General features: G+C 36.2%; 1 protein-coding gene across 1 annotated transcript; it reads left to right on the forward strand.

The window, feature by feature from the left end:
• Positions 1–20476: 20476 nt before the first annotated feature.
• Positions 20477–56298, forward strand: LOC106095068 (uncharacterized). Its single transcript, XM_059365105.1, has 3 exons — positions 20477–20958; positions 42307–45283; positions 56275–56298. The coding sequence occupies exons 2-3, from the start codon at positions 42878–42880 to the stop codon at positions 56296–56298; spliced, it is 2430 nt and encodes an 809-aa protein (XP_059221088.1). The 5' UTR covers positions 20477–20958; positions 42307–42877.
• The last annotated feature ends 15791 nt before the right edge of the window (positions 56299–72089 follow it).

Consider the following 72089-nt stretch of genomic DNA (forward strand, 5'->3'; position numbering starts at 1 on the left):
GTTCAGCGTCATAGGCGGACATGCTAATCTTTGCACTACGGTGGAGGTCTATATGGCAGCTATATGCAATTATGGACCGGTCTTGACGAAATTGCAGAATGATGTCGAGGGGCCTAACACAACTTAAATTTCGGATAAATCGGATAATAAATGCGCCTTTTATGGGCCCAAGACCTTAAATCGAGAGAACGGTCTATATTGAAGAGGGGTGTCGTTGGGCTTAACAAAATTCCCTGTCTCAAATTTCTGCAAAATCGGATAATAAATGTCGCTTTTATGGGCCTATGACCTTAAATCGGAGTATCGGCCTATATGGGAGCTATATCAAGATATAATCCGATACGGCCCATTTTCGATCTTAACCAGCTTATGGACAAAAAAGTTTCAGCTCAATATCTCTATTTTTAAAGAATTTAGCGTGTAGCGGACAGACGGCCGGACTGACGGACGGACATGGCTAGATCGTATTAGATTTTTACGACGATCAAGAAAATATATAATTTGTAGGGTCCGAAATGGATATTTCGATGTGTCGTCCTTCGGTGGTGGGTATAAAAATCAACCAAGTAATGTTCTCAAAATTTTTAGGAGTGAAGATTTCTGGAATCCGTTGTAAATGGTTTCTATATTTAAAAAAAAAAGTAAGGGCGGGCTTATGTCGGACGAAGCCTATATTTTGATGCCCTACACTACATTGGATATGAAGGCTAAGTCGTCGAATTTAAAATTTGCTTAAATCTGATACGTAGAATTTCGATCAAAATCCGTACATATCCGTCATAGTCTAAATCGTTGTGGAAATTTTTGAGTAGATCGATTGATGAATGGGTTAGCAAAGAAGAATCGGGAGACGCATATATATGGGAGCTTTACAACAAATTTCAAAGAAATTCATCGGTCATTAGAAGAGTTATAGGATAACTCTTCTTGAAGATTTGAAAGAATATAAAATTTGAAGAATATCGTTAAACATTATTAAAAATGGGACGAGTTATATATATACTTGCTGATCGACTATGGAAATATGGGGCTCAAATTACCATAACAACTCCCAAATATGACGTATTTGCTCACCAAGACAATTTGGGTCTTAAAGAGAGTGAAACTAAATATTTATAGTTTTTAGGGCCAATACCCCAAACCGGACATATTTGCTGACTTGCAATAAGGAGTTACAATGAGATTTGAAAACGAATTTGATATCCAATTTTGAGGCCAATGGCAATATGGGGTTCAAATAAATGATATATAGATATATGAGGATAAAGCACGTTCCTAACCCAATGGCAATATGGGGTTTAAATAAATAGTAATTGATAGAAGAGCACGATGCTGATATTTTTTCAGGGCCAAATATCTGGGGGACCACCTCTACTCCGAAAATACCCCTAAATCAGATATCATGAGAATATCGGGCTGAAATGAAGTATTTTAAGAATGGAGTACACATCACATGCAAACTTAAATTTGTAGACCAATATAGTTCATATGGGATTCAGATAAAGGCACTTATATTGTTAAACTGTTAGTCAAGATAGCATGGTATTTCACTAAAAGCTCTTTAATTGTCGAAAATAAATATTCTAATGAAAATTTTGTTCCATATAAAGTAAAAGAAGGCTTAGCGGAGCGGGCCCGGGTCAGCTTGTGTATATAAATATTCGATAGCAATACCGGGAGTTATCAGGAAATCCTTTGTGCCTATTTTCGTGTAAATCGGTTAACAAATGACCAATTTATTGCAAATCTGAACCAATTTCTATGAAATTCACCAATAATGTCGAGACTAACAAAATAGAACTATTAGTGCCAAATTTCGTGAGAATCGGTTAACAAATGACGATATAATTGAAATTTTACTTCAAATAGGACTAACATATATATGAGAGCTATATCCAATTCCGAACCGATTTTTTCCAATTTCAATAGGCCCAAACATTGCTTTTGCAAAACTTGAAGACGATCGGATGAAAACTGTACTTTGCACACAAATTAACATGAACAAATGGACAGGTATCGGTATACTTAGAAATGGGTCTAGAGCTATAGACCCATACTTCTGGGTGTTACAAACAAATTCAATCAGTTATAATACCCTATGCCACAGAAGTGGTGTGGGAGGGTGGGCGACGAATGCGCATATTACCCTGAGGAACAGCGAAAGGTCGGTGGGACGGCGAAAATCCTGTGGGGAGGTCCAGATCGTGAAAGGGAGTAAAAAGGAGGTTAGGACTAAGGTAGGGACACAATACCAGACCTGAAGAGTTTTATTGCCGTCAGAGGCACACAAAATCAAAGTTAAACTGACTAAATACGTATTGTACCGTCCACCATAGTTATTTGAATATTAGAAGAGTACCATTATTACACTCAAACAAAAAAAATCATTTTTCAAAGTCCTTTCCATTTTTTTACTCTCCACCATAATTTCGCCATTCCGTTCGTAAACCTAAAAAAACTTCACTGTGAGAGATTTAACAAGTAAAATCGTAAAAGCGGAATCGTGGGAACCCACCATCATGGATTCTGCTAAAAATTTTTACGATATAATTTTAGTCGAAGGGCATAATTTTACTCCACATACGAAAGTTTTGTCAAACCAGCAAAACTAATTCTTCTAAGAACCGAACAAGGATAATCGAGAGACCGGTTTATATGTGAGCTTTATCAGGTTATAGACTGATTTGGACCGTACTTGACACAGTTGTTGGAAGTCGTAACAGAACCCCGCATGAAAAATTTCAGCCAAATCGGACAAAAATTTCCGGGAGATCGGTTTATATGGGAGGTATATCAGATAGACAGACGGACGGACGGACGGACGGACGGACATGGCTTTATCGACTTAGTATGTCGAGACGATCCAGATTACATATACCTTATGGGGTCGCAGATCAATACTTCGAGGTGTAACTAACGGAATGACTAGATTAGTATTCCCATATCCTATAGTGGTGGGTATGAAAACTAGTTGAATTCGGCTGTGCCGAACTTTGATACCCACCATAATGGATAAGTTAACAACTCTACTACCACATCAATGGTGATATGCTGATGGGGGCTGGTCAGGATCATATATGATTCAGGTCCCGAGAACTCTTATGCAAGTCACAGTTTCAGCGAAATCGGGAACAAATCCAATTTTAATGAGATGAAACCCTTAATTGGAAGATCGGCCTATATAGCAGCTATATCTAAATAAAGTCTGGTCTGGACATATGCTGGTAGGATGACGGGTGACTTCATACAAGACAATGTGTCAAATTCTAGCGAAATCGGGTAATAAATGCGGCTTTTATGGGCTCAAGACCCTTCATCGGCAGATCGCTTTATATGGCAGCTATGTCTGAATAAATACCCACTTTAACCATATTAGTGTTGGATGTCGGAACAACTCACTGTTCCTAATTTCATCGATATCGGATAATTACTTTCGAATATTTATTTTCGACAATGAAAGAGCATTTAGTGAAATATCATGCTACGAAAATAGTATATCGCTTGATTAACAGTTTAACAATATAAGTGCCTTTATCAGAATCCCATATGATCTCTATTGGTCTACGAATTTGAGTTGCATGTAAGGTGTACTCCATTCTTAAAATACTTCATTTCAGTCCGCTACTCTCATGATATCTGATTTAGGGGTGTTTTCGGGGGTGAGATAGTCCCTCAGACACTTGGCCCTGAAAAAATATCAGCATCGTGCTCTTCTTTCGAAAACCATTTATTTAAACCCCATATTGCCATTGGTTTAGGGGAGTTTACAGGATGAGGCGTCCCCCAAACACATGGTCCCAAAATTGGTCATCAAATTCGTTTTCTAATCTCAAATACCTTTCAGTAGAGCCACATATTGGCATGGTCGAAACATTTTTTTCCTTTGGGGGTGTTTTGGGGAAGAGGTGATGGCCTAAATACATGGTCCTACATTTGGTTATCAAATTCTTATTCTAAAAATATTCCCAAATACCTTTATTTGAGCCCCATATTGCGATGGTCAATAAAAAAATGCTGTTTGTGGGGTATTTTGGGAAAGGGGTTGACCCCCAAAAATTTGGTTCCGAAAGTGGGTATCAATTCTTGCTTTACCCCCAATTCCTTTCATTTAAGCTCCACATTGACATGGTCGGTAAATATGCCCGATTTAGGGGTGTTTTGGGGATTGGAGTGGTGCCCCAAACACTAAGCCCGGTCTCAAAATTGGATATCAAATTCGTTTTCTAATCTCAAATACCATTCACTTAAGCCCCTTATTTGAAAAGCCAGCAAATATGTCCGGTTTGGGGTATGGGCCCTAAAAACTATGAATATCGAGCTCCACAGTCTTGAAACCCAAATTGTATTGGTGAGCAAATACGTCCTACTTGGGGGTTCCAAATGTTGATGTCTTATTCATGGTCTACTCCCAAATAGCCTTCATTTGAGCCCTATTTTTCCATAGTCGGCAAACATGCCCTGTTTGGGGGTGTTTTGGGGGATGGGCGGCTACTGAGAGACTTGGCTTGGAAAAAAATACATCAGATTCGTGTTCTACTCTAAATTATCTCTCATTTGAGCCTTATGTTGCAATGATCAGCAAATACTTCCAATTTGGGTGGTGCTATGGGGGTGGGTTGGCCCCGTAGACACTCTACCCGAACATTGTTATCAGATTCGTGCTTTACTTCCAAAGACCTTTCATTTAAGCCCCATATTGCTTTGGTCGTAAATTTGTCTTCTTTGGGGGATGTTCTCGGGGATGGGCGGGACCTCAAACACTTGGTCCCACATCTGGATTTTGGGGAAGGGGTGGAGCCCCAGAAACTTTCTCACAAATTTGGATATCAGATTCATATTTTATTCGCATATACCTTTCATTTGAGTCCCATATTGCCATGGTTGGTATATCCCATCCGGAATTTGGATACCAAATACGCCCATCTCCGAGATCTGGCGTTTCTAAAAATTAGGGTAAGGGGGAGGGTGTTTTGCCCGACGTGTTTTGTTATGATATTCAACAACTGTGCCAAGTATGGTTCAAATCGGTTAATAACCTGATATAACTGCCATATAAACCGATCTTGGGTCTTGACTTCTTGAGCCTCTAGAGTGCGCAATTCTCATCCGATTGGAATGAAATTTGGCACGACGAGTTTTGTTATGATATTCAACAACTGTGCCAATCGGCCCATAACCTAATATAGCTGTCATATAAACCGATCTGGAATCTTGACTTCTTGAGTCTCTAAAGGTCGCAATTATTATCCGATTTGCCGGATCGGATCCTCTTATGACCATCAACATACGTTTTTATTATGGTCTAAATCGGTATATAACCCGATACAGCTCCCATATAAATCGATCTCTCTATTTTACTTCTTGAGCCCCAAATGGCGCAATTCTTATTTGAATTGGCTGACATTTTACACAGGTCTCCAACATATAATTTAATTGTGGTCCAAACCGAACCATATCTTGATATCGCTCAAATAGCAAAGCAAATCGTTTCCTATATCCTTTTTTGCCTACGAAGAGATGACGGGAAAAGAACTCGACAAATGCGATCCATGGTGGAGGGTATATATGATTCGGCCCGGCCGAACTTAGCACGCTTTTATTTGTTATATAGAAGAAGATATGGTCCGATATGTGCCATATTCGGTTTGATTATTGGGGCCTTGTACAACTTTCTGTTTCAAATGTCTGCGAAATCGGACAAAAAATGAGGATGTTACGGGCATAATACCCTAAACCGGCTGATCGGTCTATATGGAATCTATATCCAAATATTGTCCGATTTGGCCCCTTTAAGAAGTTAACCAGCATATAGAAAAAATATGAGTCTGAGACAAGGTCGGACAGGCACACGAACGTCGTTAAATCGCCTTAGAATTTTTCGACGATCCGTATGGTGGTGGGTATAAAAAGACACTGATTGACTATAAACAATTAGAGGTTAAGAGGACCCAACAAAAGTTAAATCATATATGTTGTGTCGGGTTAATAAATTCATATTTTATCAGTAACACATCGATATATTGGTCTAAGATCTTATAAAGTATATATGTTTTTGATCGCCATGACATTTTAGTCGATCTAGCCATGGCCGTCCGTCCGTCTGTCCGTTTGTCTGTGGAAAGCAAGCCTACTTTCGAAGGAGTAAAGCTAGGTCCTTGAAATTTCGCACAAATACTTCCTACAAGTGTAGGTCGAATGGGATTGTAAATGGGCCATATCGGTCCATTTTTTTGATATATCTCCCATATTAATTGATCTCCCGATTACACTTCTTAAGCCTCAGGAGAGCGTAATTCTTATCCGATTTGACTGAAGTTTTGTTTTATGACACAAAAAATAGTCTAAAGGCATTACATCGCACGATCAAGGCGGTCAAATACGAAATAAAATGTTCACCGAACTCGCCTCTTAATGAGTCCATTGTTATGCGTGCTATGTGGCATATGGCACCGTCGTGTTGAAACCACCTGTCATGCAAGTCAAGCTCTATCATTTTGTGCAAAAAAAGTTGGATATCATCTCACGGTAGCACTCACCATTCACAGCTACGTTACGATTCGCATCATCTTTGAAGTACGGTCCAATGATGCCACCAGCCCATTAACCGCACCAAACTGTGACTTTTCTGGATGCATTGGTAGCTCTTGCAAAGCTTCTGACTGATCTTCACTCTAAAATCGACAATTCCGCGTTGCCAAAAAGACAATAGCTAAAAAATCACCCTTTACAACTATAAAAACATAAACTTGGTCAACAATTAAACATCAATTGCAAAAAAGTCTATTCTTTGATTCACATTAGTCCATCTCTAACTTTAAAAGTAGAAACCTTGCAGACACTCTTGGTATAATTTTTAATGACTTCAAAAGTTCCCAGTCAGACAGCTGACATATCAATCTTTGAAAACAAAAAGAAAATAAATTTTATATTACCTTAAACGTGACTTTAATATCAAATTGTGGTCTATAAAATTGTTTAACATCTATAATGGTTCTCTTACATTTCTTAACATGCACATACAAATGAAATGTTTATTAAGTAGGTTCTCCTTAATTATCTAACGGTGTTTATCTTTCCTAACAGTATAATTCTTAACATTTCCACACACACTGTTAACTGCAGGTTTAAAGCTGCAGTATTTTTAGGTGATAACAGAAACGCTACAAGTTGTGAAAGAAATCAGCTTTTAACATAAATATGTGGATGTATGATGCTTAAATGGTTATGTTAAGTTTGTGGATGATATGTTAACATAACATAAAAGTACCCTAACAGTTTATGTTAATATTTAGTTGAGAGACAATGATAACATGGTGAACACATGTCGTTAATATGGGTTACAAGTTTTATGTTATCCTTTAAAATTAATTTATTGCTGATGCTGGAATATTTATGAACAAGCAAACTCGTGCCAAGTTCGGCCAGGCCTAATCTTATATACCCTCCACTATGCATAGCATTTGTCAAGATTTTTGGCCGATATCTTTTTATAGAAAATGGATAAGAATTGCTAAGCTATTTCAGCTATACCAAGATATAAACCGATTGGGGCCATACTTTGTTTGGCTGTTGCCCAAGTGGAATTCATTGTGCGAAATTTCAGCCAAATCGGATAAGAATTGTGCCCTATAGTGGCTCAAGTAATAAGGGGGGAGGATGTAGTGTTTATTGACACTTGTTTAAATCTCTGCATGTCATAGTGGGTGTGAAAAAAATTAGCTGGAAGTCCATTCCGGGCGAAATAAGAATTACCTCTATAATGCATTGTCCGGTCCGCTGGCCAATCATATCTGAAAAATATCCTTACATCAGGAATAAGAAGACGAATATCAGACACACCATGAAAGTACCGATAAAACAGCGCCAAACATCCCACATTTTCTACGATGTTTAAGGGAGGCAATGGAGTTGCATACCCTACTGTCTCCAATCAACTCCATCGCTCTCCTCTGTACACGGTCCACGGAATGATTTTGAAGCTCCAGCCCCATACATGTGAGTTTTACTCAATTTTCGGCATTATGATAGTGGTATGGATGTTACGAAGATCTGAAGTAGTGAAGTAATTCTTACACCGTTTAAGGAAGCCTAAGCACTTGAATGCTTCTTTTGACACTTCAAATACATGTTTAGCCCGACGGACATCACTTTGTATTTTCAAGCCCAGAACATTGAGAGCTTCTGATTGCTCAACATCTATACCGTTGATAGACAAAGATGATCGCAATTGGTCAGCGAATCTTTTGTGTGACAACAAACAGCTCTGAGTCTTCTGTGCATTAAAATCTATTGGATTCATTCGTCCCCACTCAGAAATGGCCAGCAAATTTTGGCAGACTGTATTGTCGATAACCCGCCTCCTGTCCTCAATCTCTCGAAGACTTGGTCGAATGAGTACGAATGACAGAGATTACCATCATCCGCATATGAGTAAGTCGTATTCGATGTCTGACTCAACAGATCGTTGAATGAATTAAATTTGATGAATTACAAAAAGAGAAGGAGAAAGGACAGAGCCTTTTGCTTATTTAATGTGAACCGATCTATAACGACTCGTATAGTGCGATGTCTGAGAAAGCTCGAAATAAATCGAACGAAGCCATTACCGACACTAAATGCGACTTGCTTTGATAGCCGTTGACCGTGCCAGACCCTATCAAATGCCTTGGAGATATCCAGGCTAAATCGACTAAGAATGTTAAGACGATCAGAAATATATTTACTTTGTTGGTTCTCAAATCAATATTTCGATATGTTATAAATGGAGTGACGAAATTAGTTTACCCCCATCCTATGGTGGAGGGTATGAACAAAGAAGAATTGTGATAGAAATTGTTTTTCTTAACAGATATTTTTTTTTATTTAGACGAAATAATTTTTGTTTTTAAAATTGTATTAATACAAGTAAAAAGGCATTAAGTTCGGCCGGGCTGAACTTTGTATACCCTCCACCTCGGGTATATATGTAAACTCCCTTTCGTCACAATCCGGTGAATATTGGATAACTTATGCATGGTCTAATAAATATATGTCATTATTCAATTTTATAGAAAACAAGTTAGAGCGTGCTAAGTTCGGCCGGGCCGAATCTTATATACCCTCCACCGTTGATCGCATTTGTTGAGTTCTATGCGCGGTATCTCTTTTTAGACAAACATAGAATATTGCATTAGAACTGTTATGCTATTGGAGCTATATCAAGTTATAGTCCGATTCGGACCATAAATGAATGCTGATTGACATTGTAGAAGTCATTGCGTAATATTTCAGTTCATTCGGATAAGAATTGCGCCTTGTAGGTGCTCAAGAAGCAAAATCGGGAGATAGGTTTATATGGGAGCTATATCAAGCTATTGATCGATTCAGGCCATACTAGACACGTCTGTTGAAGGTCATGAGAGAAGTCCTTGTATAAAATTTCAGCCAAATCGGATGAGAATTGCGCGCTCTATTTGCTCAAGAAGTCAAGATTCCAAATCGGTTTATATGGCAGCTATATCAGGTTCTATATCGATTTACGCCATACTTAGCACAGTTATTGGAAGTCAAAACAAAACACCTCATGCAAAATTTCAGCCAAATCGGATGAGAATTGGACACTCTAGAGGCTCAAGAAGTCAAGGCCCAAGATCGGTTTATATGGCAGCTATATCAGGTTATGGACCGATGTGAATCATACTTGGCACAGTTGTTGAATATCATAACAAAACACGTCGTGCAAAATTTCATTCCAATCGGATGAGAATTGCGCCTTCTAGAGGTTCAAGAAATCAAGACCCAAGATCGGTTTATATTGCAGCTATATCAAAACATGGACCGATATGGCCCATTTGCAATAACAACCGACCTACACTAATAAGCAAAATTTCAAGCGGCTAGCTCTACCCCTTCGGAAGTTAGCGTGCGTCCGATCTGAACCACATTAATGTCGAATATCGAAATGCTCGAAACAATGTATTGTTTTAAATTTCAGCGAAATCGAGTAATATTGGGTTGCCCAAAAAGTAATTGCGGATTTTTTAAAAGAGAGTAAAAGCATTTTTAATAGAACTTAGAATGAACTTTAATTAAACATACTTTTTTTACACTTTTTTTCTAAAGCAAGCTAAAAGTAACAGCTGATAACTGACAGAAGAAAGAATGCAATTACAGAGTCACAAGCTGTGAAAAAATTTATCAACGCCGACTATATGAAAAATCTGCAATTACTTTTTGGGCAACCCAATGAATAATGCATTTATGGGTTTCAGACCCCTCATCGGCAGATCGGTCTTTATGGCAGCTATATCTAAATATAGTTCGATAGTTAAGGTCGGATGTCGAAAGGCTTAAAAAAATTCACTGTTTCAAATTTCCCTTATCGGCAGATCGGTCTACATGACAGCTATATCTAAATATAGTCCGATCTGAACCACATTTAGTTCCGATGTTGGGAGGCCTAAATCTACTCACTCTTTCAAATTGCAGCGAAATCGGATAATATATAAAGCTTTTATGGGATTCAGACACTTTATAGTTAGAACAGTTTATATGGCAGCTGTATCTAAATATAGTTCGAGAAGTAAATAGTTTTAGGCCTTCCATCCGACCTAAATATGGATCAGTATTTAGGTCGGATGTTAGAAGGCCTAAAACTATTTACTTCTGTTTTAAACTGCTTCAAATTTCAGCGAAATCGGAAAAAATAAAGCTTTTATATTGAGAGGCTTAAAATAACTAATTTTTTCAAATTTCAGCGAAATCGGGTAATAAATAAAGCTTTTATTGGTTTCAGACCTTTTAGCGGCTGTTTCAATTTCACTGTTTCAAATTTCAGCGAAATCGGATAAAAAATAAAGCATTTATGGACATTAGGCCCCTTATCGGCAGATCGGTCTATACAACAGCTATATCCAAATATGGTCTGGTTTGGCCTGTTCAATAACTTAACCATCGTGCATCAAAAAGACGTATCTGTGCCAAATTTCAGCTTAATATCTCAATTTTTGAAGGCTGTAGAGTGATTACAACAGACGGACGGAGGGACACACGGACAGACACTCGGAATCGCCTAAGAATTTTAAGACGATCCGAAATATAAATACTTTGTAGGGTCGGAATTGTGCCCTCTAGTGGCTCAAGAAGTCAACACCCGAGATCGGTTTATATGGCAACTATGTCAGGTTATAAACCGATTTCAACCATACTCAACACAGTTGTTGAAAGTCATTACAAAACACTTGGTGCAAAATTTCAGCCAAATCGGATAAAAATTGGCAGCTATACCAAAACATGGACCGATATAGCCCCTTTACAATCCCAACCGACCTGCACAAATTAGAAGTATTTGTGCAAAATTTCAAGCGGCTGGCTTTACTCCTTCGAAAGTTAGCGTGCTTTCGACAGACGGACGGACGCACGGGCGGACAGACGGACATGTCTAAATCGACTTAAAATGTGACGACGAACAAGAATATATGTACTCTATAGGGTCTTAGTCGAATATTTCGAGAAGTTACAAACAGAATGACGAAATTAGTATACCACCATTCTATGGTATTGTATTTTTTTCATAGCCTGTTAATTTGTACAGTTCATAGCCTGTTAATTTGTTGCATTAAACTTAAATCCCAGTTTGATGCTATAAACGAATATTAATCCAAATCCAAAACATAAAGCAATTTTGTGACCAGTCATAACAAGTAAAGTATTTTATTATACCAATTTCCGAACTTACAAAGTGTATATGTTCTTGATCGTCGTAAAATTTTAAGGCGATTTAGTGTTGCCATCAGTGTGTCTGTCCGTACGTCTGACCCTCGGGCTGTTGGCATCATGCTACACCCTATACAAATTGAGATATTCAACAGAAATTTGATTATGTCTTTGAATGGTTAAAATCGGACTGTATTTGGATATAGCAGTCATATGGATCGATCTGACTATTTAGGGTCTAATGCCCGTTTAAGCCACATTTATTTTCCAAACTCGCTGAAATATGAAAGAGTGAGTTGTTTCAAGACTTCCGCTGTCTGTCCAGAATGTTGTCCAGATCGGGCTATAGTTACATATAGCTGCCATATAGCTGCCATTTGTGCTTAAGCCTATAAATGACGCATTTATTACCCGAATTGGTTGAAAGTTGGAACAATAAATTGTTTTAAGACTTCCGATATAGCTATATAGATATAGCTGCCATAAATACCGATCTGCTGAATGAGGGTCTTAAGCTCATAAAAGGTGTACTTTTTATTTGATTTCGCTGTGGTACAGGGTATTATAAGTTTGTGCATTTGTTTGCAACGCTAAGATGTATTCTTGTATTCATGTATTCTTGTGATCAAGGTACATGTCGCATTTATTGTTCGATTGTCTTGAAATTTTGCACATATCACTTTTTTGTCCCAAGGACGAATGCTATTGATTTTGAAAAAAATCGGTTCAGATTTAGATATAGCTCCCATATATATCTTTCATCCGATATGTTTTTTAGGGCTGTAGAAGCTAAATTTTCGTCCAATCTTCATAGAATTTGGCATTGGGTGTTTTATTTCAGGTTTACATATGTGTGCAAAATTTCATAAAAATCGGTCCAGATTTAGGTATAGCTCCGATATATATCTTTCATCCGATATGTTCTTTTTATACTATATAAGCCACAATTTTAGTGTGATCTTTAACAGGCTTTGAGCGAGGTGTTTTATTTGACGTTCTAATATGTGTGGATAATTTCATGAAAATCGGTCCAGATTTAGATATAGCTACCATATAAATCTTTCATCCGTTTACGGCTGTAGAAGCCACACTTTTGGTCCGATTTTTACTAAATTTGGCATGGTGTGTTTTATTTGACGTCTATATATGTGTGTAAAATTTCATAAAAATCGATCTAGAATTAGATATAGAAAAAATTTCATTTAAATCGGTACTGATCCCATATATATCTTTCATCTTATATGGACTTTTAAGACTGTTTCAAAATTATGCATGAGGTATTATATTGAGCGGCTTAATATTTGTGCTTAATTTCGTCAAAATCGACCCAGATTCAGATATAGCTCCCATTTATATTTCATCCGACATGGAGTTTTAAGGCTGTAGAAGACACAATTTTAGTCCGATCTCAACAAGGTTTAGCACGAGGTGTTTAATTTGACGTCCCAATACGTGTGAAAATTTCATAAAATTTGATTTCGATTTAGACATGCTACTCCCATATATATTTTTATCCGATATGTCAATATTTCAAAAGGGATGCAATATTAAAGTCTGACTAGAATTGGCCCCGCCCGACTTTTGCCTTTCCTTACTGGTTTTCGAATATGATTCTGATCGGGTTATATTTACATATAGCTTCCATTAACGACAGATCTGGCGAGTTATGGTCTTAAATACCGCAGGTATTATGTGATTCGTCTAAAATTTGAAACAGTGAGTTATTATAAGCCTTCCATCATCCGATCCGCATATGGTCAAGATCGGACCATATTTAGGTATAACTGTCATATATACCGATCTTGTTATTTGGGACCTTAAGTCCGTTTGAGGGGATTTTTTCCAGATATGGCTTAAATTTGTGAGCTAAATTAGTTCCCTTGACATTGTTGTCAATTAGAAGTCTTTCGATTCAGGGCCATAATCAGATACAGGCGGATTTATTGCCCGATTTCCCTGAAACTGTGACTTGTATGAAAATATAAATTCAATTCAATTCAATTCAATTCAATTCACTTCAATTCAATTCAATTCACTTCAATTCAATTCAATTCAATTCAATTCAATTCAATTCAATTCAATTCAATTCAATTCAATTCAATTCAATTCAATTCAATTCAATTCAATTCAATTCAATTCAATTCAATTCAATTCAATTCAATTCAATTCAATTCAATTCAATTCAATTCAATTCAATTCAATTCAATTCAATTCAATTCAATTCAATTCAATTCAATTCAATTCAATTCAATTCAATTCAATTCAATTCAATTCAATTCAATTCAATTCAATTCAATTCAATTCAATTCAATTCAATTCAATTCAATTCAATTCAATTCAATTCAATTCAATTCAATTCAATTCAATTCAATTCAATTCAATTCAATTCAATTCAATTCAATTCAATTCAATTCAATTCAATTCAATTCAATTCAATTCAATTCAATTCAATTCAATTCAATTCAATTCAATTCAATTCAATTCAATTCAATTCAATTCAATTCAATTCAATTCAATTCAATTCAATTCAATTCAATTCAATTCAATTCAATTCAATTCAATTCAATTCAATTCAATTCAATTCAATTCAATTCAATTCAATTCAATTCAATTCAATTCAATTCAATTCAATTCAATTCAATTCAATTCAATTCAATTCAATTCAATTCAATTCAATTCAATTCAATTCAATTCAATTCAATTCAATTCAATTCAATTCAATTCAATTCAATTCAATTCAATTCAATTCAATTCAATTCAATTCAATTCAATTCAATTCAATTCAATTCAATTCAATTCAATTCAATTCAATTCAATTCAATTCAATTCAATTCAATTCAATTCAATTCAATTCAATTCAATTCAATTCAATTCAATTCAATTCAATTCAATTCAATTCAATTCAATTCAATTCAATTCAATTCAATTCAATTCAATTCAATTCAATTCAATTCAATTCAATTCAATTCAATTCAATTCAATTCAATTCAATTCAATTCAATTCAATTCAATTCAATTCAATTCAATTCAATTCAATTCAATTCAATTCAATTCAATTCAATTCAATTCAATTCAATTCAATTCAATTCAATTCAATTCAATTCAATTCAATTCAATTCAATTCAATTCAATTCAATTCAATTCAATTCAATTCAATTCAATTCAATTCAATTCAATTCAATTCAATTCAATTCAATTCAATTCAATTCAATTCAATTCAATTCAATTCAATTCAATTCAATTCAATTCAATTCAATTCAATTCAATTCAATCAATTCAATTCAATTCAATTCAATTCAATTCAATTCAATTCAATTCAATTCAATTCAATTCAATTCAATTCAATTCAATTCAATTCAATTCAATTCAATTCAATTCAATTCAATTCAATTCAATTCAATTCAATTCAATTCAATTCAATTCAATTCAATTCAATTCAATTCAATTCAATTCAATTCAATTCAATTCAATTCAATTCAATTCAATTCAATTCAATTCAATTCAATTCAATTCAATTCAATTCAATTCAATTCAATTCAATTCAATTCAATTCAATTCAATTCAATTCAATTCAATTCAATTCAATTCACAATTCAATTCAATTCAATTCAATTCAATTCAATTCAATTCAATTCAATTCAATTCAATTCAATTCAATTCAATTCAATTCAATTCAATTCAATTCAATTCAATTCAATTCAATTCAATTCAATTCAATTCAATTCAATTCAATTCAATTCAATTCAATTCAATTCAATTCAATTCAATTCAATTCAATTCAATTCAATTCAATTCAATTCAATTCAATTCAATTCAATTCAATTCAATTCAATTCAATTCAATTCAATTCAATTCAATTCAATTCAATTCAATTCAATTCAATTCAATTCAATTCAATTCAATTCAATTCAATTCATTCAATTCAATTCAATTCAATTCAATTCAATTCAATTCAATTCAATTCAATTCAATTCAATTCAATTCAATTCAATTCAATTCAATTCAATTCAATTCAATTCAATTCAATTCAATTCAATTCAATTCAATTCAATTCAATTCAATTCAATTCAATTCAATTCAATTCAATTCAATTCAATTCAATTCAATTCAATTCAATTCAATTCAATTCAATTCAATTCAATTCAATTCAATTCAATTCAATTCAATTCAATTCAATTCAATTCAATTCAATTCAATTCAATTCAATTCAATTCAATTCAATTCAATTCAATTCAATTCAATTCAATTCAATTCAATTCAATTCAATTCAATTCAATTCAATTCAATTCAATTCAATTCAATTCAATTCAATTCAATTCAATTCAATTCAATTCAATTCAATTCAATTCAATTCAATTCAATTCAATTCAATTCAATTCAATTCAATTCAATTCAATTCAATTCAATTCAATTCAATTCAATTCAATTCAATTCAATTCAATTCAATTCAATTCAATTCAATTCAATTCAATTCAATTCAATTCAATTCAATTCAATTCAATTCAATTCAATTCAATTCAATTCAATTCAATTCAATTCAATTCAATTCAATTCAATTCAATTCAATTCAATTCAATTCAATTCAATTCAATTCAATTCAATTCAATTCAATTCAATTCAATTCAATTCAATTCAATTCAATTCAATTCAATTCAATTCAATTCAATTCAATTCAATTCAATTCAATTCAATTCAATTCAATTCAATTCAATTCAATTCAATTCAATTCAATTCAATTCAATTCAATTCAATTCAATTCAATTCAATTCAATTCAATTCAATTCAATTCAATTCAATTCAATTCAATTCAATTCAATTCAATTCAATTCAATTCAATTCAATTCAATTCAATTCAATTCAATTCAATTCAATTCAATTCAATTCAATTCAATTCAATTCAATTCAATTCAATTCAATTCAATTCAATTCAATTCAATTCAATTCAATTCAATTCAATTCAATTCAATTCAATTCAATTCAATTCAATTCAATTCAATTCAATTCAATTCAATTCAATTCAATTCAATTCAATTCAATTCAATTCAATTCAATTCAATTCAATTCAATTCAATTCAATTCAATTCAATTCAATTCAATTCAATTCAATTCAATTCAATTCAATTCAATTCAATTCAATTCAATTCAATTCAATTCAATTCAATTCAATTCAATTCAATTCAATTCAATTCAATTCAATTCAATTCAATTCAATTCAATTCAATTCAATTCAATTCAATTCAATTCAATTCAATTCAATTCAATTCAATTCAATTCAATTCAATTCAATTCAATTCAATTCAATTCAATTCAATTCAATTCAATTCAATTCAATTCAATTCAATTCAATTCAATTCAATTCAATTCAATTCAATTCAATTCAATTCAATTCAATTCAATTCAATTCAATTCAATTCAATTCAATTCAATTCAATTCAATTCAATTCAATTCAATTCAATTCAATTCAATTCAATTCAATTCAATTCAATTCAATTCAATTCAATTCAATTCAATTCAATTCAATTCAATTCAATTCAATTCAATTCAATTCAATTCAATTCAATTCAATTCAATTCAATTCAATTCAATTCAATTCAATTCAATTCAATTCAATTCAATTCAATTCAATTCAATTCAATTCAATTCAATTCAATTCAATTCAATTCAATTCAATTCAATTCAATTCAATTCAATTCAATTCAATTCAATTCAATTCAATTCAATTCAATTCAATTCAATTCAATTCAATTCAATTCAATTCAATTCAATTCAATTCAATTCAATTCAATTCAATTCAATTCAATTCAATTCAATTCAATTCAATTCAATTCAATTCAATTCAATTCAATTCAATTCAATTCAATTCAATTCAATTCAATTCAATTCAATTCAATTCAATTCAATTCAATTCAATTCAATTCAATTCAATTCAATTCAATTCAATTCAATTCAATTCAATTCAATTCAATTCAATTCAATTCAATTCAATTCAATTCAATTCAATTCAATTCAATTCAATTCAATTCAATTCAATTCAATTCAATTCAATTCAATTCAATTCAATTCAATTCAATTCAATTCAATTCAATTCAATTCAATTCAATTCAATTCAATTCAATTCAATTCAATTCAATTCAATTCAATTCAATTCAATTCAATTCAATTCAATTCAATTCAATTCAATTCAATTCAATTCAATTCAATTCAATTCAATTCAATTCAATTCAATTCAATTCAATTCAATTCAATTCAATTCAATTCAATTCAATTCAATTCAATTCAATTCAATTCAATTCAATTCAATTCAATTCAATTCAATTCAATTCAATTCAATTCAATTCAATTCAATTCAATTCAATTCAATTCAATTCAATTCAATTCAATTCAATTCAATTCAATTCAATTCAATTCAATTCAATTCAATTCAATTCAATTCAATTCAATTCAATTCAATTCAATTCAATTCAATTCAATTCAATTCAATTCAATTCAATTCAATTCAATTCAATTCAATTCAATTCAATTCAATTCAATTCAATTCAATTCAATTCAATTCAATTCAATTCAATTCAATTCAATTCAATTCAATTCAATTCAATTCAATTCAATTCAATTCAATTCAATTCAATTCAATTCAATTCAATTCAATTCAATTCAATTCAATTCAATTCAATTCAATTCAATTCAATTCAATTCAATTCAATTCAATTCAATTCAATTCAATTCAATTCAATTCAATTCAATTCAATTCAATTCAATTCAATTCAATTCAATTCAATTCAATTCAATTCAATTCAATTCAATTCAATTCAATTCAATTCAATTCAATTCAATTCAATTCAATTCAATTCAATTCAATTCAATTCAATTCAATTCAATTCAATTCAATTCAATTCAATTCAATTCAATTCAATTCAATTCAATTCAATTCAATTCAATTCAATTCAATTCAATTCAATTCAATTCAATTCAATTCAATTCAATTCAATTCAATTCAATTCAATTCAATTCAATTCAATTCAATTCAATTCAATTCAATTCAATTCAATTCAATTCAATTCAATTCAATTCAATTCAATTCAATTCAATTCAATTCAATTCAATTCAATTCAATTCAATTCAATTCAATTCAATTCAATTCAATTCAATTCAATTCAATTCAATTCAATTCAATTCAATTCAATTCAATTCAATTCAATTCAATTCAATTCAATTCAATTCAATTCAATTCAATTCAATTCAATTCAATTCAATTCAATTCAATTCAATTCAATTCAATTCAATTCAATTCAATTCAATTCAATTCAATTCAATTCAATTCAATTCAATTCAATTCAATTCAATTCAATTCAATTCAATTCAATTCAATTCAATTCAATTCAATTCAATTCAATTCAATTCAATTCAATTCAATTCAATTCAATTCAATTCAATTCAATTCAATTCAATTCAATTCAATTCAATTCAATTCAATTCAATTCAATTCAATTCAATTCAATTCAATTCAATTCAATTCAATTCAATTCAATTCAATTCAATTCAATTCAATTCAATTCAATTCAATTCAATTCAATTCAATTCAATTCAATTCAATTCAATTCAATTCAATTCAATTCAATTCAATTCAATTCAATTCAATTCAATTCAATTCAATTCAATTCAATTCAATTCAATTCAATTCAATTCAATTCAATTCAATTCAATTCAATTTAATTTAATTTAATTTAATTTAATTTAATTTAATTTAATTTAATTTAATTTAATTTAATTTAATTTAATTTAATTTAATTTAATTTAATTTAATTTAATTTAATTTAATTTAATTTAATTTAATTTAATTTAATTTAATTTAATTTAATTTAATTTAATTTAACATTTAATTTAATTTAATTTAATTTAATTTAATTTTATTTAATTTAATTTTATTTAATTTAATTTAATTTTATTTAATTTAATTTAATTTAATTTAATTTAATTTAATTTAATTTAATTTAATTTAATTTAATTTAATTTAATTTAATTTAATTTAATTTAATTTAATTTAATTTAATTTAATTTAATTTAATTTAATTTAATTTAATTTAATTTAATTTAATTTAATTTAATTTAATTTAATTTAATTTAATTTAATTTAATTTAATTTAATTTAATTTAATTTAATTTAATTTAATTTAATTTAATTTAATTTAATTTAATTTAATTTAATTTAATTTAATTTAATTTAATTTAATTTAATTTAATTTAATTTAATTTAATTTAATTTAATTTAATTTAATTTAATTTAATTTAATTTAATTTAATTTAATTTAATTTAATTTAATTTAATTTAATTTAATTTAATTTAATTTAATTTAATTTAATTTAATTTAATTTAATTTAATTTAATTTAATTTAATTTAATTTAATTTAATTTAATTTAATTTAATTTAATTTAATTTAATTTGATTTAATTTAATTTAATTTAATTTAATTTAATTTAATTTAATTTAATTTAATTTAATTTTATTTAATTTAATTTAATTTAATTTGGTAAAGTTTTATTTAATCTATTTTAAATTTTTTTTTGCTTATTCCTTGTTCCTTATATAATGTGGGTCAGTCATTTGTTTCATGTTATTATCCCTTAACATCATCTACAAACCAGAGTACGTTAACATACTCTCATAAGCATCTATGTTACGATTCAGGGGGACGTCCACTGTTATTCATCTAGTCTACTACCAGTTGACTGACGATATAAATTCTTATGTTGGCTTAGTCCTGGTCTCAGTTTCAAAAATTTTATGCTATCAAATGGACGGTTAACTACTCGCGAGCGGTTAACAGCAACAAAAAATAGACAAACATTTGTCGTAATACTCTCGCAGAGAAGAAGCATGTCTTTTGTTCTTATTCTGTGTGCGTGTGTGGTCAAAGTGATATTATTTTGATTGAGTTCGTTCTAAAATCGTAACGCGTACAAGTGAGTGGGTGAGGGCGTGCGTGCGTGTGTATGACTTTACTAACCCACTCACAATAAACAAACATGTGATTGAGAGTTTGATGACATGCGGCTTAAAGAATGTTGTTGTTACAATGGCAATTTCTAAAAACGAAGTTGTTTGATCGGCCTAGAAAACATGGTGCTATTATTGTAGTAGTTGTTTTGCAATGCGTTACGTTCGTTCGTTCGTTCTTTATACTACAGTCGCCAATCGCCTACAAATTGTTGCGTTTCGTTGGAAAAACGTGTCAAAAGAAGACAAACAAAAATAAAAACAATCCATGTACGTAAAAAAGCATGTTGTTTGTGTAGTAGTATTGTTGCCATTGTGGTTGTTCTCATTTTGCCGTTGCTATTGATGAAATGCATTGTTGTTGCCCTTTTTTAATTTTTCTTTGATGTTTCCAAGTTGAGGTGTGTGATGTATTTTGATGTTTACTTAACAATCAGTAAATGTTGGTCGTGTTTAAGCCAATGTAGTGCCATAAGAGAGGCCAGGTGTGTGTTTGTGTGAATATGTGACGAAGCGGATGTAAACATCAAGGATGTGTGAGATGTTTGCCTTCGTTGAGAGATGATGTTGTCATTGTGGCTGTGCTTTCTTTTGTATTCAACAGTTGTAATTGAATGTAAACAACAACAATACACACTTATTCGCACACACATGGTTAAAGAAATGAGGGCTAAGTGTAGGTGTAGTGTGTATGATGTGCTATGCTGTTGCTGCTGCTATGTCATACATTAACAGCATAAAATCCTTTTTACCAAATTAAGCTTTATATCATTGTAGCTGTTGTTGTTGTTATTTTTCGGTGTCATTACGTCCTCCATGTTGTGTGCAAAAACAAAAACGGAAAGAATGCAAATAACACAAAAATACCAATATGTGCGTACTACAGCAGAACCAGAACTGGAATAAATGAAGTGTAAAACTTATATTCTTTGGATTTCATTAAATTTTCATCATCATAAGGATTAACAGCTGAAAAAATGAAGACACCATGCTGTATAAAATGAAGTGATATATTAATTTCTTTTGTTGGCACATCAGCCAACGTAAATAATGTTAAAACATATACATACATGCAGATATGCATATGTATATATCTATATATTTATATACGAATGCTCATGTACGACCCACGCTCACCTTCAAGAGACGTCTTATAATTTATGAGCTTTAGTGTTAATTATATTGGATGGCAGAATAATGGGAAATGTGAACATATTTCATTTTATTTAAAATGTGAATGCAGTCATGCATATTTAAGTTTAAAGAAAACTATGCAAGGTGTGAAAAATATAATTTAAAAGGCAAATAACAAAATAGTGGAAAAATGATAACTGAATCAAAAGAAATTGAAATAAAAATTATTTTAGCCTTTTTTTTTGGAAAATTGGGAAAAAATATATATAACGAAACAAAACTTAAAAAATAAAAAAGTTGAAAGAAAAATGAATAAATACAAAATAAAATAACATAGAAAGTGAAGAATAAACTATTTTGAAGGACAGAAATTAAAAAAAAAAAAACAAGTAAGGACGGGCTAAGTCGACAAAACCAACATTTTGATACGGTACCACATTGGGTATGCAGTCTAAGTCGTTAAAATGAAAATTTGCTTAAATTTGAAAAGAAGAATATCGACAAAAATCCATCCCTATTGTGGGAGTCATAGAGGAAATCAATGTGCAAACTTTTGAGTAGATTAATTGATAAATGTGTTTGCAAAGGCACTAAAAGTGAGAATCGGGAGATACATATACACCGGTCAAAAAAAGTATTCATCATTAGCAAAATTGATAATAAATTCACTTATTTTGGGTAATTGAAGAAAATTTAAAGTAAACAAATAATGCAGTTTTATGCAATAGTTTATTTTTCGTAATATGTTTTAAAATAAATTCAAAAAATAAATTTAATTAGCGCAAAAAATGCAATTTTATATAATAACACCAAAAACAGAACAAAAAAGTATTCATCATTGATGTGCTATCATCAAAGTCAAATTCAAATATTATTTGGGAATCCCCCTTTTCTGTTTTATTTAGTAAAGGAGGCTTTGCCCTTGACAGCAAATATTTAATTTCATTGAAAATATAGTTTTTGTCAAAATGGGTCGTAAGCAAAACGAGGTTTCTGATGAGGTAAAAGTTTTGATAATAAAACACCACAGGAATGGTTTAACTCAAAAAACTATCAGTGAAATATTAAATAGACCACGATCTCCTATACAATCCATCATCAGAAAGTGGACAGAAACGAAAACTGTTGACAATAAACCAAGATCTGGTCGACCAAAAGCACTTTCAGTTGGAGATGTGCGTTGGCTAGTGCGGCAAGTTCAGAAAACTCCGAAGACAAATGCGACCATTCTTCGTAAAAACACTATGGAATATTTAGGGAAGGAAGTTACTACACAAACAATTCGAAATACACTCAAAAGGCATAGTTACAGAGGAAGAACTGCACGTAAGAAGCCCTTTATAAATAAAATAAACCGAGTGAAAAGGCTAAACTTCGCAAAAATGTATGTAAAACAGCCCGAATCATTTTGGAAAACAGTCATTTTTGCAGACGAGAGCAAGTTTAATCTTTTTGGGTGCGATGGAAAGGTCATAGTGTACAGAAAACCAAATACAGAGCTTGAAGAACGAAACACAGTTGCTACTGTAAAACATGGTGGAGGTGGTTTAATGGTTTGGGGGTGTATGGCGGCTTCAGGAGCGGGAAATCTTGAAATTATTAATGGAGTAATGGATCATAAGTATTACATTGACATTTTAAAGAGGAATTTAAAAGATAGTGCTGTAAAACTTGGGCTTGGTAATAACTTTCAATATTATCAAGATAATGACCCCAAACATTCTGCTTTAAATACCAAGATGTGGATGCTGTATAACTGCCCCAAAGTCATTAAAACTCCTCCTCAAAGTCCCGACTTGAACCCAATTGAACATCTTTGGGAACATCTCGAACGCAAATTGAGAACGCGCAATTTTTCGAGCAAGAGTCAAATGCAACAGGTGATAATGGAGGAATGGACTAATATAGACCAAAATATAACCGCTAAATTAGTCCAATCGATGTCAAACCGTTTAAAAGAAGTTATAAGACGCGGTGGTCGAATAACAAAGTATTAATTTTTTTAAATTATGTTATTTATTTTTTTGTTTTTTTGCAATGATGAATACTTTTTTTGTTTAATTTTTTGTGTTCAGCTGTAAAATGGCCCTTTTTGTTCCAATAAATACTATTTTTTTCTTTAAAAACAATGAAATTGTGTACATATATATCACACAAGCACTACTGCATCATTAGTTTAATATGTTTTTATTCCAATTGTCTTTTGTAGACTTATTAAAAAAAAAAACATTGAATGATGAATACTTTTTTTGACCGCTGTATATATATATATTTATGAGAGCTTTATCTAAAATTGAACCGAACTCAAAATGAAGACAGATAAAAATATATATGGGAGCTTTATCTATATATTGTCGTAGTCGTAGAACGAAGCGTTGGCAAAACTTTGCGAAGATCGGTTGACAAATGCGTTTGAAATGGCTCTAGAAGTGAGAATCAGACGATGCACATACAGGGTGATCCAGAGAAACTTACTTTTTTGAAAAAACTCCCGCGGTGAGTTGGGCGGGGATGGGGAAATCCCTAATCTCTCCAGTCAGTTGCCATCATGCTCTGGTCTAGAGAGCAGCGGCCTTCTCCGTCGAGAGATTCTTTTCTAACGGTCGCTCACTTGTTGATAAGCAACATGACTTCCGCACTCGCTTTAAAATTCATCAATTCTATTCATCAATAGACTTCAACGGACCATCAGAACTCCGGAAAATATCGTAAAAGTGGGGAAGTCAGTTGTGCGTTCTTCCGGCATTCGGCAAACACGCAGCTTTTCTGTCATTACTGTTCGACGAATTCTGCATCTTTAAATTGTATACCTATACATTGGCTGTTGTGCAAGAATAAACTGAACGCGATTTTGTTGCCCGTCAAAATGCATGCGAAATGCTGACTGACAACCTGCCTGAAGACGCGTTAGTTTTACCAGTAATGATGTTCACTTTCACATTTCCGGCTGCGTCAACCAACAAGACATGAATTATTGGGGTGGTGTAAATCCTCGTGCACTTCATCAGAACCCACTTGTCAATATACCGATTGATATGCTGCATAGAGTAGACAAGAATTTCAAAAACCAATGTCATATTCAAGATTGGATGAAAAACAAGTAAAAGCGTGCTAAGTTCGGCCGGGCCGAATCTTATATACCCTCCACCATGGATCGCATTTGTCGAGTTCTTTTCCCGGCATCTCTTCTTAGGCAAAAGAGGATATAAGAAAAGATTTGCTCTGCTATTAGAGCGATACCAAGATATGGTCCGGTACGGACCACAATTGGATTATATGTTGGAGACCTGTGTAAAATGTCAGCCAATTCGAATAAGAATTGCGCCCTCTGGGGGCTCAAGAAGTAAAATAGAGAGATCGATTTATATGGGAGCTGTATCGGGCTATAGACCGATTCAGACCATAATAAACACGTATGTTGACGGTCATGAGAGAATCCGTCGTACAAAATTTCAGGCAAATCAGATAATAATTGCGACCTCTACAGGCTCAAGAAGTCAAGATCCCAGATCGGTTTATTTTACAGCTATATCAGGTTATTAACCGATTTGAACCATACTTGGCACAGTTGTTGGATATCATAACAAAACACGTCGTGCCAAAATTCATTCAAATCTGATAAGAATTGCGCACTCTAGAGGCTCAAGAAGTTAAGACCCAAGATCGGTTTATATGACAGCTATATCATGTTATGAACCGATTTGAACCATTCTTGGCACAGATGTTGGATATCATGACAAAACACGTCGTGCAAAATTTCATTCCAATCATTACGGACCGATTTCAACCATAATTAGCACAGTTGTTGGATATCATAGCAAAACACGTCGTGCAGAATTTCATTCCAATCGGATAAGAATTGCGCACTCTAGAGGCTCAGGAAGTCAAGACCCAAGATCGGTTTATATGGCAGCTATATCAAAAAAAAAGGAACTAAAATAATAACTTAAGTTCTTTTGTTTTAATTGACCTTTCAAATAAGTAAGTTTCTCTGGCGCACTCTGTATATCGGAGCTATCTTTAGAGTCATAAGGGAACCCTTCGAATAGCTGTTGGACGCAACGTTACGGTGAATGAACACATTTCGAACCGAACACTGATTTTGGTAATAAAATTCAATGATTTGCAAGCGTTGCTCGTTAGTAAGTCTATTCATGATGAAATGTCAAAGCATACTGAGCATCTTTCTCTTTGACACCATGTCTGAAATCCCACGTGATCTGTCAAATACTAATGCATGAAAATCCTAACCTCAAAAAAATCACCCTTTATAACAAAATATTGGTCTTTTTAGTAGCTATATCTAAATGTAAACCAATCTGAATCATATACAATTTGGATGTCGAAAAGCCTAACATAAGTCAATGTGTCAAATTTCAGTTAAATCGGATTATAAATGCGCCTTTTTTGGGGCCAAGACTTTAAATCGACATATCGGTCTATAAGGCAGCTATATGCGAATCTTGATCGATCTAGACCAAATTGCAGAAATATGTGGAGGGGCTTAACTTAACTCTCTGTCCCAAATTTCGGCAACATCGGACAATAAATGCGCCTTTTACGGTCCCAAAACATTAAATCGAGATATCGGTCTATATGGTAGCTATATCCAAATCTGAACCGATCTGTGCCATAATGCACAAGTATGTCAAGGGGCTTAACACAACTCACTGTCCCAAATTTCGGCGACATCGGACAATCAATGCGTCTTTTATGGGCCCAAAACATTAAATCGATATATCGGTCTATACGGCAGCTATATCCAAATCTTGATCGATCTGAGTGTAATTGAAGAAGGATGTCGAAGGGCCTAACAGAACTTACTGTCCCTTATTGCGGCGACATCAGACAATAAATGCGCTTTTTATGGACCCAAAACCTAAAACCGAGAAATCGGTCTATATGGCAGCTATATCCAAATCTGGACCGATCTGTATGTCAAGGGGCTTAACACAAGTATGTCAAGGGGCTTAACACAACTCACTGTCCCAAATTTCGGCAACATCGGACAATCAATGCGCCTTTTAAGGGCCTAAGACCCTAAATCGGAGGATCGGTCTATATGGCAGCTATATCAAAATCTGAACCGATCTGAGCCAAATTGACGAATAATGTCGAAAGGCCTAACACAACCCCACGTCCCAAATTTCAGAAAATCGGTTAATAAATGCTGCTTTTATGGGCCTAAGACCCTAAATCGAGAAATCGGACTATATGGCAGCTATATCCAAATCTGGACCGATCTGATCCAAATTGACGATGAATGTCGAGGGGCCTAACGCAACTCACTGTCCGAAATTTCAGCAAAATCGGATAATAAATATGTCTTTTATGGGCCTAAGACCCTTAATCGGAGGTTCGGTTTATATGGCAGCTATATCCAAATCTGGACCGATTTGAGCCAAATTGACGAAGGATGTCGAAGGACCTAACACAACTTACTGTCCGAAATTTCAGCAAAATCGGATAATAAATGTGGCTTTTATTGGCCTAAGACCCTAAATCGGTGGATCGGTCTATATGGGGGCTATATCAAGATATAGTTCGATATAGCCCATCTTCGAACTTAACCCGCTTATGAACAAAAAAAAAAGAATCTGTGCTAAGTTTCAGCTCAATATCTTTATTTTTGAAGGCTGTAGTTGAATGGCGTACTTTTATTCTGCATACCATTCTTCTGTCAAATTAGCAAAAATTAAAGCTTCTAGGAACCGAACAAAGATAATCGAGAGACCAGTTTTTATGGAAGCTAGTCCAGCTTATAGACCTATTTGCACTGCACTTGGCACAGTTGTTCGAAGTTAAAACAAAGAGCTACATGCAAAATTTCAGCAAAATCGGACAAAAATTGCGGCTTCCAGGGGCTCAAGAAGTCAAATCGGGAGATCGGATTATATGGGATCTATATCAGGTTCTTGACAGATTTAAACGGTACTTGGCACAATTGTTGAAAGTCATAACAGAACATTACGTTTGAAATTTCAGCCAAATCGGATGAAAATTGAGGCTTCCAGGGGCTCAAGAAGTCTAAGCGGGAGATCGGTTTACATGGAAGCTATATCAGGTTATAGACCGATTTAGACTATACTTGTCACAGTTGTTGGAAGTCATAATAGAACACCACATTTCCAAATCGGACAAAAATTGCGGCTTCTAGGGGCTCATGAAGCAAATCTATTTTCCCTCTATAAAATCAGCTGTTTTCAATGACTTGTCGAACGAATCGAGTGACAAAACGAAAAAAAATATGAGCTTATCGGCACGCTACTTCGGCTTGACTATAAAAAGGAGCTAACTTTTCAATCAAACAAGCTCCACTGAGCTTTCGCTTTCAAGACGTAGAAAAATGTCACCTTTGTAACGTAACCTACTCTCCAATAGCTCAAATTCTTGTCCGTTCGTTGGTTCTTCCCCTCTTACAGTTTAACACAAACTTGGATATTCGCACTCTACTAAATAAATTTTTATTTATGGCAAAGATAGACGCTTAAACTACCTCAAACAACTATTGCTAAGGAGCATCTTAGGGTGGGAAATTTAAAAAATAATACAGCAAACAACCGCAACGAAATTCCTGTACTTTAGTTTTCTTTATTTTACGGACCGATAGGTTGCAATAACACAGATAGATGCTGCATGATAAATTTTAACCACTCTGCCCTCTGTCTGTTCCTGGTGGCGTCTCCATTCAGTTGATTCATTTGCAAACAGAATAGATGGCGCTTATAAGGAAAAGGTTTAGACTTTAATACCCAAAATAACTTAAAAGTTCTCCGTTCCATGTCGCCCCGTATCCTTGCGCAACCGCATATGAAAGAATGAGAATTTGACATTTCTCCTATCTGGTAGAGCTTTTTTGAACATACACCCCTATAACATTGATCATCATGTGTTAGTTGTCTATAACTGACTATATGGCTACCTGTTGAATGGTCATAAATTTTGTCTTTTTTAAATCAAATTAAATTGCCATATTAAACGATTCTCAGTGGTAGATAACTAATTTGCCGGTCTTTATATTAGGTGCGGTGGCGACAGTTCTTAACCATTAATTAAACCAAGTAAAACTTTTGAATATAAAAGTGTTGGCCAGCAGCACGTTGTTTGGACTTTTATAGGAAAAGAAGTCTCCTTATCGATGAGCTAAAAATGGCTGCCACTTGACGTTAAGGTTTTCAACTGCTCCTATCACACTGAACGTCATAACTTTGGGGGTAAGTCGACAGTGTCCCGTTAGGTTATTATAATCAATCAACTGTTTTGAGGTGAGGTTGTCCGCTAGATATATGAGCAGAATAAAGATATTATATTCGCAGTCCATAACCGTATACTTTAAAATTAACCCCATATTTTCACAATTGGTTTATACAGCCGTTTAGTGGGGGGCGCCTCACTCCAATAATCTATTGGGGGCGACTTTAGGAGGAAAAGCACCACCTAGATTCTTGGACACAAAGTATAATGTCATATTCGTAATTTGTTACCAAATGCCTTTTATTTGAGGCACATCTAGCTAAGATCGAATTATATTCTTCATTTGAGGGTGGGGAGACCCCCAATTACTTGAATCTCATTTTTTATGTCATATTCGTAGTCTAGTCCCGAATACCTTTCATTTAAGCCCCATATTGATATTTACGTCCAATAAGATTGTCTTGGGGGAGTTTTTGGGGTTGGACGACCCCTCGCATACTTCATCCCAATTTTAAATACCAAATTCGTATTCTATTCCCCAATACCTTTTATTTAATACCCATATTGTCTCTATCGGTCCAGTTTTGATTTTAAGTGGTGTTTTTGGGGTAATGGGGGAGGGTCCGCCCCTTTCAAATATCAACAAACTTAAAAGCCGCCCCTACCGATATCTATAAATTATCCTTAGCCTATTTCTCCTTCCGGACCACTCCCCACAATCTGTGAAAATTTGTAAGAAATCGGTTCAACCGTTTGTGAGTCTATACAGAACAAACAAATTTACCCACAAACAAACAAACAAACAAACAAACACAAATTCATTTCATTCATTGCCCAAAAAGTAATTGTGGATTTTTCTTATAGTCGGCGTTGACAAATTTTTTCACAGCTTGTGACTCTGTAATTGCACTCTTTCTTCTGTCAGTTATCAGCTGTTACTTTTAGCTTGCTTTAGAAAAAAAGTGTAAAAAAAGTATATTTGATCAAAGTTCATTCTAAGTTTTATTAAAAATGCATTTACTTTCTTTTAAAAAATCCGCATTTACTTTTTGGGCAACCTAATATATTAGTTGTTGGAAGTCATAACAGAACACAATATGCAAAATTTCATATCAGATGAAAATTGAGGCTTCAAGAAGTCAAAACGGGAGATCGGTTTATATGGGAGCTATATCCAAATCTGATCCGATACGACCACATCAATATAACCACATGGGTGTAAAAAGGCATTAAGTTCGGCCGGGCCGAACTTTGGATACCAACCACCTCGGGCATATATGTTAGCCACCTTTCGCCACAAACAAGAGAAAAATGCATCATTTATGAACCCATTGCAACTACTTATATTGAAATATGGTCCGATTTGAAGCAAACTCGGCACGGACGTCGTACGACAATATCTGTATAAAACATTGAATATAAGTACTGTATACAATGACTGTATAAATAAACAAGTAAAAGCGTGCTAAGTTCGGACGGGCCGAATCTTACATACCCTCCACCATGGATCGCATTTGCCGAGTTCTTCTCCCGGCATCTCTTCTTAGGCAAAAAAAGGATATAAGAAAAGATTTGCTCTGCTATTAGAGCGATATCAAGATATGGTTCGGTTTGGACCACAATTAAATTATATGTTAGAGACCTGTGTGAAATGTCAGCCAATTCGAATAAGAATTGCGCCCTTTGGGGGCTCAAGAAGTAAAATAGAGAGATCGATTTATATGGGAGCTGTATCGGGCTATAGACATATTCAGATCATAATAAACACGTACGTTGATGGTCATGAGGGAATCCGTCGTACAAAATTTCAGGCAAATCGGATATTAATTGCGACCTCTACAGGCTCAAGAAGTCAAGATCCCCGATCGGTTTACATTGCAGCTATATCAGGCTATGAACCGATTTAAACCATACTTGGCACAGCTGCTGGATATCATAACAAAACACGTCGTGCAAAATTTCATTCCAATCGGATAAGAATTGCGCACTCTAGAGGCTCAAGAAGTCAAGGCCCAAGATCGGTTTATATGGCAGCTATATCAGGTTATGGACCGATGTGAACCATACTTGGCACAGTTGTTGGATATCATAAGAAAACACGTCGTGCAAAGTTTCATTCCATTCGGATAAGAATTGCGCACTCTAGAGGCTCAAGAAGTCAAGACCCAAGATCGGTTTATATGGCAGCAATATCAAAACATGGACCGATATGGCCCATTTACAATACCAACCGACCTACACTAATAAGAAGTATTTATGCAAAATTTCAAGCGGCTAGCTTTATCCTTCGGAAGTTAGCGTGCTTTCGACAGACAGACGGACGGACGGACGGACAGACGGACGGACATGGCTAGATCGACATAAAATGTCGCGACGATCAAGAATATATATACTTTATGGGGTCTCAGACGAATATTTCGAGTAGTGACAAACAGTATGACGAAATTAGTATACCCCCCATCTTATGGTGGAGGGTATAAAAATTGCGTTGTCAATACTGTAAACAATACTTACTTATAATACTGAGGAAGATGATGAGATGTTAGAGAATTTTCGATGTCATTGCCTTGCTTTCGCGGCTTACAGACATCGGTACTTAGGTGGGGACAGAATACCAGACTTGAACCAACTTAGGGGCGTGGTGTGGAAAACAATTAGGGATTTTGTAAGTAGCATGGAATTTTCTTTCTCAAGGTTTCGTTTTACTATTTAGAGCGCACAACTGCTTGCCCAATCCAAAGTAGCATAAGTTAGCCAATATCATCCTTTGTTTTGTTTCTAAACTGGTGTCGTTTGTTTTGGGTACGACGGTTCCGAAGTAGATAAAGTTGCTGACTATCTCAAAGTTGTTGTTATCAACTTTTTCTAGGCTATCTCGTTGTCTGAAATCTCGTTTGGTTTTAAACGGTTCGGTGAGGTTCCTTCCTATTTTAATTGAGGAGCGTATTTCAGCAAGCGAGAAGTTTCCCCTGTTTCTTAATGGAATACGTTCATGGGCCAATTTGCATTTTGCAAACTCAGAAATAGCTTGAAATACCTATGAACGTAAAGAGCTGTCGAAGGGGCCTTTGTAGTCAACGAATAGATGATAGGTATTGATTTGTCCTCTTCCGGTCTTTTCCAGGATTTGGTGCAGTGTAAATGTATGGTCTATGGTGGATTTACCAGGGCCCTCTTCAGGCACACTGAAAGGGGCCCAATTATTTCGTTGACACTAGACTTAAATCTTTCACACAGTACGCTCGAAAGTATTTTGTATGTAATGGAGAGGAAACTTATTCCTCTGTAGTTGGCACCTATCGTCTTGTCCCCTTTCTAGTTTACGGAACACAGTACGCCGAGGGATTGTTCTGCTGCATACTCATGGCCACCGTCATCGAATACCAGCACCTGGGAAAAGTGTTATTTTCATATCTACAGCACACTTTATTATACCCACCACCGAAGGATGGTGGTATATTCATTTTGTCATTCCGTTTGCAACACATCAAAATATCCATTTCCGACCTAATAAGGTATATATATTCTTGATCAGTGTACAAATCGGACACGATCTAGACATGTCCGTCCGTCTGTCTGTTGAAATCACGCAACAGTCTTAAAAAATAGAGATATTGAGCTGAAACTTAGCACAAATTCTTTTTTTGTCCATAAGCAGGTTAAGTTCGAAGATGGGCTATATCGGACTATATCTTGATATAGCCCCCAGGGTATTAGGCCCATAAAAGCCACATTTATTATCCGATTTTGCTTAAATTTGGGACAGTGAGTTGAGTAAGGTCCTTCGACATCCTTCGTCAATTTGGCTCAGATCCGTCCAAATTTGGATATAGCTGCTATATAGACCGATCCTCCAATTTAGGATCTTAAGCCCATAAAAGCAAAATTTTTATACCCTCCACCATAAGATGGGGGGTATACTAATTTCGTCATTCTGTTTGTAACTACTCGAAATATTCGTCTGAGACCCCATAAAGTATATATATTCTTGATCGTCGCGACATTTTATGTCGATCTAGCCATGTCCGTCCGTCTGTCCGTCCGTCCGTCCGTCCGTCTGTCTGTCGAAAGCACGCTAACTTCCGAAGGAGTAAAGCTAGCCGCTTGAAGTTTTGCACAAATACTTCTTATTAGTATAGGTCGGTTGGTATTGTAAATGGGCCATATCGGTCCATGTTTTGATATAGCTGCCATATAAACCGATCTTGGGTCTTGACTTCTTGAGCCTTTATAGTGCGCAATTCTTATCCGATTTGAATGAATTTTTGCATGACGTGTTTTGTTATGATATCCAACAACTGTGACAAGTATGGTTCAAATCGGTTCATAACCTGATATAGCTGCCATATAAACCGATCTTGGGTCTTGGCTTCTTGAGCCTCTAGAGTGCGATATTCTTATCCGATTGAAATGAAATTTTGCACAAAGTATTTTGTTTTGATATCCAACAACTGTGCCAAGTATGGTTCAAATCGGTTCATAACCTGATATAGCTGTCATATAAACAGATCTGGGGATTTGACTTCTTGAGCTTCTAGAGGGCGCAATTCCTATCCGATTTGGCTGAAATTTTGCATGACGTATTTTATTCTTACTTTCAACAACTGTGTCAAATAACATTCAAATCGGTCCATATCCTGATGTAGGTGCCATATAAACCGATCTTTGATCTTGACTTCTTGATCCCTAGAGGTCGCAATTATTATCCGATTTGCCTGAAATTTTGTACGACGGATCCTCTCATGATCATCAACATACGTGCTTATTATGGTCTGAATCGGTCTATTGCCCGATACAGCTCCCATATAAATCGTTCTCTCTATTTTACTTCTTGAGCCCCCAATGGCCGCAATTCTTATTCGAATTGGCTGAAATTTTACACAGGTCTCCAACATATAATTTAATTTTGGTCCGAACTGGACCATATCTTGATATCGCTCTAATAGCAGAGCAAATCTTTTTTTATATCCTTGTTTGCCTAAGAAGAGATGCCGGGAAAAGAACTCGACAAATGCGATCCATGGTGGAGGGTATATAAGATTCGGCCCGGCCGAACTTAGCACGCTTTTACTTGTTTATTTTATTTTGCTGAAATTTGGGACAGTGAGTTGTGTTAGGCCCTTCGACATCCTTCGTTAATTTGGCCTAGATCGGTACAGATTTGGATATAGCTGCCATATAGACCGATCCTCCGATTTAGGGTCTTAGGCCCATAAAAGGCGCATTGATTGTCCGATGTCACCGAAATTTGGGACAGTGAGTTGTGTTAAGCCCCTTGACATACTTGTGCATTATGGCACAGATCGGTTCAGATTTGGATATAGCTGCCATATAGACCGATCTCTCGGTTTTAGGTTTTGGGTCCATAAAAAGCGCATTTATTGTCCGATTTCGCCGCAATTAGGGACAGTGAGTTCTGTTAGGCCCTTTGACATCCTTCTTCAATTACACTCAGATCGATCAAGATTTGGATATAGCTGCCATATAGACCGATATATCGATTTAATGTTTTGGGTCCATAAAAGTAGCATTTATTGTCCGATGTTGCCGAAATTTGGGAGAGAGAGTTAAGTTAAGCCCCTGCAGATATTTCTCCAGATATTTAATAAAATTTAGAATGAGCTTTCATCAAATATACTTTTTTTACACTTTGTTCTAAAGCAAGCTAAAAGTAACAGCTGATAACTGACAGAAGAAAGAATGCAATTACAGAGTCACAAGCTGTGAACAAATTTGTCAACGCCGACTATATGAAAAATCCGCAATTACTTTTTGGGCAACCCAATATATACCCGAGGTGGTGGGTATCCAAAGTTCGGCCCGGCCGAACTTAACGCCTTTTTACTTGTTATAAATTACCTTCTATACAGTACCTTTTTACAGTTTTTTCTTACTAAAACTGTATACTATACTTTTGCAATACTTTTAATACCGTTTGTAACACCTCAACTGTACCAAATGCTGTACAAATCGCTCTATAACCTGATATACGTCCCATATAAACCGATTTCCCAATTTGACTTATCGAGCCCCAGAAAGCCGCAAGTTTTGCCCTATGTACGTGGTTTTGCACATCATATGACGATATTGTATATTATAGATCAAACAAAAATTTACAATGCTTCGTAATCGTTCGCTGCAAATAGATTATTTTTGTGGGATTGAATGTTGCTTAAAATTAATTCCTGTCAACACTTTACAGAAACCACCATTTTATGTATTTTAAGGTGTCAAATGTGCAATCTGAAAAGTGCTCTGACTGGCACCACTTCAATATTTTTATGCCCACCACCATAGGATAGGGGGTATATTCATTTAATCATTCCGTTTGCAACACAACGAAATATCCATTTCCGACACTATGGTCGGATGTCCGTGTGTTTTTAAAAATTGAGATATTGATTTGAAATTTTGCAAAAACTAGTATTTATTCCATACGCATGTTAAGTTCTTGATTGGGCCAAATTGGGCCATATTTGGATATATTTGCTGCTATGAGCTCAAGACCTTTTGAGCCCATAAAAACTGCATTTATAACCCGATTTCACTAAAACTTGAAACAGCGAGCTGTCTTGAGCCTCCTGATATTCGACTCAAATATGGTTCAGATCGGTTTATATTCAGATATAGCTGCCATATAGAGCGATCTGCCAAATAATCGTCTTGAGCCCATAAAAACTGCATTTATAACCCGATTTCGCAGAAACTTGAAACAGTGAGTTGTTTTAAGCCTTCCGTCATCACACCCGTATATGGTCCAGATCGGACAAATTTTAGATATAGCTGCCATATAGACGGATCTTCCAATTTAGGGTCTTAATCCCATAAAAATCGAATTCGTTTCCCTAAAACTATGACTTCTGTAAAAGTTCTCGGGACTGAATCAAATATGATCCAGGCCAGCTCCCACTTGTATATGACTATGGATATGGTAGTGGAGTTGTTATAAAAGAGGATGGTTAATTTAACCATGGTGGTGGGTATCCATATTTGGCACGGCCGAACTTAACGCATTTTTTCTTGTTATTGATAAGACACTCTTCGTTATCAGTAGTATGATGTACAACTCAAAACAAAATTAATTGGGGCAAGTATGAGTATACATATGTGGAATTTTTAAAAATGCCACTAATTCACTTTATGAGAGACAGCTCGTTGGTGGTTTTGTAAAAACCAACAAATTGATGACTGAATACCATACATTTAGGTTTGCGTATTGCTGTTTTTTTTTTGCACGGCACAATTATGTGCCACCTAAATTGTTTATGGAGTAGATATATGCGTACTGTTTTTCGAGGACTTTTACAGATTTATTTGAATTAATTTGCCTATAAATTTTCCAAGTTCTACCCACCGCTGCTTGAGGGTGTTTTGAGGCAGATAAATGAGCAACCAAATGAGCAAGGGATTCTTTGGTTGGCATGTAGGAAGGTTCGAGAGCCACTGCAGAGAGGTCTAGCAATTGCAATTGCGTTATAAATAATTAGTGAAGCATTTATCATTCGATGTTTAGTTATCCAATTAAAACATAATTAGAATTGTTCGGCTTTATATATTTTTGTTTTTGTTGTTGCTTGTTATAACATCATTTAATTTTTAATTAAATTTATTCTACTTCTTTTCACGCGCCCCTTCCATCCCTTCGGGTTAAGCTAACTAAATGGTTTTATAAAACCAGTAAGGCAATGGTCGGGGGTGCCGACTTTAGAATACACCTACACTATAGGTACAAAAAGGGAGCTATATCTAATACTGAACCAATTTTGATGGACCTCGGCGTATGTTTTCAGAAGGGTTATTAAACAATCTGTATTAAATTTCGAGCAAATATATTCAAACTGTAATAACTACGGAGGACAAATGACAACATTATTGCAGACCTGGCGAACATATATATGGGAGCTCTTTTTAAATCTGAACCGATTTCCAGCAAACTTCTTAGATATTGTGGTAGTCGTCGGGGAAAGTGTTGCACACAATTTTGCCAACATTGGTCAATAAAGGCGCTTGCAGTGACCACGATGTGAAAATATAAATATATATACTAGCTGATCCGGGCCCGCTCCGCTGCGCCATCTTTTACTTTATATGGGACATAAGTTTCCCTGGAATATTTATTTTCGACAATTAAAGATCTTTTAGCGAAATACCATGCTACGAATATAATATATCGCTTGACTAACAGTTTAACAATATAAGTGCCTTTATCTGAATCCCATATGATCTTTATTGGTCTACGAATTTAAGTTTGGACGTAAGGTGTACTCCATTCTTAAAATACTTTATTTCAGCCCGATATTCTCTTGATATCTGATTTAGAGGTGTTTTCGGGGGTGGTCCCCCAGATACTTGGCCCAGAAAAAATGTCAGCATCGTGCTTTTCTTTCAAATACCATTTATTTAAACCCCATATTGCCATTGGTTTTGAGGGGGAGTTTACAGGATTAGGCGTCCCCCCAAACACATGACCCCAAATAGGTTATCAAATTCGTTTTCTAATCTCGAATACCTTTCATTTGAGCCACATATTGGCATGGTCGGAAAATGTTTACCCTTTGGGGGATGTTTTGGGGAAGGGGTGATGACCTTAATATATGTTCCTACATTTGGATATCAAATTCGTATTCTGTTTGTGGGGTATTTTGGGAAAGGGGTATTCCCCCAGAAAATTGGTCCCGAAAGTAGGTATAAATTCTTGCTCTACCCCCAATACCTTTCATTAAAGCTCCACATTGACATGGTCGGTAAATATGCCCGATTTGTGGGTGTTTTGGGGGTTCCCCAAACACTAAGCCCGAAAAATATGCTCTATTCTCATATTACAATATATCATTTATATGAACCATTTATATGAGGCCATTGGCCTCAAAATTGGATAGCAAATTCGTTTTCTAATCTCATTTAAACTCCTTATTGCAAAAGTCAGCAAATATGTCCGGTTTATGGTATTAGCCCTAAAAACTATAAATAGCTGCAGTTAGTGCAAGCAAGTGGCCAGTGTCCTGAGGAAGAGTGGTTTTACTATTTTCTCACCTGCCCCTGCATTGAAGATTCAGTAGTATCTAGGGTTGAAATGGATAAGTCTTATTACTGGCTGACTTCCCTATACGATTCAGAGATGCCGCCATCAAACCTTAAGTTGCTGTTTGAAGCCGCTTCTGCATGGAAGAAGAGCCTCACTGTAAGAAGTGATGCTAATGCACATCAACAGATATGGGGAAGTTCGGATGTCAACGAAAGGGGTGAGCTGCATATCGAAGTTGCAATCTGACAATTTGTAATAAAGGGAATAAACCGACCTTTATTACCTGGAACAGGCAGGAGGTACTAGATGTTACCTTTGTATAAGAAGATATAAGTGGGAGAATATGTTACCTTTGTATAGGAAGATATAAGTTGGAGAAAATACTGCAGAAGTGGTCCCTCGGCTAAACAGAAGGAAGGATAAATTTCGGAACAAATTCTGCACTTTGTTCCCTTCTAGACCAGAAAAGGAAGTGTCAACTGCGCAGGATATAGATGTAGTGGTCAATCGGATCACGAATTCCCTGAATGACTCGCCTGTGTCAGCATGTCATAGTGTCAAGCCAAGAGGCAAACATCGACCGCCATGGTGGACCTGGTTGGTTGGAAGGACTGCAGAAAACTCTTTAACAGAGCGAAAGCCAAAAGAGCATTACACGATTGGGACATCTGTAATGCTAAGCTAAGAAATGCTGTAATGCTAAAATAAGAAAATATAAGGCTGATATATAAGCTGAGTAAGGCTCAGAACAAATTCTGGGTAGAGTTCTGCAGTTCCGTTTAGGTTACATCTGAGGCCTCTAGGCTAAGGAAGATTCTGTCCTCAAGACCTATTACGGTGGGGTATATTCAGAAGTCAGAGAATGTAGAGACAATGTCTAGGGAAGAAACACCAGAACCACTTGCTGATACACATTTCGCGGGAAATTCTCCAACGGACAACGTGGTGCCAGAAAAGGTTGTCACTGGTATGCATTCGTGGGAGCTTATTAGGGAAATTGTGTCTGAGCCGAAAATCCTTTGGGCGGAAAGAAGTTAAGACTCCTTTAAGTTGCCAGGAACTGTATTATCGGTTGAATTACTAGCTGTGTCTGATAGACTGGATCCTTGGCTAAGAGAGATAAACTCTGCTTGTTTCAGCATGTCATATATAACTGTAGGATGAAGGGACACAAAGGTAATTTTCATTTCGAAAACAGGAAAACTTTACAAGACGAAAGTGCTTGAAAATAATGTGAAACCGACGTCAATCATGAAGGAGTTGGAGTTTGTAGGCATCAACTCTACCGTAAGAAAGTTTGTTAAAAGCTTACTTACTAAAAGGTGCATTACAGCAGTCTTGGAATCTGTGGATCTAAAAAGATGGGTCGGCAGAGGAACGCCTTAAGGAGATGACTGTTTCCTCTACTTTGGAATACAGCCATTAACAATATGTCATTGTCTCTGGAAGAAAAAGTGTATGCTTATGACGTGGCTATTGAAGTTAGGGGAATGGTTCCCAGCACTCGTGCATTGGGTATATACTGCAGTTGTCAGACCTATAATGCTATATGTTGTTGTGGTCTGGTGGACAGCGCTTCAAAAGTACACCTACTGTTCAATATTCAACCGGATCCAAGGGAGGGTTTGTTTGTGCATCAGAGCCGCAATAAGGACGACACCATCTAATGTACTGAATTTAATGCTACATCTAATGCCTCTAGACAAGTTGCTGCGACCACTGCCGTGAGGCTAAGGTAGCTTTCTCTTTGGTCATGTGGCGGCTACGCACACTGTGTTATCCTTGATTTAATATTCGATGTTCCAGGCAGTGTGGATTATAACCTACCTGAGCCGCTTTTTGATAAAAATTACTGTACCACTATTCCTGATAGAACCGATTGCAACAAGGACATCCCTGGTAATAGAAGTTACATGGACTTCTATGCGGGTGGTTCCAAATAAAACGACTAGCTGGGCTTTGGGGTGCACTCTAAAGATCTAGAACTTGTCATATTGAAAAGGTCACCCGACCACTGCAGTGGAAGTGGTAGAATGGCTAAGATATAATGTCTAAGAAGAGATGCCTGGAAAAGAACTCGACAAATGCGATCCATGGTGGAGGGTATATAAGATTCGGCCCGGCCGAACATAGCACGCTTTTACTTTTTTATAACCACCACCGAAGGATGGGGGTATATTCATTTTGTCATTCCGTTTGCAACACATCGAAATATCCATTTCCGACCCTATAAAGTATATATATTCTTAATCAGCGTAAAAATCTAAGACGATCTAGACATGTCCGTCCGTCTGTCTGTTGAAATCACGCTACAGTCTTTAAAAATAGAGATATTGAGCTGAAATTTTGCACAGATTCTTTTTTTGTCCATAAACAGGTTAAGTTCGAAGATGGGCTATATCGGACTATATCTTGATATAGCCCCCATATAGACCGATCCGCCGATTTGGGGTCTTAGGCCCATAAAAGCCACATTTATTATCCCATTTTGTTGAAATTTGGGACAGTGAGTTGTGTTAGGCCCTTTGACATCCTTTGTCAATTTGGCTTCGATCGGTCCAGATTTGGATATAGCTGCCATATAGACCGAACCTTCGATTTAGGGTCTAAGGCCCATAAAAGCCACATTTATTATCCGATTTCGCTGAAATTTGGGACAGTGAGTTGTCTTAGGCCCTTTAACATGTTTATTTAATTTGGTCCAGATCGGTTCAGATTTGGATATAGCTGTCATATAGACCGATCCTCCGGTTTAGGGTCTTAGGCCCACAAAAGCCACATTTATTATCGGATTTTGATGAAATTCGTGACAGGGAATTGTGTATGGCCTATCGACATCCTTCGTTAAATTGGCTCAGATCGGTCCAGTTTTGGATATAGCTGCCATATAGGCCGATCCTCCGGTTTAGGGTCTTAGACCCACAAAAGCCACATTTACTATCCGATTTTGATGAAATTCGGGACAGTGAATTGTGTAAGGCCCATCGACATCCCTCGTTAATTTGGCTCAGATCGGTCCAGATTTGGATATAGCTGCCATATAGATCGATCCTCCGATTTATGGTGTAAGGCCCATAATAGCCACATTCATTATCCGATGTCCCTGAGATTTGGGACAGTGAGTTGTGTTAGGCCCTTTGACATATTTCTTCAATTTGGTCCAGATCGGTTCAAATTTGGATATAGCTGCCATATAGACCGATTTCTTGATTTATGGTTTTGGGCCCATAAAATTCTCATTTATTGCCCGATGTCGCCGAAATTTGGAACAGTGAGTTAAGTTAAGCCCCTTGACATACTTCTGCAATATCGCGCAGATCGGTCCAGATTTGGATATAGCTGCCATATAGACCGATATCTAGGTTTTGAGTTTTGGGGCCATAAAAGACGCATTTATTGTCCGATGTCGCTGAAATTTGAGACAGTGAGTTTGGTTGGGCTCTTCGACGTCCTTCTTCAATTTTGCCCAGATCGGTCCAGATTTGAATATAGCTGCCATATAGACCGATTTCTGGATTTAAGGTTTAGGGCCCATAAAAGAGGCATTTATTGTCCGATTTCGCCGAAATTTGGGACAGTGCTTAGTGTTAGGCTCTTCGACATGTTTATGCAACTTGGCTCAAATCGGTCCAGATTTGGATATAGTTGCCATGTAGACCGATATGTCGATTTAAAGTTTTGGCCCCATAAACGGCGCATTTATAATCCGATTTCACTGAAATTTGACACAGTGACTTATGTTCGGCTTTTCGACATCCGTGTCGTATATAGTTCAGATCGGTATGAGGTATATGAGTATAAGGTATAAAATTTGCACCGGATTTTGATGAAAGGTGGTTAACATATATACCCGAGGTGGTGGGTATCCAAAGTTCGGCCCGGCCGAACTTAACGCCTTTTTACTTGTTTTTTCTTCGGTCGTCTTTAAATTTGGCGCAGCCCCATTGGTTTCGAGGTGAAACCTATTGAAATTGGAAGAAATCCGTTTAGATTTAGATATAGCTTCCATGTTTTGTGTAGCCCCATTTGCACTCACTTAGCATGCAAATCCAATGTGATGCAGATTATAAAAAGGTCGTCTTTGTCCGACTTTTGACTGTTCATACTCGTTTGTCATATAATTTTAAATCCTCACACAAATTATTATCCATTCGCTATACTCTTACTTGCATAATCAAACACTTTTATTTAATTTATTATCTGTGACTACTGTAACATTTGATAATTGTTCAATTTGTTTTTGTTTTCCCTCGCTGCATTTGTAGATTTTTGGTAGCCACATCAAATATGTTTCAATGTCAATCCTAATGGAAATGCTGTCTTGTTGACCACAACATCAGTGAAAAGAAGCGAAAAGACCTTAATTGAAATATGTATATGGATTTGTACCGCCTTCAAAACCTTCAAAAGCCGCTGCTAACAAAAACCCAACAAGTGAATGGTAATCAAAAAGTCAATAAAAACATTTAAACCAAATGAAAAAGAAAATGGAAAAATAAACGGAGCCCGAAAAAAAACCCTATGAAAAAAAAAAATGGATAAACGAAAACAAATTGTTTTATGGTGTGTTTACAAAGAACTGCTCAACAAAATGAAAGTGTACGATATCTCTAACAAAAAAGGCTGCCAAGGGATTCAATATCAATTAAAGCTTAACTTGAAAAAAATAAAATAACCAGGTCATCCAGTAGACACAAAGGAGGGGAAAAGAAAATGACTACGAAATTTGCTTAACAAAACATATAAATTTTTTTGTTGATCGCTGTTGGGTCGCTGCTTGTCAATTTGCTTCTTTAAGTTTGTTAAAGATAACAAAACCCTTAAAGGAATATCTTCATGACTTCAGCGGAATGGGAATTGCGTGCTCTCAAGGCACTGGAGCAAGAAGAGCAAGAACAACAAAAGCAGCAGCATCAGCAGCCACAACATCTGCGAAAGGACTATTTGGCTTTGTCCCAAAGATCTTTGTATGAGCCTGCCGTTACGCCCCCCTCTTTGAAAAAGCAATCGCAGAAACAAACTTCCCCGAACTCAAAGTCAACCCAACTCTTTTTACACACAGCCCTTAATGAACCCCAAGAGCGATTACCAGCCCAACACCCGAACAACGGAACGGTTGTTCAGAGTAACAGCACCAATTATGTGCAACTGCAGGCACAACAATTGCTCAAACTGCCCACCATTACAGAGCATCATCAGCATCAGCAGGCCCTGATGAGGAGGGCAAAGTCCAAGGACTCTGGCGGAGCCGGAAGTAAATTGAAATTCACAAAAGTTTTGTCATTGTCGGCCCAATCACTGACAAATCGTTTGGGGGTGGGAGGAGGAGGCAACAGCGGCAAGAAATCGAAAACCAAATCCACAACATCACCTGGTCGCCATGCCTTGGCCTCACCCATGTACACTCCACCCCCTACACGTCGTTGCAATACCTTGCATCACACTCCCACGGTGCGCAAGACCTTTAAGACTTTGCAACAATTGGAAAGGCAAAAGCTGGAGGGACGCAGGGTTGGAGAGTTACAGGTGACCAGAACTTTGCATCGCATAGCGGGTACGCATAAGACCTATTGGAAATATGGCATTAACTCCACAGCCAATTCCATAGTGGGACAACATCAGCAGCAGCAGCAGCAGCAACAGTTACAACAGCAGCATCAGTTACAGCAGCAACAACAGTTACAGCAGTTACAACAAAGACGACAATTGTTGCAAGGACGCAGTCTAACTTCCGATTTGGAGTCTTACACCTCTGATGAATTGGACTCTGAGGATAACACAGCACGGCCAGCCAAAATTTTGGGCTTGGATGAGGAGGAAAGTGCTGCAAGTCCCTCGGTTTTGCCTTTAGCCAATGATTCCTTGTTGGACTATGATGACTCTGCCACCGATGTGGGCTCTTGCACGGTGCCCTTGGCTTCAGACTCCATAGAAATGATGAATCTGATGTTGTCCGCAGCCCAGACAGCTGTGATTAGCCAAACCTCAAACCCAGCCCCACCCCCTGATATAACAGCCACAGATCAGCTTAACTCCGGACTGGAAACCATCTCAGCTGCAGCAGTAGCAACTGGTGGTGGTGGTGGTGGTGTTGAGGCAGCCAATAATGATATGGCCCATTTCCCCAAATACTTTACTTTGGGCCATCGTCACTTTAGCAGCTACGACGATGACAATGAGGAGGAACGGGAAATGTTCTCTTCGCCGCCAGACTTTCTTGCCGGCTATCACCCACCACCCACTAGCATGCAGGGTGATGAAGAAACTGTTGCTTATGAAGCTTTTCATACACTCTCACGGCGCAAAAGCTTTTCAGGGGAAAAAATGAGAGCGCATTCGCTACAGCGCTATGTTAGGCCCAACTACAGCGACGATGTTAATGAACAGCATGTGGACAGCGACACAGGAAATGTTGGCAACAGAACTTTGTCACGTAATTCCAGACCTGGTAGCAGTCGTCATTTATCTCGTAATTATATGAATAGCAGAAGTCTGTTGAAAGCCTCCTCCATAGATGTGCCACCCTCGGCTTCCAGCTCTGCCATATATGCCACAGATTTTAATATCAACAATGCCAATACCACGATTATAACAAATCCCTTAATAGCACACATAAAAAGCTCGCATTCGCATTCTCATTCCCACTCCAACTCCTCTTCTTCCGCCAACTCAGCGTCTGTAACAGGCTCGGCTGTCTCAGCAGTTTCGCAAAATAAACCTCAACATCAACAAACATCCGGCGGCAATAAAAGTCTAAGAACGTCCCAACAAATAAAACAAAAGCTATTAACACCGGCTGCTCTTTTCTCTGCAGCAACATCATCCGCTTCCGCCTCTACGCCGTCAACTTTCAAGGATTTAAATTCCCACAGCTTGTTGGCCACACGCTCCTCCCAGCTGCAGCAATTGTCGCCAGCCAGCATGGTCTGTTCCACTGACGATGAACTGGTGGCCTATCAACAGCATTTGAGTCAACAGTTTCATCGTCATCATCATCATCATCATCAACAACATCAATTGTTACCAGCAGACTCTGGCACGCAACAGTCTTCGCTTCCACATCATCATCAACCAAACCATCCTCTGGAACCACAACACATGGGCCTTGATGTGTGTGCCAATGGAGATTTGTGCACAGCAGGCATGTCCCCGCTGATCATCGATGATGAACTGGAACAGCATATCAAACATTGTTCCTGTTCCTGCAATCACATGGGCTATGGCAATTCGATGGATTATCAGGTGAGTTGTGACGCTTCTCAATGTACTTTGGGGAATATAAAAAGGATTTGAGAAAGGAAAAATATTTTTCAGAGTAAAATGAAACGAATATGGCCTATGGATATGTATGCAAAGCGCAAGAAAGTATGGAGGTGGGAAAAGTAAATGAAACAATGTTTGTAGCCTTTGAGAAAATAGGTTTTGGTGACAGTTTAAAATCAGAATCACATAGAAAATTAGACCATTGTGATATCATGGGAATAAGATAGGGAATGATGCCGTTGAAAGCATGAGACCGTGAAAAAAAATATCCTACAAACCTCCGATTTAAAGTTCTGTATAAGGCATTTGAAATAGCTCTACAAGAATAACAGATTCTCCTCGTCTTCACTGCAGTAAGCTTATAGGCTATGTCGTAAATAGTGTACTCTTAGAAAATTGCCTTTGAAGTCTGCCTATAACGCTGAACGCTCAGGTTCAAACCTGGCGAGAACATCAGAAATAATTTTTAGCGAACGCCAGCGACATTTGTAAAATATTCAGCCACATAAATCTTCTTTACGAAAGGGTGCCGCTAAGCACACCTATCGAACTTAGCTGCAACAAGTAAAAGCGTGCTAAGTTCGACCGGGCTGAACCCACCACCATGGATTTTGCTAAAAATGTATACAACAAGAAGAAAAATAGAGAGATCGATTTATATGGGAGCTGTATCGGGCTATAGACCGATTCATGGTCATGAGAGGATCCGTCGCACAAAATTTCAGGCAAATCAGATAATAATTGTGACCTCTAGAGGCTCAAGAAGTCAAGATCCCAGATCGGTTTATATGGCAGCTATATCAGGTTGTGAACCGATTTGAACCATACATGGCACAGTTATTGAATATCATAACAAAACACGTCGTTTTATCCCAATCGGATAAGAATTGCGCACCCTACAGGCTCAAGAAGTCAAGACCCAAGATCGGTTTATATGGCAGCTATATCAGGTTTTAGACCGATTTGAACCATACTCGGCACAGTTGTTAAATGTCGCAACAAAACACGTCGTGCAAAATTTCATTCCAATCGGATAAGAATTGCGCAATGTAGAGGCTCACGAAGTCAAGACCCAAGATCGGTTTATATGGCAGCTATATCAAAACATGGACCGATATGGCCCATTTACAATACCAACCGACCTACACTAATAAGAAGTATTTGTGCAAAATTTAGCGGCTAGCTTTACTCCTTCGGAAGTGTTCTTTCGACAGACGGACGGACGGACGGACAGACGGACGGATATGGCTAGATCGACATAAAATGTCGCGACGAACAAGAATATATATACTTTATGGGGTCTCAGACGAATATTTCGAGCAGTTACAAACAGAATGACGAAATTAGTATACCCCCCATCCTATGGTGGAGGGTATAAAAACAAGAACTTTGGATACCCACCACCACGGGTACATATGTAAACCCCCCTTTCGTCACAATGTGGTGAAAATTGGATTACTTATGCAACCAAATACGGTACGGACATTGAGTGGTCTAATATATATAAGTCACTGTTCAATTTTGTAGAACAAAATATTGAAATACGGATGTCGAAAACTCTAATATAAGTCACTGCTTCAAATTTCTACGAAATCGTTTAAAAAATGCGCTCTTTATAGGGCCAATATTTTTAAATCGTGGGATCGTTCTATATGGCACCTATAACCAAATCTGAACCGATCTGGACCAAATTAAACAAAGATATAATAATCAATCTATTCTATTATAACTCCACTACTATATCCATAGTTATATCTTAATAGGGGCTGCTCTCGATCACATTATATTCAGGTCCCGAGAAGTCATATACAAGTAATTTTCAGACAATAAATCAGCTTTTTATGGAATTAAGACCGTAAATTGGAATATCGGTCTATATGGCAGCTATATCTAAATATGGTTAGATCGGAGACATATTTGGGGCGGATGTCGGCAGGCTGAAAACAACTCACTATTTAAAATTTCAGCTTTTATAGGCTTCAGACCCTTTATCGGCAGATCGGCCTATATGACAGCTATATCTAAATATGGTCCCACCCGAACCGTATTAAGGTCTATTATCGGGAGGCTCAAAACAACTCACTTTTTCAAATTTCAGCGAAATCGGGTACTAAAATGTATCTTTTATGGGCTTCAAACCCCTTATCAGCAGATCGGTCTATATAGCAGCTATATCTAAATATAGTTCGAGCTAAACCATCCGGAGATAAGAGGCTTAAAACTACTCACTGTTTCAAGTTTCAGCAAAATATGTTAAAAATTAGCAAATATGTTCAAAGTGTACTACATACGGTTGACAAATGACAACATTATTTGCAAATTAGCCAGAATCTGATGAACACATATATGGAGGTACATTTAAATCTGAACCGATTTTGACCAAACTTCTTAGATATTGTGGAAGGCATCGAGGAAAGCGTTCTGCACAATTTTGGCAGGATTGGTCAATAAATGCGCTAGCAGTGGCTCTTGAAGTGAAAATCGGACGAAATACATATATCGAAGCTATATATAAATCCGAACTGATTTTTGTGAAATTCGCCAGCAATTCTAAAAGATATAAGAAAATCCTAATTTCTAGAGAATCGGTTAACAAATGAGCACATTATTGCAATACTAGTCCAAATCTGACGACATACATATTTGAGCTATATCTAAATATGAACCGATTTCTAGCAAACTTCTTATATTGGGTTGCCCAAAAGGTAATTGCGGATTTTTTTAAAGAAAGTAAGTGCATTTTTAATAACACTTAGAATGAACTTTAATCAAATATACTTTTTTACACTTTTTTTCTAAAGCAAGCTAAAAGTAACAGCTGATAACTGACAGAAAAAAGAATGCAATTACAGAGTCACAAGCTGTGAACAAATTTGTCAACGCCGACCATATGAAAAATCCGCAATTACTTTTTGGGCAACCCAATATATTGTCGAAGTCGTCGGTAAAAGCGCTGTACAAAATTTTGGGAAGATTGGTCAATAAATGAGCTTGCAGTGACCATAGAAGTGAAAATCGAGCGATATATATAGATGACACCTATATCTAAATCTTTACCGATTTCTATGAAATTCACCAGTAACATTAAGGGTCATAAGAAAATTTCAGCCAAATCGGAAAAGAATTGCGCCCTATAGGAGCTCAAGAAGTAATATCGGGTGATCGATTTATATGAAAGCTATATCAGATTCAGAACATATTTGGCACGCATATTGAAGGTCATTGCGTCCTCTATAAGTTCAAGAAGTATAATCGGGAGATCATTTTATATGGGAGCTTTATCGATATATATAAACTGATTTTACAACACTTGGCATAGTTGTTGGAAGTCAAAATAAAGCGCTTCATATTAAATTTCAGAAAAATCGGCTAAAAATTGTGTCAAAATCTGAGATCGGTTTATATGGCAGCTATATCAAGCTATGAACCGATTTGGACCATACTTATTACAGTTGTTGAAAGTCATAACGAGACACCTTTTACAAAATCTCAGCCAAATCGGATAAGAATTGCGCTCTCTATAGGCTTATGAAATATAATCGGGAGATCATTTTACATGGGTGTTAATCAAGCTATGAAACGATTTGGACCCTACTCAGCACAGTTATTGGAAGTCATAACGAAACACCTTATACAAAACCTCTGCCAAATTGGATAAGAATTGTGCCGCATTAAGGCTCAAGAAGTCAAGATCCTAGATCGGTTTATATGGCAGCTATATCAAAACATGAACTGATATGGCCCATTTACAATCCCAACCCACCAACACTGATACGAAGTATGTGTGCAAAATTTCAAGCGCTTAGTTTTACTCCTTTGCATGTTATCGTGCACAGACAGACGGACGAACATGGATAGATAGACTTAAAATGCCATTGCGATCAGGAGTATATATACTTTATGGGGTCTTAGACGCATATTTTAAGGTTTTATAAACGGATTGGCGAAGATAGTATACCTCCATCCCATGGTGGAGGGTATTATTGTAGTTAGGTAGAGCTACAAAAAAAAAAAAAAAAAAACAAAAGAAACAAGTAAAAGCGTGCCAGGGTATTATTGTAGTTAAGTAGAGCTACAAAAAAAAAAAAAAAAACAAAAGAAACAAGTAAAAGCGTGCTAAGTTCGGCCGGGCCGAATCTTATATACCCTCCACCATGGATCGCATTTGTCGAGTTCTTTTCCCGGCATCTCTTCTTAGGCAAAAAAAGGATATAAGAAAAGATTTGCTCTGCTATTAGAGCGAGACCTGGAGACCTGTGTAAAATGTCAGCCAATTCGAATAAGAATAGCGCTCTTTGTGAGCTCAAAAAGCAAAATAGAGAGATCAATTTATATGGGAGCAGTATCGGGCTTTGGACCGATTCAGACCATAATAAACACGAATGTTGATGGTCATGAAAGAATCCGCCGTACAAAATTTCAGGCAAATCGGATAATAATTGCGACCTCTAGAGGCTCAAGAAGTCAAGATCCCAGATCGGTTTATATGGCAGCTATATCAGGTTATGAACCGACTTGTAATTTATTTGACACAGTTGTTGAAAGTAACAATAAAAAAAGGTCTTGCGAAATTTCAGCCAAATCGGATAGGAATTGCGCCCTCTAGAAGCTCAAGAAGTCAAGTCCCCATATTTGGCACAGTTGTTGGATATCATAACAAAACACGTCGTCCAATCGGATAAGAATTGCGCACTCTAGAGGCTCAAGAAGTCAAGACCCCAGATCGGTTTATATGGCAGCTATATCAGGTTATGGACCGATTTGAACCATACTTGGCACAGTTGTTGGATATCATAACAAAACACGTCGTGCAAAATTTCATCCCAATCGGATAAGAATTGCGCACTCTAGAGGCTCAAGAATTCAAGACCCAAGATCGGTTTATATGGCAGCTATATCAAAACATTGACCGATATGGCCCATTTACAATACCAACCGACCTACACTAATAAGAAGTATTTGTGCAAAATTTCAAGCGGCTAGCTTTACTCCTTCGGAAGTTAGCGTGCTTTCGACAGACAGACGGACGGACGGACGGACATGGCTAGATCGACATAAAATTTCACGACGATCAAGAATATATATACTTTATGGGGTCTCAGACGAATATTTCGAGTAGTTACAATCAGAATGACGAAATTAGTATACCCCCCATCTTATGGTGGAGGGTATAAAAAACAACAGGTGGACTATCAGCACGGATATTTCGTATTTTTCTTTTTGGGATCAAAATAAAACATATAAAAAGACATTAAGATCGGCCGGGCCGAACTTTGGATACCCATCATCTCAGGTATATATGTAAATCACCTTTCGTCATAATCCGCTGAAAAATGTATAATTTATGCCCACATAGCAGCTATATAGAAATATGGTCCGATTTGGACCAAATCCGGCACGGATATTAAGTGGTCTAATAAGTACAAGTCATTGTTCAATTTTGTAGGACAAAATATTGGTTTATTTGGTAGTTATATCTAAATATAGGCCGATCGGAATCATATACGTCGTGGATGTCAAAAAGCCTAACATAAGTTACTGTGTCAAATTTCAGCGAAATCGAATTATAAATGCGCTTTAGAGGGGCAAAACTTTAAATCGAGACATCGGGACCTATCTGGGCCAAATTGAAGAGGGATATCAAGGACCTAACAAAACTCACTGTCCCAAATTTTGGGAAAATCGGACAGTAAATGCGGCTTTTATGGGCGTAAGACCTTAAATCGACAGATCGGTATATATAGCAGCTATATCCAAATCTGGAACGCTCTGGGCCAAATTAACGAAGGAAGTCGAAGGGCCTAACCCAACCCACTGTCCCAAATTTCAGTAAAATCGAATAATAAATGTGGCTTTCATGGGCCTAAGACCGCAAATCGGCGGATCGGTCTATATCGCAGCTATATCCAAATCTGGACCGATCTGGGCCAAATTGAAGTAAGATGTCGAAGGCTCTAAGACAACGCAATGTATCAAATTTCAGCAAAGTCCGATGATAATTTTGGCTTCTATGGGCCTAAGACCCTAAATCGGCGAATCAAGATATAGCCCATCTTCAAACTTAACCTGCTTATGGACAAAAAAAGAATCTATGCAAAGTTTCAGCTCAATATCTCCATTTTCATAGTCGGTAGCTTGATTTCAATGCTACGAAAATAGTATATCGCTTGACAAACAGTTAAACAATATAAGTGCCTTTATCTGAATTCCATATGATATTTATTGGGCTACGAATTAAAGTTTGGATGTAAAGTGTACTCCATTCTTGAAATACTTTATTTCAGCCCGATATTCTCATGATGTCTCATTTAGCGGTGTTTTCGAGGGAGAGGTGGTGCCTTAGATACTTGGCCCTGAAAAAATATCAGCATGGGGCTCTTCTTTCAAATACCATTTATTTAATCCCCATATTGCCATTGGCTAAAGAGGAGTTTACAGGATGAGGCGTCCCCCAAACACATGGCCCTAAAATAGGTTATCAAATTCGTTTTCTAATCTCAAATACCTTTCATTTGAGCCACATATTGGCATGGTTGAAAATTTTTTTCCCTTTGGGGGTGTTTTGGGTAAGGGGTGATGCCCTAATTACATGGTCCTACATTTGGATATCAAATTCGTATTCTACTTCCAAATACCTTTATTTGAGCCCTATATTGCGATGGTTAAAAATTGCTGTTTGTGGGGTATATTGGGAAAGGGGTAGACCCCCAGAAAATTGGTCCCGAAAGTGGGTATCAATTCTTGATCTATCCCCCAATACCTCTCATTTAAGCTCCACTTTGACATGGTCGGAAAATATGGCCGATTTAGGGGTGGCCGATTGGAGTGATCTCCCAAACACTAAGCCCGGGAAAATATATCAGCATTGTGCTCTATTCTCATATAACTATATATCATTTATTTGAACCCCATATTGCCATTGCCCTCAAAATTGGATATCAAATTTGTTTTCTAATCTCATTTAAACTCCTTATTGCAAAAGTCAGTAACTATGTCCGGTTTGGGGTATTGACCCTAAAAACTATAAATATTTAGTTCCACTCTCATCAAGACCGAAATTGTCTTGGTGAGCAAATACGTCCTATTTGGGAGTTGTTATGGTAGTGGGACGTCCCCTAGACAGTTGGTCCCTAATGTTAATGTCAGATACGTGGTCTACTCGCAAATACCTCTTATTTGAGCGTCATGTTCCAATAGTCAGCAAATACTTCCAATTTGGGTGGTATTGTGGGGATGGATGGGGGGGGGGGGGGGGGGGGGGGGGGAGGAGGGGTGTCCCCATAGACACTTTTCCCCGAATATTGATATCAGATTCGTGCTTTACTCCCAAAGACCTTTCATTTGAGCCCCATATTGATATGGTCGTAAATTTGTGCCCTTTGGGGAATGTTTTTGGTGAGAGACGGCCCCCAAACACTTGATCCCATATTTGGATATCAGATTGGTGTTCTACACTCAAATACCTTTTATTTAAGCCCCATATTCCCATGGTCAGTAAATAAGTCCAGTTTGGGGGGTGTTTTGGGGAAGGGGAGGACCACAAATGTGGTCCCACATTTGGATATCAGATTCGTATTCTACTTGCACATACCTTTCATTTGAGTTCCATATTGCCATGGTCGGTAAATATGTCCGATTTAGGGGTGTTTTGGGGCTTGGGGTGGTCCCACTAGCACTTGGTCCGACAATTGGATATCAGATACATTTTCCTATCATAAATACCTTTCATTTGAGTCCCATATTGTCGGGACTGGTCTAAATATAGTTTGGTATATTTAGTATAGTTTGGTATATTTGGTATATTATAGTATATATATGTCATGCCGAAATTTGGATACCAAATTTTTATTTTTAGGGTACTATATGAGAGCACACAAAATTTCGCTTAAATCGCACCACCCATCTCCGAGATCTGGCGTTTCTGAAAATTAGGGTAAGGGGGAGGGTCCGCCCCCTTTCAGTTTAAAAAAAAATGTAGTACACACAAACAAACAAACCTACAAACAAACACAAATTGACTTTTATACCCTCCACCATATGATGGGGGTATACTAATTTCGTCATTCTGTTTGTAACTACTCGAAATATTCGTCTGAGACCCCATAAAGTATATATATTCTTGATCGTCGCGACATTTTATGTCGATCTAGCCATGTCCGTCCGTCCGTCTGTCCGTCCCTCTGTCCGTCCGTCTGTCTGTCGAAAGCACGCTAACTTTCGAGGGAGTAAAGCTAGCTGCATAAATACTTCTTATTAGTGTAGGTCGGTTGGTATTGTCAATGGGCCATATCGGTCCATGTTTTGATATAGCTGCCATATAAACCGATCTTGGGTCTTGACTTCTTGAGCGTCTACAGTGCGCAATTTTTATCCGAATGGAATGAAATTTTACACGACGGATTTTGTTATGACATTCAAAAACTGTACCGAGTACGGTTTAAATCGGTCCATAACCTGATATAGCTGCCATATAAACCGATCTTGGGTCTTGACTTCTTGAGACTCTAGAGTGCGCAATTCTTATCCGATTGGAATGAAATTTTGCACGACGTGTTTTGTTGTGATATTCAACAAATGTGCTGAGTATGGTTGAAATTGGTCCATAACCTGATATAGCTGCCATATAAATCGATCTTGCATCTTGACTTCTTGAGCCTCTAGAGTGCGCAATTCTTATCCGATTGGAATGAAATTTTGGACGACGTGTTTTGTTGTGATATTCAACAAATGTGCCGAGTATGGTTCAAATTGGTCCATAACCTGATATAGCTGCCATATAAACCGGTCTTGGGTCTTGACTTCTTGAGCCTCTAGAGTGTTTTGTTATGATATCCAAAAACTGCGCCAAGTATGGTTCAAATCGGTCCATAACCTGATATAGCTGTCATATAAACCGATCTTGAGTCTTGACTTCTTGAGCCTCTAAAGGGCACAATTCTTATCCGATTTGAATGAATTTTTGCACGAAGTATTTCGTTATGATATCCAACAACTGTGCCAAGCATGGTTCAAATCGGTTCATAACCTGCTGTCATATAAACCGATCTTGGGTCTTGACTTTTTGAGCCTCTAGAGGTCGCAATTTTTATGCGATTTGCCTGAAATTTTTTACGACGGATCCTCTCATGACCATCAACACACGTGTTTATTATGTTCTGAATTGGTCTATAGCCCGATACAGCTCCCATATAAATCGATCTCTCTATTTTTCTTTTTGAGCCTCCAAAGGGCGCAATTCTTATTCGAATTAGCTTACATTTTACACAGGTCTCAAACATATAATTTAATTGGGGTCCAAACCGGACCATATCCTGATATCGCTCTAATAGCAGAGCAAATCTTTTCTTATATAATTTTTTGCCTAAGAAGAGATGCCGGGAAAAGAACTGACAAATGCGCTTCATGGTGGAGGGTTTATAAGATTAGGCCCAGCCGAACTTAGCACGCTTTTACTTGTTATAAATAAGAATGGGGTTGGGAATGGATATTTCCATGTGTTGCAAAAGGGATGGCAAAATGAATATTCCCCCATCCTTCGGTGGTGTTTTTAAAAACTAACATGTAGAAGCATGCTGAGATCGGACTATTTATAGATATAGCTGCCATAGAAACCAATCTGCCGACAAAGGGGCTGAAACCCATAAAAGCTGCGTATATTGCCCGATTTCGGTGAAATTTGAAACAGTTTTTTTAGCCTCTGGCCATCTGACCCAGATATTGTAAATATCGGACGATTTTTAGATATGGCAGTCATATAGACCAATAAGCCGATTTAGGGTCTGACGCCTATAAAAGCTTTACTTATTACCCGATTTCATTGAAATTTAAAATACTGAGTTATTTTAAGCCTTCCGACATCCGCATGAGTATGGTTCAGGTAGGACTATATTTAGATATGGCTGTCATATAGACCGGTCTGACGATTTAGGGTCTTACGTCATAAAAGCTTTATTTATTACCCGACTTCATTGAAATTTGAAATAGTGAGTTGTTTTAAGCCTCCCGATATCCGACCCAAATGTGAATCAGATTAGACTCTGCAGATATAACTGTCTAACAGATCGATCTTCTAATTTGGCTTCTTTTTCCCGTAAAAAGCGGATTTTTGCCTGATTTCGCTGAAAATGTTACTTGTATATATGTTCTCGGGACCTAAATAAAATATGATCGAGACCAGCCCCTATTTAGATATAGCAATCGATATAGCAGTGAAGTTATATTAAAATTGTATGATTATTATGTCCTTGGTGGTGGGCATTCAAAGTCTATAACAGGTTTTTACTTGATTTTAATTTATTTTATTTTATTTTATTTTATTTTATTTTATTTTATTTTATTTTATTTTATTTTATTTTATTTTATTTTATTTTATTTTATTTTATTTTATTTTATTTTATTTTATTTTATTTTATTTTATTTTATTTTATTTTATTTTATTTTATTTTATTTTATTTTATTTTATTTTATTTTATTTTATTTTATTTTATTTTATTTTATTTTATTTTATTTTATTTTATTTTATTTTATTTTATTTTATTTTATTTTATTTTATTTTATTTTATTTTTATTTTATTTTATTTTATTTTATTTTATTTTATTTTATTTTATTATTTATAGTATTTATATGGGTTACTTCACCTTATCTATAGTAATGTCATGTCATGTATAGACATCTATGGACGACCGACGTTAGTTGGCTCTAAGCCCTTACACTTTAATAAATTCTTGATCTTGTCAAAACGTAACACACCTGAAATATTAGACCCAGCCCGAAATATCTTCCAAAAAGTTGAGAAAGGTTTTCTCTTAAATTTGAATTGTTTCTACAAAGCTAAAATGTAAAAGTTGATTTAGTTCATTTTTAAACAGTCACTTCAACTTTAACTTCATTAAAATGCAATGCACAGAACTTTTCAACAATTTCAATTTAAATTTAAGTTTATGCACATAAACATTATGTGCATATGCAGATTGCCAAGGACCAAACAAGCTAAAGGGAAAATTTTCACATTTGTCAGTAAGTAAGTATGCTTGGTATAGAAGTTGTATCTCTGTATAACCAACTTGATCTCTAAAAACTTTGCTAGAATTCTTTCTTATTGCGTTCTCTTAAAAAAAAAAAACAAATTCATAACCCTACTTTTGTTGTTTAACTAAAAAAGAAAATGTACTTTTGTTGGCACATACATGGATTCTCTGTTCTTATTTAAAATCTGTATCTTAAAGATACTCGTGCAAGTTCCTATTTCGTTTTGTTCCCTTTGTGTTTGTTGTTTGCTTAGCAATGCTTGGATACCATTATTAAGCATAGCAAAATTTATGTCATCCTTGTAAGTATTTACAGAAATCTTTTCCTGGTTGCCCTTGTAACTTTTCCCTTTTCTGCTGCTCAGACTATTTATCATATGCAACTCAGTGACCAGTGTCCAGTGTCCACTGGTGTTCAACTTTTGTGTGTTATAAAAAGCATGTTTCTGGGTTCGAAGGGGGTGGGGGATAATGTTGGCTATACATTCATTGGCACATACAAATCCTGGTGAACGTGAATATCTTTTTCTCATTGTACAACATGTGATTGTTACTGCTGCCCCCCACGACATTACTTGGAGATGGTAGTTGTAGCAGTTGCTGTTGTTGTTATTGTTGCCAAATCGTATGCAATTGTTGTAAATAGGAAGTGACCATTGCTAGAATTTATCCTTTCTATGGTGTTCCCTGTTCGTCCTTGGTGTCCATTTGTTTTTTTCCCCCCTCTCTCTTTTTTTGTTGTTGTTGCTGGTGTTGTTATTGTCGGTGGTCATGTCGTTTATGTTATCCTTTTTGAGATTCTATGATTGCTGATGTAAATGCGGATGATGCTGATGATGATGCCGGTCATGGCTGTTGCTGTTTGAATGTAGGCAAACGGCTGTTGTAATTTTGAAACTAATAACATTCATTCTGTTAAAATGAAATATCCCACAGTTAGGAGGCTAAAAATAGCAAGAATTAAAGAGAAGAAAATTATAGGAAAGAATAAAAAGAAGTTGGGGGGAAGAAAACAAAGCAAGTAAAAGCGTGCGAAGTTCGGCCGGGCCGAATCTTGGGAACCCACCGCTATTGATCCTGCTGAAAATTTATACACACTAAATTTAGTTGAAGGGCATAATTTTATTCTACAATACATACCAAACTTCTGTCAAACGAGCAAAAATTTAAGCTTCTAGGAACCGAACAAGGATAATCGAGAGACCGGTTTATATGGGAGCTATATCAGGTTATAGACTGATTTAGGCCGAATTTGGCACAATTGTTAGAAGTCGAAACAGAACACAATGTGCAAAATTTTAGCTAACCCAGACAAAAATTGAGGCTTATAAGGTCTAAATAGTTCAAATTGTGAGAAAGGTTTGCATGGGAGCTATATCAGGTTATAGGCCGATTTAACCCGTACTTGGCACACTTGTTGGAAGTCATAAGAGAATACGACATGTAAAATTTTGAGCCAAATCGGACAAAAATTAAGGTTTTATATGGGAGCCATATCCAAATCTGAATCGATATAGCGATTGGGGATCGTTGGTGATTGCAAATGGGCCATATCGTTTCAGATTTAGATATGCACCCATATAAGCCGATTTTCCTATTTGACTTCTTGAGCCCCTGGAAGCCGCAATTTTCTACCGATTTGGCTGATATTTTGCTTGTGGTGTTCCGTTAGGACTTTCTGTGACTGTGCCAAGTACGGTTTAAATCGGTCTATAGCCTGATATAGTTCCCATATTTTGGCAGAGGCCCGGCCGATCTTAGCATGCTTTTACTTGTTTTATTTTGTATAGACCGATCTACCGCCTAAGAGTCTAAAAGGGTCCATAAAAGCTGCATTTATTACCCGATTCCGCTGAAAGTGTTACTTGTATTTGAGTTCTCGGGACCTGAATAATATATGACCGAGACCATCTCCTTTTTATACCCTCCACCATAAGATGGGGGGTATACTAATTTCGTAATTCTGTTTGTAACTACTCGAAATATTCGTCTGAGACCCCATAAAGTATATATATTCTTGATCGTCGCGACATTTTATGTCGATCTAGCCATGTCCGTCCGTCTGTCCGTCCGTCCGTCTGTCTGTCGAAAGCACGCTTACTTCCGAAGGAGTAAAGCTAGCCGCTTGAGATTTTGCACAAATACTTTTTATTAGTGTAGGTCGGTTGGTATTGTAAATGGGCCATATCGGTAAATGTTTTGATATAGCTGCCATATAAACCGATTTTGGGTCTTGAATTCCTGAGCCTCTAGAGTGCACAATTCTTATCCGATTGGAATGAAATTTGGCACGACGTGTTTTGTTATGATATCCAAGAACTGTGCCAAGTATGGTTCAAATCGGTCTATAACCTGATATAGTTGCCATATAAACCGATCTTGGGTATTGACTTCTTGAGCCTCTAGAGTGCGCAGTTCTTATCCGATAGTAATGAAATTTTGCACGACGTGTTTTGTTATGATATCCAACAACTGTGCCAAGTATGGTTCAAATCGGTTCATAACCTGATATAGCTGTCATATAAACCGATCTTGGGTCTTGACTTATTGAGCCTCTAGAGTGCGCAGTTTTTATCCGATTGGAATGAAATTTTGCTCGACGTGGTTTGTTATGATATCCAACTACTGTGCCAAGTAGCGTTCAAATCGGTTCATAACCTGATATAGCTGCCTTATAAAACGATCTGGGACCTTGACTTCTTGAGCCTTCAGAGGTCGCCATTATTATCCGCTTTGCCTGAAATTTTGTTCGACGGATCCTTTCATGACCATCAACATATTATGGTCTGAATCGGTCTATAGCCCGATACTGCTCCCATTTACATCTATCTCTCTATTTTACTTCTTGAGCCCACAAAAGGGCGCAATTCTTATTCGAATTAGCTTACATTTTACACAGGTCTCAAACATATAATTAAATTGTGGACCAAGCCGGACCATATCTTGATATCGCTCTAATAGCAGAGCAAATCTTTTCTTATATCATTTTTTGCCTAAGAAGAGATGCCGGGAAAAGAACTCGACAAATGCGCTCCATGGTGGAGGGTATATAAGATTCGGCCCGGCCGAACTTAGCACGCTTTTACTTGTTAGATATAACTTTGTATATAGTAGTGGAGTTATAATAAAATAGGATGATTATAATATCCTTGGGGGTGGGTAGCCAAAGTTCGGCACGGCCGAACTTAACACGGTTTTACTTGTTATACCCATCACCGACGGATGGGGGTATATTCATTTTGTCATTCCGTTTGCAACACATCGAAATATCCATTTCCGACCCTATAAAGTATATATATTCTTGATCAGCGTAAAAATCTAAGACGATCTAGACATGTCCGTCCGTCTGTCCGTCTGTCTGTTGAAATCACGCTACAGTCTTCAAAAATAGAGATATTGAGCTGAAATTTTGCACAGATTCTTTTTTTGTCCATAAGCAGGTTAAGTTCGAAGATGGGCTATATCGGACTATATCTTGATATAGCCCCCATATAGACCTATCCGCCGATTTAGGGTCTTAGGCCAATAAAAGCCACATTTATTATCCGATTTTGCTGAAATTTGGGACAGTGAGTTGTGTTAGGCCCTTCGACATTCTCCGTCAATTTGGCTCAGATCGGTTCAGATTTGGATATAGCTGCCATATAGACCGATCCTCCGATTAAGGGTCTTAGGCCCATAAAAGCCACATTTATTATCCGATTTTGCTGAAATTTGGGACATTGAGTTGTGTTAGGGCCTTCGACATTCTCCGTCAATTTGGCTCATATCGGTTCAGATTTGGATATACCTCCCATATAGACCGATCCTCCGATTTAGGGTCATAGGCCCATAAAAAGCTACATTTATTATCCGATTTTGCTGAAATTTGGGACAGTACGTTGTCTTAAGCCCCTCGACATTCTCCGTCAATATGGCTTAGATCGGTTCAGATTGGAGTATAGCTGCCATATAGACCGATCCTCCAATTTAGGGTCTTAGGCCCATAACAGCCACATTTATTATCCAATTTTGCGGAAATTTGGGACAGTGAGTTGTGTTGTCCCCTTCAACATCCTCCGTCAATTTGGCTCAGATCTGCACTGAAATTTGACACACTGACTTATGTTATGCTTTTCGATATTCGTGTCGTATATATTTCAAATCGGTTTATTTTTAGATATAGCTACTAAAATGACCAATATTTTGTTATATACAATTGAACAATGACTTTTACTTATTAGTATTTGGTCCAAATCGGACCATATATTGATATAGCTATATATATATATAGGTATGAGTTTTGCACCGGATTTTGACGAAAGATGGTTTCCATATATATCCGAGGTGGTGGGTATCCAAAGTTCGGCCCGGCCAAACTAAACGCCTTTTTACTTGCTTTCATTTTATTTTATAGATGGGAGTATAATCATATTGTTATTCCATTTGTAACATAATGAAATATCCATTTCCGACCCTACGACCTGTGGACATATTCTAAGATGTTCAAGCCATGTCCGTCCATCTTGTCTGTAACAATTCAAAAATAAAGATATATAGCTATATATACCTATCTTCCGAATAAAGACTTAAAGCCCATAGAGCCTGTATAATTATATCCCGTTTTCGTTGAAGTTTGGCTCAGTTCTCGTCTTAGGACCTTCAACTTTCGTATCGAATATGGTCTAGAGTGGACAAAATCTTGATATAACCCCCATATAGTCCGATCACGCCGAAGTGACAAAGTGAGTTGTTTATAGGACCCTTTGCATCCGTATCGAGTATAGACCTAGAGACCGATCTATATAAGACGGATTTTTACTGCCCGTTTTCGTTGAAATTTGGCACAATGATTTATCTTGTGACCTTCAACATACATAAAACGGAGAAAATCTTGATATAGCCCCCATACTGACCGATCTCTAGATTAAGGGTCTAAGGTCCATATAAGTAGCATTTATTACCCGTTTTCATTGAAATTTGACACAATGAGTTATCTCTGGAATTTCGACATCCATATTGAATATGGTCCAGATTTGACAATAGCTTGTCATAGCCTTCATATAGACCGATCTGCCGATTTAAGGTCTTTCTCCCATGAATTGTTTGTCTATTATCCGATTTTGCTGAAATCTAGTTATGTGAGTTGTATTAGACTTCAACACAACTTTTCCGACTGTGTTGCTGATGAGATCATATTTGCATAAAGCTTTCATATACATCAATCTCCCGATATATGGTATTTCATTCAATAAATTTTGGAATATTGAGCTGCGTTAGACCCTCGACGAATGTGCTAGGTTTGGTTCTATATCTAGCCATATTTCGAATACAGTATATATTTTTAGGGACACTACAAAAAACGACGCCACTCTCTTGACATTTCTCTCAGTAAGGTTTGAAACGACACGAAAGTATAAAATTTTAAGTCAATAGCAAGAGATGAGGATCATTTCTGGGTGAATGGCTTCGTCAATAAGCAAAATATGAGTTATTGGTCAGACAGCAATCCACGCGTACTCCATGAGTCATCATCGCATCCCGAAAAAATTACGGTTGGGAGCGGTTTTGGTCACTGGGCCGTACTTCTTCCGTGATGATCAAGACCGACACGTTACTGTGAATGGGAATCGCTACCGTTCAATGATAATAGAATATTTTTGGCCCCAATTGGATGATATGGACTTGGAGGACATGTGGTTCCAGGACGGAGCCACAAGCCACACAGTGAATGTCACAATCAATTTATTCGAAACCAAGTTTAGAGTGTTATTTTACGAAGTGGTACAGTCGATTGGCCGCCTCAGTGCTGCGATTTGACGCCGTTAGACTATTTTCTGTGGGGCTACGTCAAGTTTATGGTCTATGCAAACAAACCAACGACGATTGATGAACTGCGTACAAATATAGAATGCGAACTTGCAGCAGTATCAGCCGATTTAAGCTCTAAAACCGTCGAAAATTGTGTTCAGCGTCTGGACTTCTACAAGCGTGCCCCGGGTGGCCATGCCAAAGAAATCGAATTCCATACATGAAGGTACTTTCAACGAAACAAAGAATTTCATTGATATCTACAACCGTTTTTGTTTTATTTAAAAACAACAAAAAACAAAAGCGCTGTTATTGTAAAACCCGAAATGTAAATGGTATATTTTAACCGGTATGGACCCTCGCCCTTACCATAATTTTCAGAAACGCCCGATGTCGGAGATGGTTGGTGCGATTTAAGCGAAATATAGTGTGCTCTCTTATAGTAACCTACAAATAAAAATTTGCAATCCAAATTTCGGATAGGGTACCTAGGGGGGACGCCCAACCCCTAAAACCTACCAAGTGTATATATACACCAATCACGAAAATATGGGACTCAAATTAAGGGTATTTATGACTATAAAATATATCTGATATCCAATTGTCTGACCATGTGTTTGGGGGACCACCCCAACCACAAACACCTCTAAATCGGACATATTTACCGACCATGGCAATATGGGACTCAAATGAAAGGTATTTGAGTGTAGAATACGAATCTGATATCCAGATGTGGGGCCAAGTATTTGGGGGACCGCCCATCCCCCAGAACATACCCCAAAAAAGACAAATTTACGTCCATAGGAATATGGGACTCAAATGATAGGTCTTTGGAAGTAAAGCACGTATCTGATATCAATATTCGGGAAAAGTGTCTTTGGGCCACCCCACCCCCATAGCACCACCCAAATAGGAAGTATTTGCTGACCATTGCAATATGAGTCTCAAATATATTTTCAAAGCCAAGTCACTGAGTGTCCACCCCATCCCCCAAAACACCCCCCAAATCCGTCACTATGAAAAATTGGGGCTCAAATGAAAGGTATTTATTTGGGAATAGACCATGAATCTGATACCAGCATTCGGGACCAACTGTCTAGGGTACGTCCCATCACCATAACCATCCCCAAATAGGACGTATTTGCTCACCAAGTCTATTTTGCTCTTCAAGACAGTTGAGCTCGATATTCATAGTTTTTAGGGCCCATACCCCAAACCGGACATATCTGCTGAATCTTGCAATAAGGGGTTTAAATGAATGGTATTTGAGATTAGAAAATGATTTTTCATATCCAATTTTGAGATCAATGCCAATATGGGGTTCAAATAAATGATATATGCATATATGAGAATAGAACACGTTGCTGATATTTTCTCGGGGCTTAATATTTGGGGGACCACTCCACTCGCCAAATCACCCCTAAATCGGGTATATTTACCGACCATGACAATGTGGGGCTTAAATGAAATGTATTGGGGGGTAGAGCAAGATTTGATTCCCACTTTCGGGACCACAAACACCAATTATTTGCTGACCATCGCAATATTGGGCTTAAATAAAGGTAGTTGGTATTCCCCAAAACACCGCCCAAAGGGTACAATGTGTTTGGGGGACGCCACATCCTATAAACTCCCCTTAAACCAATGGCAATATGGGGTTTTAAAAAATGGTTCGGCCCGGCCGAACTTATGGCCTTTTTACTTGTTTCTCATGCATTTAAACTACTTTCGCTTGATATTTGTTTCTTCTACTTTTGAGGTTCTATTTTATCGCACATTACTGCTTCTGGTCAAATGATTTCCTTAAGACCTTCTTGTGTACGTGGTAGTAATGACACGACAGATGTCCTTGTAAGAGGTTTTAACATATGTTCGAGTGTGTGTGTGTGTCAGTGTTTGTAAGCGTGGGTGCGTGAGCGTATAAACGCACAAGCCAGTACAGTAGTCAAAATCATTGTTCAAGTAACATATATATATATATATATATAGATTCACAACTACAAAAACTATACGTGTGTATAATGCTCTATTGTGAAAGCCTTCAACAGACACACACACTCGCATATTCACTTGTGCACTTGTGACAGTACACACATACATTTGTTTGTTTATTGGTATTTAAGTTAGACGTGTTGTTATAAATCCATTGGTTTTCCTTACACTTAGATTCCCTTCCCCCCTTTCTCTCTCTTCCTCTATGCCAAAAATCGTTACCTCTTTCCCCAGCCTTTAACTCTAAAAAGAGCCAAGGCACCCTTTGTAGGGAAATACGAGTAGTAGTAGGATGTTGCCATACATGAATGTTTGTATTTGATGTAAGTGAAAGTATGTTTTATGCACACTCACATAATATTGGTCTTTATGGCGAGTGAAAAAGCTTGAGTGTGTGAGTGTGTGTTTTGAGTTTATGATGGCGGCAACATGAGTAAAGTACGGCATAGAGTCTAATGTCCGCTTCCAAAGCTTTGTCGACTTTGTTTAAGTTTTGTCAACATTTTTTTCCACCATCACCATTTTCTACAGCTTCTTCTTCCTCTTCTCGTACCAAGTGCTTATGTTTGATTTGCTCTCACATTCAAGCTTGTGTAGCGGTAGTTTGTTTTCGAGTTTGAATTGCGTGTAATTGTATATGCTGAATGTCGGTGTGTGTGTGTGTGTGGGTGCGTGCAAGCAGTGTCCAAACCACTTTGTGTTTCATGTCATAACACCAAAAGAAAAAAAAACATACATAAACAACAAGTAAGAGCGTGTTAAGTTCGGCCGGGCCGAATCTTATATACCCTCCACCATTGATCGCATTTGTCGAGTTCTATGCGCGGTATCATTTGTTTACACAAACATAGTCAGATTTGGACCATAAATAAATGTTGAACATTGTAGAAGTCATTGTGTAATATTACAGTTCATTCGGATAAGAATTGAACCTTGTAGGGGCTCAAGAAGCAAATTCGCGAAATTATATGGGAGCTGTATCAAGCTATTGATCGATTCAGACTATATTAGACACGTATGTTGAAGGTCATGAGAGAAACCGTTGTACAAAATTTCAGCCAAATCGGATGAGAATTGCGTCCTCTAGAGGTTCAAGAAGTCAAGGTCCCAGATCGGTTTATTTGGCAGCTATATCAGATTCTATACCGATTACGCACAGTTATTGGAAGTCATAACAAAACACCGCATGCAAAATTTCAGCCAAATCGAATGAGATCTGCGCGCTCTATTAGCTCAAGAAGTCAAGATCCAAGATCGGTTTATATGGCAGCTATATCAAAACATAGACCGATTTAAACCATACTTAGCGTAGTTGTTGGAAGTACTACCAAAACACTACGTGCAAAATTTCAATAAAATCGGATAAGAATTGCGCCTTCTAGAGGCTCAAGAAATCAAGACCCAAGATCGGTTTATATGGCAGCTATATCAAAATATGGCCCATTTACAATTCCAACCGACCTACACTAACACAAAGTATTTGTGCAAAATTTCAAGCGGCTAGCTTTACTCCTTCGAAAGTTTGCGTGCTTTCGACAGACAGACAGACGGACGGACATGGCTAGATCGACTAAAATGACATGATGATCAAGAATATTTACTTTATGGGGTCTTAGAGGCATATTTCGATGTGTTACAAACAGAATGACGAAATTAGTATACCCCCATTATATGGTGGAGGGTATAAAAAGGACTTCACTACAAAATGTTTGTTCTTGACTGCAACTTCATGAACTCTCATTTATACATTTCTTCCGCAAAATTTGTATTTATGTCAAGATCCTGTCATAAAATGTTTATTCTTCTGTTTATTATCCTTAAGTAGGGCTATTTATTCATTTTATTTTATTTTCACGTGCTGGCCCCTATGACTCCATTTTTAGAGAATTCGTATAACATCAGGAATGAAAGGCAATGGTCATACAGATGGTGACGAGAAAAAATATTGCCGTTTTTGAAAAAAAATGTTGAAATTTTTTTTAGAAAGTAAATTTTGAAAAAAAAAAAAAAAATATTTCGAATAGAAGATTATGACTTTATTTTTATAGCCTACACCACTACTGTGGTACAGGGTATTATAACTTAGCGCATTTGTTTCTAACACCCAGAAAGAATAGAGCTACAACCATTGACACGTATACCGATCGACTTCGAATCACTGTCTGATTCAATTTAGTTATGTCCGTCTGTTAGTTTTATTCGATCGTCTTTCAATTTGACACGGGCAACTTTTTTGCCTAGAGTCAAAGCATATTGAAGAATTTGATAGAAATCGGTTCATTTTCAGATATAGCTCCCGTATATATCTATCGCCTTACTATCACTTCTACAGCCCTTGCAACCACATTTATTAGCCGATCTTCTTAAAACTTTTCACTACGCTTTCTTCTACGACTACCACAAAATGTGCTGATTTTGGTCGAAATCTGTTCAGATTTGGATATAAAGGGTGATTTTTTTGAGGTTAGGATTTTCATGCATTAGTATTTGACAGATCACGTGGGATTTCAGACATGGTGTCAAAGAGAAAGATGCTCAGTATGCTTTGACATTTCATCATGAATAGACTTACTAACGAGCAACGCTTGCAAATCATTGAATTTTATTACCAAAATCAGTGTTCGGTTCGAAATGTGTTCATTCGCCGTAACGTTGCGTCCAACAGCATCTTTGAAAAAATACGGTCCAATGATTCCACCAGCGTACAAACCACACCAAACAGTGCATTTTTCGGGATGCATGGGCAGTTCTTGAACGGCTTCTGGTTGCTCTTCACTCCAAATGCGGCAATTTTGCTTATTTACGTAGCCATTCAACCAGAAATGAGCCTCATCGCTGAACAAAATTTGTCAAAATTTGAACACATTTCGAACCGAACACTGATTTTGGTAATAAACTTCAATGATTTGCAAGCGTTGCTCGTTAGTAAGTCTATTCATGATGAAATGTCAAAGCATACTGAGCATCTTTCTCTTTGACACCATGTCTGAAATCCCACGTGATCTGTCAAATACTAATGCATGAAAATCCTAACCTCAAAAAAATCACCCTTTAGCTCTCGTATATGTATTCGTCCGATTTGGACTAACCGATGACCTAACGATGGCCTTATGACACCCGACATTGTTGTTGAATTTCATATTTTTATACCCACCACCATAGGATAGGGGTATATTCATTTAGTCATTCCGTTTGCAACACATTGAAATATCAATTTCCGACCATACAAAGTACATATATTTCGGATCGTCGTAAAATTCTAAGACGATTGAACGATGTCTGTCCGTCCGTCTGTTGTAATCACTCTAGAGCCTTCAAAAATTGAGATATTAAGCTGAAATTTGGCATAGATACGTATTTTCAATGCACGCTAGTTAAGTTCTTGAACGGGCCAAATTGGACCATATTTGGACATATCTGCTATATAGACCGATCTGCCGATAAAAGGTTTAATGCTCATAAATGCTTTATTTTTTATGTGATTTCGCAATGAAATTTAAAATAGTGAGTACCCTTAGGCCTCCCCACATCTGACCCAAATATGGTTCAGATCGGCCATTGATAGTTGCCATATAGACCGATCTGCCGACAAAGGGTCTGAAACCTGATTTTGCTGATATTTGAAACAGTGGGGTATTTTAAGCCTCTTGACATCTGACCTATATTTGGATATGGCTGCCATATTGACCGATCTGCCGATAAAGGGTTTGAAGCCCATAAAAGCTTTACTGCAATTTGAAAAAGTGGGTAGTTTTAGGCCTCCCAACATCGGACCTAAATGTTGTTCAGATCAGTCTATATTTAAATATAGCTGTCATGTAGACCGACCAGCCGATTTCGCTGAAATTTGAAATAGTGAGTTGTTTGAAGCCCATCCGACATCGGACCCAAATGTCCGTGTCATATATGGTTCAGATCGGTTTATATTTGGATATAGCTGCCAAAAAGGCCGAAATTTTTTTTCTACAAAATTGAACAGCGACATATATTTATTAGACTAAGACCTTTGCCAACGCATTTATATACCGATCTTATCAGAGTTTTACACAACGATTTTTTCTATGACTCCCACAACTGAAAGGATTTTTGTCTAAATTCTACATTTCAAATTTGATCAAATTTTAAGATAAATAAAATTTTGAGATAATTTGTTTTTATAAATTTTAACTTCAATGAAATTTTCCAAAAAAAAATAAACAAAATATTTATGAAATTTTGCAAAGAAAAAAAAATTTGCTAATGAAAAATTGGTTGTCGAATTTCTTATGCAAAGAAAATTTTAGGAACTGTTTAAAATTTTCTTGGCAACTCTATTCTGTTCAGTGTACGTTTAATGCCAAGTGTTAAACATATGTCTGTTGTTGTTGTTCCTGCCGATATATTCCTTAAAGCTTTTATGATGTTCTTAGAAAAATTAATGTAGTTGTTTTTGTTGTTGTTCATTTGCTTAGGCGACATTTGAAAAAGTTTAGAAATTTATTTCAGCCAAAAAAAAAAAAAACAATTTTTTTTCTGTATTTGTATGTATGGTCAATGATTTTCAATCTTTTGATTGTGGTTTTTGGAAAATCTAAAGATTTATGCATTTTTCCTTTTTGACGGACCATGATGTGCTTTACTCTCAATGTCTATATTTATTGTCAAACTCAAAAATATTTTGAAGCACTTTAAATTTTTTTCGGCTTTTGCTCATGCCAATTTTGTTTATTCTGCTTTTGATAAGCAATTCTATATTTTTCAGTATGTCAATCATTGTCAAAATATAGTTCTTTTGTTGTGAATGAGGGTTTATTTTTTTGTTCAAATTCTCTCAATTATCGAATCATCGAAAGGCATGTCCACTTGTTATGTGTCATATTTTTGATTGTCTTTGTATGGTGGTCAATAATATTTTGACATGTTCTGGTCGGGTCAATTTAGAACGAGACTTTTCTAGTGGCATATCAAATGAACAAAAAAAGAGATCAAAAGTGAATCCAAATGCGGATCTATGACGATGAGAAGGATTTTTGAGAGGGAATTAGGATATGATTAAAGTTTTTATATTGCATATAGGGAGAATATAATCCATACAGTGAGTGCAAACATTATCAGAAAAAATAAAAAACAAGTAAAAAAGCATTAAGTTCGACCAGGCGGAACTTTTGATACCCACCACCATGGATATATCTATTATCGAAATTTCAGCGAAATCGGGTAATAAATACGCCGTTTATGTGATTAAGCCCTAAATCAGATGATCGATCTATATGACAGCTTTATCTAAATATGGTCCGATCTTAACCATATATGGTGTAACGGCCGCTGTTGACTTAGTTTTTTTTTTTTGCTGGGACATATGTATATGATTGATACATGACTGTGCTACGGGATGTATGGCCATATTCATAAAACTTAAAGCAGCGTTAGAGTGGGCTTATTTGACAGATTTCCTTTATAGAATATTCAAATGAACCTACGATGAAGCTGTTTTAAGTTTGTGAATACTGTGGATAATGTTTACATGGACCTATTTGGCCGTACTGGCTGTCGGTCTATGTATTTTTGTGGATAAGGCACGGATTTAACACCTAATTTTTTTTGTTCGATAGACTTTATGGGACTTGGATTCACAGAAGATGTTACGATCTGCGTTTTGTTTCCTTGGACTTAATTGTTGTCAGGTGGCTAACACTGGCGAGCTACACTGTAAGACGATTGGTACATGGACCCTACGGTCATTATCTACTAATTCTCTTTCACCGGTATTTACTGCCACCCACTGTTTTTAAGTTTGTCCAAGGAGACAGCTTTAACCCATACTTACCTAGTGGTACCGGCAAAATGATAGATTTTTTTTGCTAGACCTTGTTATATTTTATTGTATGAGTGGAAAGGCATTTTGCAATAATGCACAGATCATTAATATGACAATGGGACGGGCAATGGATATTGGCTCTTCATCAATTACAAATAAATAATCTCTTCGGATGTGTTGTACGTCAGATTGGTTTGACTAAGACTCTCACATCGATAGCGACTACGATGGGGCATAAGAGTTACAGAAGACAGGCAATTGTTTTTAATTGTAGGAAGCCTTCTATTTGATAGTGATTTTGGTTTCGAGGCGATACAATTTGCCTACGATTGCATGATGGAGTGTATGATTGCACCAGCTTGGACACCGACTACTTTTCGTCTGGGTTCCTTGACCCAGGGTTGCATTGGAGTATTTGAAGGACTCCAGAGCCTGATAATTGTGGGAATTGTTTGACATTTGAATGTGTTTGTGACCTTTCAAAGTCAATTTCAAGGCCAGGGACCACGATGTTGGATGACAGTAATCTTGGTTAGCAGAGAGAAGAAGTCAAATGATTGTTATAAAATCATTTGTGAAGTGCGGTTGCTAAAGTATTTTAACAACGGTGTGATGCCCTCTGAATTGAATTCCAATTTGATTGTGATTTGAAATTGACTTGTTTGTGTTATAAGTCTTTTTTTTTAAGTGCCTGACACATTAAGAGAGAGGGTTCAGTTTTCTGGCTTGATTTTTGCGCAAAATAACTTCGAACCCTGGCATTTCACCAAGAGAATATATACAGGATCTACTTTCATGTGACCTCGGGATACTGTGGTTCAGTGGACAAATCGGACCAACTAATCGTAGGGATAAGTGCAGGACCATCAGCTCCATCTGCCATATATCCCGAGGGAATTTTAAATTCACCATACTGGTGGATCGTAAAGAAATTAGTGAGTACCAAAACCACTTAGTATAGCAAATGATATCGAATATACCGTGAATGGATTTGACGGAGTATATATAAGAAGAAGAGCTAACAGGAACAATCCTATAAAAATCATTAGAAAAAGTAAAAAAATTTTTAAAAAAAATATACATATACATATATATATATATATATATATATATATATATATATATATTAGCTGTACACATAAATTTGCAAACTAACCTCACTTACGACAAAAGAGAAAACGTGGCTACAATTTGAGTAGAGATCAAAAGTTTAAAAAAATTAATACTTACCAGCCAATTTTACACAAAGTATTACAAAAAAACAAGAGAAAATTTATAAACGTATTAAAAACAGCTTAAAAGGAAAGAATTGAAGAAATCTAAAACAAAAAGGATTAGAAACTAAACCACAGCATAAAATACTGTTGATCAAGTAGACAAGTATTCGAAGCGTAAAGAAAGAAGAAAATTAAAGCAAAAAACATTTTTTTTTAAATTATAGCGTTATGTAGGTAAAAAAAAAAAAAAATAAAAATAATTACAATTACTATAAATGTCGCTAATGTTTAAATTAATGGGCCGGCCGTTTCTAAAAAAAGAAAAAAAGGATTATATGCAAATGTTATAACTAGTACAACTTGTTACAATTTTTTTTTTGATTGCTATTATAATTTTCATATATTATAGTTTTAAGTTCATATATTTAGCCGATAAGACTTTTGCTATAAATTGCTTTCTTTTTTTTATAAAGACACAGAAAAGAAAAATATATATATAATGCCGATACTGACTTGAAAACTAAAAAAAAAAATATGTTTTGTTAACTTCTCAAACAAGGTTGAGTATGTAGTTGTGTCAATAAAAAGGGTTTGATGAAAAATTAAGGGAGATATTTATTAGAAACGAGATGAGGGCCATAAATATCTCATTTGGATGGCCAATTTCTGGACATGTAAGGGGTGGGCTGCCCAAGGAATCAATACCACCTGATTCCTATTCTAGCGTCAAGATTTGTTGTGCTGTAGGAACACTCTTTGAAAAATAGTCTGTCCGTTTCCTTCTAGAATTCAAAACCAAAATGTAACTGTCAAATTTTTAATGTAAAAGAAATAACGCTTTGTGACACCTTTGGCACTTATAAACTATTTGTGAGGGGATATAGGCGGAGATAGAACCCACGTCCGGCGAGTTTAAGCCGCAGCAGGAAGCAATGAAGTGCCACCGCCTACAACTAAAGAC

This window comes from Stomoxys calcitrans, chromosome 1 (genome assembly GCF_963082655.1).
Source record: "Stomoxys calcitrans chromosome 1, idStoCalc2.1, whole genome shotgun sequence".
NCBI lineage: Eukaryota > Metazoa > Arthropoda > Insecta > Diptera > Muscidae > Stomoxys > Stomoxys calcitrans.

Bases quoted from the DNA above. Each gene is read 5' to 3' on its own strand.
- LOC106095068 (XM_059365105.1), top strand. From the start codon at position 42,878: ATGACTTCAGCGGAATGGGAATTGCGTGCTCTCAAGGCACTGGAGCAA. The intron at 45,284-56,274 runs GTGAGTTGTGAC...GTGCATATGCAG, and splicing joins GCAATTCGATGGATTATCAG to ATTGCCAAGGACCAAACAAG.